The following is a 69,219-nucleotide window of genomic DNA, read 5'->3' as shown; positions in this document are numbered from 1 at the left end:
CACCGGAAGTGTTCCGGGAGAAGTAATGGGCCATATGGGCCTTAGTCGAGAGAGAGAGGGGCAGCCAGGGTGGGCCGCGCGCCTCCTCCCCCCTGGTCCGAATTGGACTAGGAGAGGGGGGCGGCGCCCCCCGTTTCCTTCTCCCTCCCCACTTCCTTCCCCCTTCTATTAGGAGTCCTACTCCTACTAGGAGGAGGACTCCTCCTTGGCATGCCATAGGGGCCGGCCGGCCTCCTCCCCTTGATCCTTTATATACGGGGGCAGGGGGCACCCCTAGACACACAAGTTGATCGACGTGATCATATTCTTAGCCGTGTGCGGTGCCCCCTTCCACCATAATCCTCGATAACATTGTAGCGGTGTTTAGGCGAAGCCCTGCTACGGTAGTACATCAAGATCGTCACCACGCCGTCGTGCTGACGGAACTCTTCCCCGACACTTTGCTGGATCGGAGTCCGGGGATCGTCATCGAGCTAAACGTGTGCTAGAACTCGGAGGTGCCGTAGTTTCGGTGCTTGATCGGTCGGGCCGTGAAGACGTACGACTACATCAACCGCGTTGTGCTAACGCTTCCGCTGTCGGTCTACAAGGGTACGTAGATCACACTCTCCCCTCACGTTGCTATGCATCACCATGATCTTGTGTGTGCGTAGGAAATTTTTTGAAATTACTACGTTCCCCAACATTTTCTTCGGGATCTTAAACACTGACATAGCAAAAACTGGTAGTGATTGTATTATAGCTTTTATCAGGATCTCTTTCCCACCCAAGGATAAAATATTTTCTTTCCATCCTTGTAGTCTACTTATCACCCTTTCTACCAAAATACCTGAAGCATCACTTTGGTGCACACCCACCATAGTAGGCAGCCCAAGATATCTATCAGACATTGCCTCGGTCACGATATCAACTTTGGCATGTACATCCACATTTGGGCTAAAGAAAATGGTGCACTTTGCTTCACTAACTAGTTGACCAGAATTAGCACAATATTGATCAAGTACTTGTCTCAATGAGGTTGCATTAATCAAATCAGCTTTCATAAGGATTAAGGAGTCATCAGCGAATAACAAATGTGAAACTGATGGTGCATTTCTGCATACTCTTATCCCCTCGATCCCACGAACCTCCTCTGCATGAGCCAATAAACTTGATAATCCTTCAGCACACAATAAGAATAAATATGGAGAGAGCAGATCTCCCTATCTGAGACCCCTAGTAGGTGTGAACTCTTCCATCTCCTTGTCATTAAATCTCACAGTATATCTAACAGATGAAACGACGAAAGCCATGATGAGATCTACAAACTCCTGCTGAAAGCCCAACCGAATCATCATTTTATGTAGGAAAGCCCACTCCACCCTGTCATAAGCTTTATGCATATCTAATTTGATAGCACAATATCCATGCTTCCCTTTTTTCTTATTCTTTATGGTATGGATACTCTCATAAGCAACCAGGATATTATCTGTTATTAGATGCCCCGGTACAAACACACTTTGGACAGGAGATATAACATCATCTAACAACTTATTCCGGCGTATATCAATCATCTTAGAAATAATTTTATATAGAACAGTGCAAAGACTGATAGGCCTGTACTGGGTTACCTTTTCAGGGATATCAACTTTTGGAATGAGAATGATCACCGTATCGTTCCACCCCGTTGGAATTACTTTCTCATTTATCGACTGAAGCACCTCTTCTGTAATAGATTCACCAAGGATGTTCCAACATTTTTTTAAAGAAAACCGCATGCAGGCCATCCTTTCCCGGGGCTTTTAAATCCCCAATAGAGAAAACAAGCTCTCCTCACGTCCTCTGTTGTATAGGGCTGATTAAGAGAGTCATTCATTGCCCGATCCACCCGTCGTACCACCTTCTCTAGTAAAGCAGGGTCAACCTCATCCATCTTAGTGGTAAACAAAGTCGAGAAATAATTTGATACCAACGGATTTAAGTGCGCCACCCCTTCCTGCCAATTCTCATGATCATCCTTTAGCTGTTTAATTTTGTTTCGTTGGCGACGCATACTAGCCGTGTTATCTCGTTTTCCAGTCCACACAGGTGTATGTTTCCCATTTTCACCCGTGGCACATCAACGTCGTGGAGCAATTTCAAAGAAGAGGTAATTTCATCGCTCGTTTGCTTCCATGTAACTGTACTCAGCTACCCCATGATCCGACTTGTATCCCACTCTTGGTTTTCGATGAATAAAATTTGGCTAAACCCTAGAAATAATGTAACTGTACTCAACTCCGTAGAGGCAGCCAAACACGATCTTGCATCACTTCGTGGCAGAGGTGGTGAGCAATCTTCAATCATGTCAGTTAAAAAAAACGTATGCTCATGCATCATCACAGAGTGGCTCTGTCTGTCCTGGCAGCAGTTTCAATCGTCATAACCCCGCTTTACAGGGAGTGGCTCACTAGCAACTAATGATGCATGGTTGCATATCAAAATCAGAGGTGACAAGTTTATGTGTTCAGAGAAATGATTAGTACTACGAATCACTTAATATAGGACAGGATTCTCCATCTACTCGTTGGTGTCGCAGCATGTATAATTTGATAATTGATTAGCCATGCGATGTGACACGGAAAGGTTGTGTCATTAAATTTTCCATCGTGATCTGCTCATTGGTGCCGCTGTATGCAATGGAGACACAAACGCTTCGTTTGTCAAGATGTCGTCAAGCAAAAGACTGTTTATTGGTTTTCAAAGGCACACTCTATTCACATGTCACAACACAACCAAACTTCTTGCCAACATGCCATCTCGATCTGTCACCCTACCATTAGAATACTTCCGTTAATCCCTGTATGCACGTTTGTTTTCTTAAAATCTCAAAGATAATGTAGACCGAAAGAGAAAAGTGAAATAAAGTTATATAGTTTCAGCAATTCTTGTGTTGTAAAGCATCTTTAATGTTGTTGTGCCCTGCCTCTCAGCATTGTAAACCATGTATTGCACCTTGGGTCGTGTACAGTACAATGCCACACAAGAATTGCTTCTCCCTTGCCGCGAGAGACTCGGCGTGGTTCAAGGTCAACCTGCTCCTATCGAAGCACGCCCTGAAGTCGCGCCCTCTATAGCCTAACACAATTTGCTCTTTGTCATTTCACTTTATTAATGTTTCCCAATTTATGCCCAACTTTCCATTTGCCCTACATGGAGTTTATTTTTGTGTTTTGTTTTGCATTTACCACCCTCTAAATTATCTAGGGCGATGTTGTTAGAGAGAACAATTGTATTTTGGTTTATGCCTATTGTGGATCCCTGTATTTTTTATTAAGATGGAACATTTTATACTCCGCATACCCATGCTTGAAATATGCTTTGCCACTGCCGCAAGCTCGTCTGGAGCCAACCGACATAACTTGTCGAGTGTCCATCCTTTCCCACACCTTACATTGCCCCCACCTTGTTCCTAAATGCAACTAGTGATGACAACTGCTTACCGAAATGCATCACCCGACCACCCTACCCAAGCAGACAAGCCATTCATGAGGGATGATGGTGCACCTCCCGTCGGCGGGGGCTACATTACCATACGTTCAAGGGTATGTGTTGCATATACTTTTACTTTTGCATATTTGTTCTTGTATATGTAAAAGATATATAGTTCCAACAATTCTCATGTTGTAAAGCAACTTTATGGGGTTGTTGCGCCATGCCTCCTTGCATGGTAAATCATGTTGCACCTTAAGTCATGTACACTGCCACACACACATATGGCCACTTCCTTTTCGCGGAACATTCAGTTTGGTTCCGTACCCGGGCCAATTTCCCAATTGGTATTTCACTCTATTTTCTTCTGCCAGTTTATGTCCAACTTTCCGTTTTTCTCTAAATTAACTAGGGTGGTGTTGTTAGAGCAACCAATTGTATTTGTTTTCTGCCCTTTTTTAGATCTCTGGATATTTTGGATTAAGATGGAACTTTCTCACTCTGCCTACCCATGCTTGAAAGCTGCTCTTTGCCACTGCCCGTCTACTCGTCTTCTGCCCCCATCATCGTAGTTTATTGGGTGTCCATCCTTTTCCAGATTCTTACATTGCCTCGCCTAGTTCTTAGATGCGGTCATAGATGAGGCCTACAAGGTGGCGGTGCCACTCTTCCCCTTGTTTCCAGATCGAATTGTTCTAAGACGAGCTCCAGCTACACACACACACACGTCTATTAATGACAGTGGAAAAAATGTAATGCATTCCGCTTCTCCTGGATATTTCTTTTCTTTTAGGGGTCTTTGTGTATGATCGATGGAAATAGAGGAGAGGAAAACATAGATGTACAATGCATTATGTCTCAAGAACTGTAATTGTAGATGGTTGCTACAAAAATTGGTTGCAATATATTTCAATGAAATTGGAACATGAATATTGGACTGATAATATGAGAATCAAAACGGAGAATGTCATAGTTGTAAATGTGGAGCGGCCGCTCTACATTGTCATGAATGCGCGCACATGCCGCTCTGCGCGAACGCGCGTGGGCGAGGGAGGGTTTCGTGTGGGCTAGGATGGTCAGAAGCGGACGTGGGTGTTGTCCGGACGCCTGCAAAGCCCGCACGTTGTCTTTGGTTTACAGGAAAAAGTGCGTCCGGACCATCATACGGACCGATACAAGCTCGCGTTGGATCTCACAACAAGTCCAAACCACACGGTCTACACGGTTGTGGGCGGCTTGAGCGTCAACGTTGGAAATGCCATAACGTATTTTGTATTCCAAACGGTTCGTACAGTTAGCAGGTTAAAATCGTTCGGATTTTTTTTCTTCTACAGATTAAGAAGTGTACGCTAGGGAACCACTATACTCGGTGAGCCATCATAATCTGGGAAGATATATACGCAAGGGAAACGCGTCAGAAAGCGTGCACAATGTACAACAAATAAAAAGAGAAACACGAAAAATGTTTCTCAGTATACAGTAAAATGCAGCTCACTCGTTTAGGAGGGTAACAAATCTCTGGAAATTCTTGTACGATGACCCGCCCTCGTTAATGCTCATACGAGCCGCATCCCTGAGCATCCCTACCCTCTCCGCGATTCCCTCGTCGCCGATGACCTGCTCAAGTTTGCTCTTCACCTCCTCCTTCGTCACGACTCCATCTCCGAGCGTCACGGCCAAGCCGGTCCTCCAGATGTCGCAGATGTAGCTCCGGTTCGTGAACTGGTCGGCGAAGTAGGGCCAGCACAGGATCGGCACGCCGTTCCTCACCGCCTCCATCGTCGAGTTCCACCCGCAGTGCGACATGAAGCACGCCACGGCGGGATGCGCCAGAACCTGCATGTTGACATGGATCAGAGACCTGCCACTTGCAATGGGCGCATCATGGAGTTCTTGAGAATATATATACCATACCTGCTGTTGGGGGCACCAGCTGACGATCATGCCCTTGCCGGCGATGCGGCTCTGGAACTCGTCGAACCACGCCTTGCCGAGGACGTCGGAGGTGAAGTCCGGGCGCACCACCCACAGGAACGGCCGGCCGGTGAGCTCCAGCCCCTCGGCGAGCTCTCTGAACTGCCGCGGGTCGAAGATGGTGAAGCTGCCGAACGCCACGTACACAACGGAGCCTTCGGACTGCGCGTCGAGCCACTCCAAGCAGCTGACGTCTTCCGGCCAGAACTGCCCGACGGGCTTCCGGAGCTCCTTGTCGGCGAACAGCGGGCCGATGGGCAGTATCTCCGGGAACAGCCCGAACGCCGCAGTCTCGGCGTCGAGGAACGAGTTGCACACGAGCATCTCGGCGAGGCTGGTCGCCTTCGCGTTATCATAGACCACCAGCTGGAAGACTTCCTGCTGCCCCTCCGGTGGGCCGTCGATCAACCATGGCATGCGCGACGGGCAGACCGGCGGCATATTCGGGGCGATCTCGTACTTCTCCTGTCGCTTTGCCACGCCTGCACATGTCATTTGTTTAGGTGTTTTTCATCAAAAAATAATAATTTATGTGTTGTCATCTGCATGCGTTTCATGAAAAAAGTCCCAAACCCTCTACAAAGAGACTGAACAAAACGTAAATCTTGTATTGACTTAGTCAAAGCTGATTGATATGCAATCTGCACGAATGATGCACATATGACTTCTGGTGCAGTATCTTTAATTCGGCAAGATTCTACTAGGTTTTATTTTTTTTTGAATTCAAGAAGATTCTAGCTAGACCGTTGGCCTAGCATGAGAAGCCTTTGCTTCAAAAAGTGGGACACGAATATACCTCCTACTGTCATAGATTCATAGTTATAGTAATGAACAAGTTATTCCTCGCAAAGTGAACCTCGTTTATTTTTCATGACACCTTAAATTTGATTTAGAGAGCATTTGTTTTTGCAATAAAGCTTCCCTTGTCTAAATAATCTCATCTGGATAGTCACTATAGTCATCTCTAGCAGAACTCCTCTCCTACAACTCCACAAATGCTCTCTCAATATTGAACTTCTCAAATATGAGAAGTCAAATGGTAAGCGGAGCTAACGAAACCCTTATATTTAATTCTTTTTTAAGAAATGGGCTATAGTTTCATCCTTTGTGACATATATTTCAAACAATTGCATGGTATTTCGTCAATCCTTTGAATGATTCAAATGCACCATATGCAACAATTTAATAACAAACATACATATAGTTCATCCAATCAAGCAATTTAAATTAAAACATGCATATACATCATCCAAAAGCCACAAAATAGATCAAGTTTATCCAGAAAACCACCGCATAACATGTATTATGTCGTGAATCAATTCCTGCCAAGTTCATACTACATGAACTCATGCATTCCCTTGCTCACCATCACCACCACCGTGACCACGGCTAGCACCATCACCACCGCAGTCGAACACTGGTTGGGCCTAAATCTCACCAGGAGTGAGTTCCCAATATTTCCTCATCGTGTCATCGATTGAGCTCGAATCCATATAGATGCTAGCACGCTCTCTAGGCATTGCGTCGGACACTTGGCAGACATGATCCTCTCTGAAGGTTGCGGTAGTCGTAGGTGGCGGCGGAGGAGGTGAGGGGTGGTCATAGATGGATGACAAGGCGTGGAAGTCACTCGATGTGAGAAGGCATCCGAGTGGATGAGCCGCCGCCTCGTCAATAACCTTGTATGTTGTCCGCGGCTTCCTCGTCCGTTTGTTCTCGGCCAGCGCAACCAGAGGGCGGCTGGTAATCTTCATGGACAGCGCGGTCTTGCCGCCGGCCTTCGTGGACGGCTTGGCGGACTGTACGGTCGTTGTCGTCTGTAGCCGCTTCCTTTGCACGAGAGGTTGTGCGTTCGTCGACCTCGGCGTCGTAGCACCGACGATAGTGGTCGGTGGGTTGCAGAGGTGGCCAACGGTTCCATTCCCATCAGAATTAGGACCTTCGGTGGATGCGTCAGTGACATTAGGACGGGAGTTTGGATAGAGAATCTTTTGATGAGAAATGTTGGCGGCTATTCAGAAGTGAGAGAGGGTGGGAGGGTTTTGGCCTTAACTCCTAAATTTTTTAGAAGTTAACTCTTTGAGGGTTAGGTTAGGTTAGGTGGAGCTTAACTCCTCAAAACTAAATCTTTAAAGAAGTTAGCCCTTTTTTAGAGTTCGACTAGATATGCTCTAAATGTGGTTCAAAACGAAGCTATGCTCACTAAATTTAATTCAAATGCTTAAAAAGATTATAATTAAAATATAGCCGTATTTCATTAAAATATTGCAAGATGTCGGCTTGACTTAGCAAGTGTGCAGAACAATCTCTTGAATCCGCAGCTAAAAAGAACCGCGGTGACATAAAACTGTTCCAAAACTTGCAGATTCTTCCCAATACAGTACTTAGTTTCTCACTGTATGCATGGTACTATCTCCTTTTGAAAATGATTGAAGTTCTGTGTTTGTCCTAAGTCAACCTTTTTTAAGTTTGGTCGAATCTATAGAAAAACATGTTAACATCTACAACATCATTTTTCTTTTGCGAGAGAACTTCCAATGAAATATATTTTTCGTACTATATGTATTTTTTGCCGTACTATGTGTGTTTAGTCTTGTACTAGGTCTTAGCATATTTTTCTGTAAAGTTGATCAAATTTAAACAAGTTTGACTTAAAAAAACTAAAACTTCAATTATTTTGAAATGCAGGGAATATCATACGAAGTTACGAACGATGAATTTTTCATACCCTTGTCATCAATGAAGCCATCCTCTATCATCTTGGGAATCGTGAACCACGTCGCCAGACTCCCGCCAGCCGCCGGCCAGACGGCAGCCACCCGGACGCCGAGGTTCTTGGCGCCCTGGAAGCAGAACCCCAAGTTGACGTCGGCGATGAGCCACTTCACCTTGCTCTCTCCGGACGCCTCCGTCTCCCTGATGAGGTCCACCACGTAGCCCGGCATGTACCGCGTGATCCCGCCCACGAACTTGCAGAGGTCCCTGCGGTCGTCGCGGTCGGCCAGGCCGTCCGGTATGGAGACGAGGCGGATGCCGCACAGCGCGTCGCCGGTGGTGCCGGTGTCGAGGAGGAGCCCGTGGATGAGCTCGGTGCAGACGAAGGTGACCTGAAAGCCGCGGTCGACGAGGCGGTGCGACAGCTCCATGAAGGGCGTGACGTGGCCCTGCGCCGGGAACGGCAGCACCATGACGTGAGGCGCGGCGCCGGCCATGCTGGTCGATCTACGGTGCGCGCGTGTGTGTCAGTGTGTGTGCGGGAGTGTGTGTGAGAGTAGGCAGACAGAGAAACAGAGGTACTGATAAGCGCGCGGTGTTTTGGCATATGCGGCCGTCGGCGCATCAAACGATCTCGTCGTTTTCGCTCTGCCCCGGTGCATGCGATCCGCCAGGCCGGCTGCCGGCTGTCGCCGGCAGGGGCGCTCGCGATGATGGACACGAGGAACGATTCAGCGGGAAGTGGGGGTTCGGCCCGGTGGGGGGTTGCTTTGCCTTATTGGGCCTTATACGATTCTAATGAGATTTTGGTTTCCCGCGGGCTGTGTGATCCCGTTTTCCGGCCCATGCAGACTGCATCTCCACTACTATTAAACAATCCGACAGAAACTTTTTTAAATGCACCCCGTAATTACCCCAGAACACCGGACGACCCATTCACGACCGCACGATTAGTCCCACAAATCTGAATGTAACCGCCATCATTGATCTAATGGCTTTACGGTGTGGACTTGGCAATTTCTAATGGCTGGCTGACCGTACTCCACCACCTGCCCCCAATCCAACGAGTTCCTGAAATCACGTCAACGATTTCCGCCCCCGATTCAACGAGTTCCTGAAATCACGTCAATGATTTCCTTCTGTGAACAGGCCTCCACACCACACCCGACCGCTAATTTGTTATTACCCTTGAAGAGCCCTGAGGAGAAGGAGCTGCGGCTGGAGGCGGAGTCCACGCTGGAGTGGGGCGGCGTGTGCGCATGACTGGTCGACATCGCCGCAATCGTCACGGGGAGGACTGGGTCCCCGTCGGGCGCAATCGGGACGAGAGCGAGCGGCCGCTCGAGCAGACCACCACCTACGCGCTGCTTTCGGCGCCGTTGGATTTTGGCGATGTGGGCGACGTGTTAGATGTTGTTGCCGCGGCCGCATGTGGCCAGTTTCTCGCCATGCGAGAGATATGGGGCGTCAGCCGCAGCCTCAGGGCGGCGGGCGCGGTGTTTGACCCGTTGAAGAGGCTCGTCGGGTAGACGCTGGATGCGAGGTAAGGGAGTTGGCTCAGCATGGGCGTGCGTGGCCGGCAGCCCGAGGGACGCGCGGTTGCCTGAGCGAGAGGCCAGTGAGTCTCCTACTCTGCTCGTGCACTCTCTCCTCCTTCTTCCAGCAAAGGGCGAGTGCCGGCCGACCGTTGCGGAGGGTGAGTACGGACCATGCGGACCGGAGCTTGAGGAGGGCAAGCGCGGACGACGCTGATCGGGGCTTGAGGAGGCAATGCGACTGTTGCTTGAGGAGAACGCGGGTGCAGACAAAGGAGAGCGTGCATGGCCGGAGGTTGAGGACGGTGGCGTCTGTGTTGTTGTGTCTGCATGCTGTGTATTGATTACTAAATAGTGGGTTGTGTCCTGAACTTTTGATGCGAGCTGTTGTGCACTGATCCTTTGTTAGATATTCTGCTGCAGAAGATTCCGTGGTGATAGGGACTACATCACTACAAACTTGATGCGACACCTTCTCTCCTTGATTTGTCCCAAAAGTTTGACATTATTTGACCCATAAATCATAATCCCATTTTAGGGGAAATCCTAATCTCATCTCTAATACTAATATTTGACACGGATTCTTTAGAATGGTCATGTTAGCGACTTAACTTCTCTTAATTTTTGGGTCGGGATCCTTCAGAGAAGTTGAAGCCGAGCATAAAGTTTGGAATATTTTTACTGAAAGCAACCAAGAGATACCCAGGTCCCAGGGCCTGATCAGGTGCAGGTTGTGTCGCTCGGCAGAAAAAAAAAAGACAATAGCTTTGGCCTTTTGAACCTCGTGAGTGCTTTGTTTCCATGGAGAACTGGATGAATCAGAGACAACAACATAGCCTAATTTTTTTTGCATTGTCTAATGGATATTTATAAACATTCATATTTATGTTCTTTGGGAAAATCAAACGCACGATGTTCTTATTTCTTTATTTCATGATGAGTCATATGCTTGCAACAATAACAACAATTTTTTAGTTATAATTGTCCAGCTGTTTCAGTTGTTGGAATTTTTTAATATATGTACTTTTTGCATCAGAAGTTTGCGTAGGTTAGTTACTCCTCGCCGCAAAGGAAATATCCCCCCGTGTTAAAAAGAAAAGAAAATATCCTCCCTTCAATACAACAAATAAATTCAATGTTCATCCGCTAAATGAAAAATGTTATTTCATTATTAGTACATTATTATCAGCTACTGATTGTGTAATATTTATAGGTAGCATCACTAGATTTTTTATTTTAATGTTTATCTATTATAACTAGGATGAACATGTATTTTCTTTTTTAAAAATACGTGTGTTGCACGTGCATGCTAACTAGTGTTTGATGAAATTTACATCCATTTTTACGATGCTTGTGCGCCTCGCTGAATCACACTGTCTAGACAACACGATCTCTCTCGGACTGGCTGTATTGACACAAGCAATCATACACTTAACACTGTGCTCTTGCATCGTCACATAATGGCTCTGTTTGTCCTGGCAGCAGTTTCAATCGTCATAACCTCGCTCTATAGGGGTAGGGGTGGCTCACTACTGTCTACGGAGTAATGATGCATGGTTGCATATCAAGATCAGGGGTGACATGTTCATGTGTCAACAGATGATTGGTGACATGTTCATGTGTCAGCAGATGATTGGTACGAAACACCTATCAAATTGTATAGGACGGGATTCTCCATCTACTCGTTGGTGTCGCACTCTGTATAATTTGATAACTGATAAGCCATGCGACGCCAGAAGGTTGTGTCGTTAAATAAACCAATTGTGAACCGCTCCTTGATGTCGGTGTTAGCGACGGAGAACATTGCTAATTAGCCCTCACAAACGATTCACGGCCAATCATTAAGCGAGATTCTTAAAAGTATGTGTTGGTTTTCATTTAGGAGTCATTGATCTTTCATGTATTAATGATTCCATAATTACTTTGATACCAAAGGATAACTCGTCTGAAAATAATGACAAAAAATATGTGATAATGCCAGTTAAGATTCTCATCACTTTTTTGCGTGCGGAAAATCTAAGACAATGTTCAAGTTGATTGTAGATTTTCGTGTTAATAACACCAAAATATTAGTTCTCTCTCTTTTGAGATGGTTCGTTCCTCGGAATCAAATGGGCAAATAGTTCTTCTAGTCTTTAGTTTCTATTGTTTGCTTTTATGTGAGTTAAATGAGTCTGAAATAATCTTCTTCAAACCATTGATTGCTTCCATGATTTGTCTGCTCCTTTCTTTGAAAAGGAAATTGATGATCTAGTTGCCTCTGTGCCATCTGACAGAAGGTCTTTGAAAAGGAAATAATCTTCTTCAAACCATTGATTGCATTTCAAAATTGCTTGTTGGTCATCTCCAATTCAGAACCTTCTTCAGGTGGTCCACATGAATCAATATGAGTTTATTTTGTTCAACACCCTACAAGATTACCTTGAATGGTCTTTTGAGTATTCACGCCAATGTAAGAATTCTGGAAAAGAGTTAGTCCTTCTCAAACTAGATTTTCCGAAGCTTTTCACATTGTATAGCATTATGTGAGTATGCAAATTCTTCATGTTGGTGACTGGGTTGGATTCGAGTCATTATTTCTGCAGACATGTCCGTTGTTTCGTTGAATGAGGTGGTTGGTAAGAAGTTTCAACGGAAGTGAGTGGACGCTCCTTTTTTTTCTTCATTTTTATTACTTCAAGAACTGTTCATGTATATCAAATTCGAAAAAAGTACCAGATTTCAAAAATATTCTTAAGTTCGGAAATTTGAATTTTAAAAAATTTCTTAATTTCAAATAACTTCACAAATTTAAAAAATGTTCGGGATTTCTTTCAAAAATATTCTTAAGTTCGGAAATTCGAATTTAAAAAAATTCTTAATTTCAAAGAACTTCGCAAATTTAAAAAATGTTCGGGATTTCATAAAATGTTCATGGATTTAAAAATATTGACGCATTATAAAACAGTTTTCATGAATTCAATTTTTTTTAAAAATTCATAAGTAATCCCAAAATTCAAAATGAAATGTCTAAAATCACCGATTCAAAAAAGTTCTCAAACCTTATAAATTTCAAAATGAAATGCCTAGTCCTCCTGCCCATTTGGGGTGTTTCACAAGCAGGTGTGCAATTACCTCCGTTAGCCTCTGAATGCTCGCACCACAAGAGTCCTCTACAAATTTTGTTCATTGCCATCAGAGCTTTTGGTGAGAGATCCAGTGTCATCATTGAGTGGAGATCCAGTGCTCCATGAAAAAATAATGTCATCGCTTATTTGGGTTGATACGAAATTGACATAAAGGTGAAATTGTGTCTAGAATAGTAGTCGCCGCACATCCTATACAATTAGATGAGTAATGCTACATTGCCCTAAAAAAAGATGAGTACTACACTTACGTAAAAAAACTACATAATTTAACATAATGAGAGACGCGGTGGGTTATGATTGGAGATAAGGGGAGAAAGGGGCCCACCCTCGTTAAATTCGCGCCGGGGGGGGGGGGGGGGTACCTTAGGTAGTTTAGGTAAGTTTTTGTAGCCTGTATGTAGATGAGGGTTATTGTAATTAGATAGGTGATCTCCTAAATTTTCCGCTCACCCTAAAATTATACTACCTTAACAGGCAATCATGCACAATAAATACATAGACGGCGACCCAATTAAACATATATATAATACAATAATATATATATATAGTTTTAATACTCATATTATTAATTCATAAATATTTATGTTTCATACAGCCAAATCTTATTAAGACATATTGCAATCAATTCCCACGGCAACATAGCTGGTATCATCTTATGATACATAGCAAACTAATCACACGCATACGCGAGATGTTTTTTGTTCATTCACTTAGGAGGTCCACAAATCTAGTGAAATTCTCGTGCGACGAGCCGCCGTCGCTGATGCACCTCCAAGCGTTATCCTTGAGCCAGGACGCCCTCTTCCTGAAGTCGGCGTCGCCGATGACACTTTCCACCTTGCACCTCACCTCCTCTTTGGTCACAACACCATCCTCGCCGGGGCACACGGCGAGGCCGGTCCTCCACACGTCGGTGACGTAGCTCCGGTCCAGGAACTGCTCGCAGAAGTAGGGCCAGCACAGGACCGGCACGCCATTCCTCACCGCCTCCATCGTCGAGTTCCACCCGCAGTGCGACACGAAGCACGCCACCGCGCGGTGCGCCAGGACCTGCTGCTGGGAGCACCAGCTGACGATCATGCCTATGCCGGCGACGCGTTTCTTGAACTCTTCGAGCCATTCCTTGCTCAGGCCGGCGGTGAAGTCCGGGCGCACGACCCATAGGAACGGCCGGCCGGTGAGCTCCAGCCCCTCGGCCAGCTCCTGGAACTGGCGTGGGTCGAAGATGGCCATGCTCCCGAAGGCCACGTACACGACGGAGCTGTCAGGTCGCGCGTCCAGCCATTTGAGGCAGCTAGTGTCCTCCGGCAAGAAGTTGCCGACGGACCTCTGGAACTCCTTGTCGGCGAAGAGCGGGCCGATGGGCAGGATGTCGGGGAAGAGCTTGAACGCGCCGGCCTCGGCGTCGTGGAACGAGTTGCACACGGTCATCTCGGCGTGGTCGCTGAACTTGTTGTTCCGGCACACGAGCTGGAAGATGATGTGCTGTCCGTCGGGGTCGCCGGCGTTGTTCCACGGCAGCAGCGACGTGTGGAGCGGCGGCATCCCCGGGGCCAGCTGCAGCGTCTCCTGCCGCTCTGGCCATCCTACAGTACAGTAGAATATTCGATCGCAATCACTCACAAGCTATAAGAATTCAGAATAGAGAATGGAATTTGCATATACCCTTGTCGTTGAGGACGCCGTCCTGGATCAGCTGGGGGATCTTGAGAATGATGGCGAGGCACGCCGCCGACGCCGGCCAGAAGGAGGCGACCCGGATGCCGAGCCTCTTGGCGACCTCGAACGACCAGCCCATGTTGAAGTCGGCGACGAGCCACTTCACCCTGGGCCTGCCGGCCGCCTCCATTTCCCCGACCAGCGCCTCCAGGTAGGCCGGCATGTGCCGCGGGTAGGCGTCGACGAGCTTGTTGAGGTCCTTGCGGTCCTCGTCGTCGGCCAGCCCGTCCGGGATGGAGGCCAGGTGGATGCCGCGCAGCGCCTCGCCGCCGTTGGGCAGCGCGGCGAGCACGAGCGCGTGGTCCACGTCGGTGTTGACGAAGGTGACCTCGAAGCCGTGGTCGACGAGGCGGTGCGAGAGCTCCATCAGCGGGACGACGTGGCCCTGGCACGGCATGGGCAGCACCATCACGTGACCCTTGGCCATGGCTGGTCTCCCTCCCTCCGCGTGCACCTACTGCTGCGGCTGCTCTGTTTACAAGCACAATCTGCCAGGGATGCAATGTGTGGCGAACAGCTGGGAATGGGCACGGCACGGACACTAGCATCTACTCCCTCCGTCCCGAAAAACATTGTCGCAGCGGTATTTTTTTGAAAAAGTCCTTCAGGTTTATCCGACCGAACCCGCGGTCCAATCGTCTCCTCCACCAGCTCGCTCAGTTCCACTAGCTCCCCCGCAACGCCGGCGACCTCGCGTAGCTCAAGCACACCGCGCCGCCGCGCAGCTCCACCGCAACCCCGAGCGGATCCACCTCTACCCCGTGCAGCTCCCCCGCTCCCCCGCACAGCTCCCCCGCTCCCCTTTCCCGCATCCCTAAATTTCCAAGCTTTCTCCCATCCCCTTCCGGAAAATCGGCGCTTGCTGCCCGTCGATTCTCCACTACCACCACCAATCCCGGCCACCGTGGAGGAAAAGGTTACTGGCGCCGGCAAGATAGGGGAGAGCAGGAGGAGAAAAAGGGACCAGACGAGTGGCAGCGGGTGGTGGCGATGCACGGCACGGTCACTGGAGAGGCGTCTGCGGCGGAGCTCGTCGGCGTCGCGTATGCTAGGGCGTCGAAGCCGACCAACGCGTCCGCCGCCTCGTCTACTGGAGCGGGCGGGCACAACTACAAGGGCGCCTCCGCGTCCGCCGCGCTGGCCTGCCTGGCTGGCGGCAACAGCTGGCACCAGGACGACGACGGCGGTGAAATTGAGGAATTGCAGGAGGTCAGCCGTCCACATCCCTCCTCTGTTGGTGAAGCATCATGAAGTAATCCTGTTAATTTATCTGCTGCTGTTTGTGGTCCAGCTCCTGTTAATTTTACTTCAGAAAGAATTCTCATCCATCTGCTGCTATTTGTTGTGTGTACATACTGTTAATTGATATCCAGATTGTGGAGCTGTAAGGAATATCGTGGACTAATCCTGTTAATTGATCATGTGTGATTGTCTCCGTGAGTAGTCCTGTTAATTGTCCCTGTGTACTGTCTAATTGTTCATGCAACATCATGGATTTTTATGACCTGAACTTATCATGTTGAATAAAATTAATGGAGAAGGGATTCATTCTTCTTCAGACCTTGTTTGTTTGTTTCTTTCTGCTTGAATGCATGGTGTACAGTACAAGTTCATGAACAAGGGACCTTTTTTTTTGCAATTGCAAACTCTGAATGCTCAAGTCTGGAAGTGTTTACAAATTCAGAGAGTTCACATGACTACTGGTCAAATAATTCAGTGTAAATCTAGTCTGAAACTAGTAGAGCTCTTGGTGATATACAAATTCAGTGTAAATAGAAATCTGCGACATGACTACTGATCTTGTATGCAAGATGTTGCTACTGGATGAGCACAATAACTACTCAGTAGATTTTGATTAAAAGTTTGACACCTGATCATGTATGCAAGATGTTTTTACTGGATGCATGGATGCATGACTGGGACATGACTACTCGGTAGATTATGTACTCCAAGTAGACAACATCATAAGTTAGACCAAATTGTGAGATTCAAATAAATTCAAATTAATCCAAAGGCCTTGACTAAATTATTCAGTTTAATTTAAACAATTCAAATAAATCTAAATAATTCCAAATAAATTAAAAAATCAAATAAATATATTCTCTGAATTGATGATCAAAGTTCAAAGAATTAGCCTGAATGCACATTGATGATCTCAGAGAATGAGCCGTTCAAATCAGCTAGGCTTTGAACTTTGATGATTTTTTTAGTTCAAAGCACTTTGAGTACTCCACAAATTTCAGTAAACTTTCCTACACTGGACACTATAAACTTTCAGTACACAAAATTCAGTTATCTTTTCAGTAGGAAAATTTATGTAACAAATCTCAGAAGCTTGCATTTTCCTACTCTTGTTGGCAATAGTCATTATCAGTTTACTGTCCATTTTAGCCTAGCCTTCAGTTATCTTTTCACCCATTTTTATGTCCATTCAGTTATATTTTCAATAGAAAAATCTCTGTAACAAATTACAGTTTGCTGTCATTATCAGTTTAATGTCCATTTTTGTTTTGATTTCAAAAAGTTGCCCATCAGTCACATTTTTGTCGAGGAAACACCTGAAATAAATGGTTTATTGAATCTCGATCGTAGTGATACACATGTTCATGCCAAAAGATAGTAATGATAGTACCACCTACTTGTGGCACTGCCACGTAAGTCATATCGGTATAAAACGCATGAAGAAGCTCCATGTTGATGGATCTTTGGGCTCACTCGTTTTGAAAAGTTTGAGACATGCGAACCATGTCTATTGGTGTATATGCATGAAGAAACTCCATGCAAATGGAGCGTTTGGACTCACTTGATTTTGAATCACTTGAGACATGCAAATCATACCACATGGGCAAGATGACTGAAAGTCTTGTTTTCAGTAAAATGAAACTAGAAAGCAACTTGTTGGAAGTAATACATTTTGATGTGTGCAGTCCAATGAGTGCTGAGGCGTGTAGTGGATATCGTTATGTTCTTACTTCACAGATGATTTGAGTAGATGTTGAGTATATTTACTTGATGAATCACGAGTCTGAATTATTGAAAGGTTCAAGTAATTTCAGGGTGAAGTTGAAAGATCGTCGTGACAAGAGGATAAAAGATCTATGATATGATCATAGAGATGAATATCTGAATTACGAGTTTGGCACAGAATTAAGACATTGTGGTAATTGTTTCACAACTAATACAGCCAAGAACACCATAGTGTGATGGTGTGTCCGAACATCATAACTGCACCCTATTGGATATGATGCATACCATGATGTCTCTTATCGAATTACCACAATAGTTTATGGGTTAGGCATTAGAGACAACCGCATTCATTTTAAAAGGGGCACCACGTAATTCCGATGAGATGACACTGTATGAACTATGGTTTAGAGAAACCTAAGCTGTCATTTCTTGAAAGTTTGGGGCTGCGACGCTTATGTGAAAAAGTTTCAGGCTGATAAGCTCGAACCCAAAGCGGATAAATGCATCTTCATAGGACAACCAAAATAGTTGGGTATACCTCCTGTCTCAGATCCGAAAGCAATAAGGGATTGTTTCTAGAATCGGGTCCTTTCTCGAGGAAAAGTTTCTCTCGAAAGAATTGAGTGGGAGGATGGTAGAGACTTGATGAGGTTATTGAACCGTCTCTTCAACTAGTGTGTGGCAGGGCACAGGAAGTTGTTCCTGTGGCACCTACACCAATTGAAGTGGAAGCTTATGATAGTGATCATGAAACTTCAGATCAAGTCACTACCAAACCTCGTAGGATGACAAGGATGAGTACTACTTCAGAATGCTACGTGATCCTGTCTTGGAAGTCATGTTGCTAGACAACAATGAACCTACGAGCTATGGAGAAGCGATGGTGGGCCTGGATTCCGATAAATGGCTCGAGGCCATAAAATCCGAGATAGGATCCATGTATGAAAACAAAGTGTAGACTTTGGAAGAACTACTTGATGGTCGTAAGGCTGTTAGGTACATATGGATTTTAAAAGGAAGACGGACAATGATGGTAAGTATCACCATCAAGAAAGCTCGACTCGTCGTTAAGATGTTTTCCGACAAGTTCAAGGAGAGACTTTCTCACTCGTAGCGATGCTAAGAGTCTGTTGGAATTATATTAGCGATTACTGCATTATTTATGAAATCTTGCAGATAGGATGTCAAAACATTGTTTCCTCGACGTTTTTTTGAGGAAAGGTTGTATGTGATACAAACCGAAAGGTTTTGTCAATCCTGAAAGATGCTAATAAGTATGCGAAGCTCCAGCAATCCTTCTAGGGACTGGAGTAAGCATCTCGGAGTTGGAATGTATGCTTTGATGATGATCAAAGATTTTGGGTTTATACAAAGTTTATGAGAAACTTGTATTTCCAAAGAAGTGAGTGGGAGCACTATAGAATTTCTGATGAATATATGTTGTTGGCATATTGTTGATCAGAAATGACATGGAATTTCTGGAAGGCATGTAGGGTTATTTGGAAAGTGTTTTTCAATGGAAAGCCTGGATTAAGCTACTTGAACATTGAGAATCAAGATCTATAAGGATAGATCAAAATTCTTAATGGTACTTTCAAATGAGCACATACCTTGACATGATCTTGAAGGTGTTCAAGATGGATCAGTCAAAGAAGGAGTTCTTGCCTGAGTTGTAAGGTATGAAGTTAAGACTTAAAGCTCGAGATTATTGACTCTAGTGCAAGTGGGAGACTGTTGGAAATATGCCCTAGAGGCAATAATAAATTAGTTATTATTATATTTCCTTGTTCATGATAATCGTTTATTATCCATGCTAGAATTGTATTGATAGGAAACTCAGATACATGTGTGGATACATAGACAACACCATGTCCCTAGTAAGCCTCTAGTTGACTAGCTCGTTGATCAATGGATGGTTATGGTTTCCTGACCATGGACATTGGATGTCATTGATAACGGGATCACATCATTAGAAGAATGATGTGATGGACAAGACCCAATCCTAAGCCTAGCACAAGATCATGTAGTTCGTATGCTAAAGCTTTTCTAATGTCAAGTATCATTTCCTTAGACCATGAGATTGTGCAACTCCCGGATACCGTAGGAGTGCTTTGGGTGTGCCAAACGTCACAACGTAACTGGGTGGCTATAAAGGTACACTACGGGTATCTCCGAAAGTGTCTGTTGGGTTGGCACGAATCGAGACTGGGATTTGTCACTCCGTGTAAACGGAGAGGTATCTCTGGGCCCACTCGGTAGGACATCATCATAATGTGCACAATATGATCAAGGAGTTGATCACAGGATGATGTGTTACGGAACGAGTAAAGAGACTTGCCGGTAACGAGATTGAACAAGGTATTGGGATACCGACGATCGAATCTCGGGCAAGTATCGTACCGCTAGACAAAGGGAATTGTATACGGGATTGATTAAGTCCTTGACATCGTGGTTCATTCGATGAGATCATCGTAGAACATGTGGGAGCCAACATGGGTATCCAGATCCCGCTGTTGGTTATTGACTGGAGAACGTCTCGGTCATGTCTGCATGGTTCCCGAACCCGTAGGGTCTACACACTTAAGGTTCGGTGACGCTAGGGTTATAGAGATATTAGTATGCGGTAACCCGAAAGTTGTTCGGAGTCCCGGATGAGATCCCGGACGTCACGAGGAGTTCCGGAATGGTCCGGAGGTAAAGAATTATATATAGGAAGTGCTATTTCGGTCATCGGGACAAGTTTCGGGGTCACCGGTATTGTACCGGGACCACCGGAAGGGTCCCGGGGGTCCACCGGGTGGGGCCACCTGCCCCGAGGGCCACATGGGCTGTAGGGGGTGCGCCTTGGCCAACATGGGCCAAGGGCACCATCCCCTAGAGGCCCATGCGCCAAAGGGACAAGAGGAGGGGAGAGTCCTAAAGGGGGAAGGCACCTCCGAGGTGCCTTGGGGAGGATGGACTCCTCCCCCCCTTGGCCGCACCCTTCCTTGGAGGAAGGGGCAAGGCTGCGCCCTCCCCCTCTCCCTTGGCCCTATATATAGTGGGGGGGGAGGGAGGGCAACCACACCTAAGCCCTGGCGCCTCCCTCTCCCTCCCATGACACATCTCCCTCCTCCCGCAACGCTTGGCGAAGCCCTGTTGGAATCCCGCTACTTCCACCACCACGCCGTCGTGTTGTTGGATCTCCATCAACCTCTCCTCCCCCCTTGCTGGATCAAGAAGGAGGAGACGTCGCTGCTCCGTACGTGTGTTGAACGCGGAGGTGCCGTCCGTTCGGCGCTAGGATCATCGGTGATTTGGATCACGACGAGTACGACTCCATCAACCCCGTTCTCTTGAATGCTTTCGCGCGCGATCTACAAGGGTATGTAGATCCACTCCTCCCTCGTTGCTAGATGACTCCATAGATTGATCTTGGTGACACGTAGGAAAATTTTGAATTTATGCTACGTTCCCCATCAATTGTAGTAGTGAAAATGGGTGCAGTTCCCTGCCTCAAGTGGAGCATCGACATAACTTGACAGTATATGGGTGTTTCCTAATTTTAATCTTGTTTTCTAGTTCTAATTTCAAATGCAGATCAGACTGTATTGTGCATATCTACATCTTGGAAAACATGTTCTAATTTAGTTTCTGAAATTTACAGTATTGGTCATCCTAACTGAAACATGTTATGATGTTCAGTTTGCTCATGTTTTAAAACGTCATAAAATCGTTGTACCTGAAGAGCAGAGGCGCCGGGCAAGTTTGATCTTTGATCTGATGTAAAAAAAGTTTGATCTTTGATACTGCTGATATCGATCATTTGCTGCTACAGAAGATACTACTTCTACAGATACTACTGCTATAGATGATAGTCCTCTGTGTTGATCAATTGATCTGCGGCTGATACTCTGCTTAACTGATCTCTTGATCTGCAGGTGAGAAGTAGAGGATCTACTGTTGGGCGAGCAGTGAGGTGCTGGGCGTGGAGGAGGAGAAGCGCCTGGGCTTGGAGGAGGAGCGGTGCCTAGTTGTGGAGAGGAGGTACTGGGCATGGAGGAGTAGAACAGGCGACCGGAGCTTAGGCGTGGGCGGGGGAAAGTCCAGGGATCGTCGATTTGGTGGTCGTCGGCGGGGATGGGCGGCGGAAATTACCAGTGACCATCGCTCAGGTGGGCAGCAGGGGAGCTCCGGCGACAGCTCGAGCAGGGGAGCAGCAGCACGAGCCTGGCGGAACAGGATAAGCAGGAGGATGGGCTTGAGGTCCAGGCGCGCTCGGGAGCTTGAGGAGGACGAGATCCACCGGATCTTGGTGGTGGGACCTTGAGGAGGACGAGATCCACCGGATCTTGGTGGCGCAGGTCCTGCGCGGCAGCGGCGGAGGGGATCGCGATGCGAGTGGATTACGGCAGCTTAGGTCCTGGGCGGCGGTGGCGCAGGTACTGGGCGGCGGAGGAGCAGGTACCGGGCGGCGGAGGAGCTGGCCCTGGGCGGCGCAGGCGACGAATCGGCCGACGACGGCCTTGGCCTGATGCACGGGAGCTAGATCGGGCGGAGGAAGACGGAAGGACTTGTTTGTAAAAGATTCGAAGATACAAGGGGTTTTTGTGCAAAATTTACATTACACTATGCTTGCGACATGTTTTTCAGGACGGAGGGAGTAATATACTCCCTTCATTCCCTTATAAGGTCACTAGGAAAAATACATTTTGCATATATACAAGACCACTAACAGTAATCGAGGCAAAAATTAATGATGTTTTCTCATACTATCAACTTTTTTAATACAGTTTTGCTAAAGCACATCTAGATGTGCCATAAGTATTGCACATCTAAGTCATATGTTTTTTTTAGAGAAAAGGCATCAACCGAGCCCGAGATGGGGCTCGAGCCTAGCCCGACTATGTTTTGATCTTACATTGAGATTCGTGTGAATATTTTCTTTCTCTCTTTTTTCTCTTTATACTTGATTCACTCATTTAGATGTGCAATAACTAAAGCACATCTAGATGTGCCCTAGACACACCCTTTTTAATACTTGCATGCATGTAGTCATAATAGTACTTCCTTCTCATTCCTTCCTTATATGCATACAAGCGTATTAATGATTCGTTTAACGAAAAAAAAGGTTAACTTCCAAAACAATCATTTAATTTTACATTGACACCGTAATTTGAGTTTGTGGTCTTGTATAAGGAATGAGGAAGTATATCCGAAATAAACGTAAGGGAAACGGAAAGGAAGATTTTCTTCCAAATACAGTACAGTTTGCAGAAGCAAAAGCAAAATGAAAAATGTATGGCTCACGTGTGTGTCGAATGGGTGCCATGCAAATGCATACGTGACCAACAACAATACGCGAAATAATCCATTACACTACGTGCTGGACTTTTTCCCTTTATAACACGGCCGGGAAGGGACTAGAAGGTCCCCGAAGCTGTTGTAAACTTGTAATATCAGTAGGTGATAAAGACAAGACATTCAATCAAATAAAGAGTATAATCATGTCCTTCCTTTTTACAAACAAGACCCTAAATATAATAGAAAACATCATTTCTTTTACAAACAAGACCCTAAATATAATAGAGAGAAAATGCAATGTAGTCCTGCTTTCGCCACCATCTTCGGATAAATCATTGCCATCATCGGGCAAAGGAGCCGGCCGGGCTCACCATGGAGGGTGAATAAAGCTCGCCAAAATAGCTTGCTTATTTGATCTTCTTTTCTGACGGCCAAGGTTGATGTAGTGGAAGAAACTAGACGAATGAACATTCAGTGCAGCTTGCAAGTCCCCTTGAATGCTAGATCAGAATGGGTGGCACAACCATCCACCCGCATCCTTCCTTATGTCTCGGCAACAATGGAAAAAGAGGGCAAGGAAAGCCTGATGCACCGGATTCACTGCTCCACGTAGTTTATTGATGGAGAGAGCGGAGAATGTTCCTTGCTACTTCGCATGCCACCATGGACGAGGAGAGGAAGAAACAATCTGCCGCCAATCCATGCCACTCATAAGCATATGAGTACATCTCCGACACGACATTACAGCAATCATCACCAAGGCAATCTTAAACTACTACTAAACCTAGCCCTAACATCTATAACGACAAAGTTCCCCCACCCCCTGTCATCCGACGTTGTTGCCAAATGAAGAGACAGGGGTGGGGAAGCTTTGGGGAGACTCTCAAGAGGAGGAAGAGAGAGAAAAGGTGGGGGCGACGAGCAGTGTCCATACTCTAGACTTAATTTGGCGTCTTGCAATAAGGTTAGGGCTCATGAAGGTTTGGTTTCGAAGAGAGGGTTATGGTTTTTGCATAATTTTTAATAATGATTTATTATTACATCTCATTGTTTGACTATACTAGAACGGTTAATTTTGAATCACATGCAAATAATAGCAATGATGTTTTTTATGTGAACCACGTAAAATAATCATCATATGTTTTTGTAACTAGGGATAACTAAATGCGAGTATAATATCTTCGTCAAAACCATACAGAAGATGATGTTACCCATGTCTTGTGTTGAGTGCCTTGATTGGTATGTAGTTTCAAAGCATGGATCTAGATGGATTTTTTCTCTCCCCTGGAACTAGGTGTTGATATTGTCATGAGTAAGGATACCTAGTCAGGGGAGGTTGTTTTACGCGTATACCCGGATTATATCACCCAGAAGAGTATCCAAGGATTCTTGATTTTTGTGTCCCGCCATGTCTCAGTAAATACTCGAAGAGTATAAGGCCGAAGGATTATGTTGGAGATCTGATTTGTTATGGGAGGGTGGACTTGCAACTCGGACAAAAAAGGTTGGGCCCCTAGTTGCGAGTGGATGGTGGACTTGCAACTCGAACAAAAAAGGTATGAGCCTAGTTACGAGTCGAGGGTGGAATCGCAACTCGGACAACAAAGATTGGGCCCCAGTTACGAGTCGAGAGTGGACTTGCAACTTGGACAAAAAGAGTCTAGCCCCATATGTGAGTGGAGAGTGGACTTGCAACTAGGACAAAAAAGGTTGGGCCCCAGTTAGGAATCGAGGATTGACTTCCAACTAGGACAAAAAAAAGGTCGGACTCCAGTTGCGGCTCGAGGATGGACTTGCAATTAGGACAAAAAATGTCGGGGCTCAGTTGCGAGTCGAGAGTGTAATTGCAATCGGGAAAAAAAGTCCGGGCCCCAGTTGTGACTCGAGAATGGACTTGCAACTAGGGAAAAAAAAGTCGAACCCCGAGTAACGAGTTGAGGGTGGACTTGCAATTAGGACAAAAAATGTCGGGGCTCAGTTGCGAGTCGAGAGTGTAATTGCAATCGGGAAAAAAAGTCCGGGCCCCAGTTGGACTTGCAACTAGGAAAAAAAAGGTCGAACCCCGAGTAACGAGTTGAGGGTGGACTTGCAATTAGGACAAAAAATGTCGGGGCTCAGTTGCGAGTCGAGAGTGTAATTGCAATCGGGAAAAAAAAGTCCGGGCCCCAGTTGTGACTCGAGAATGGACTTGCAACTAGGAAAAAAAAGGTCGAACCCCGAGTAACGAGTTGAGGGTGGACTTGCAATTAGGACAAAAAATGTCGGGGCTCAGTTGCGAGTCGAGAGTGTAATTGCAATCGGGAAAAAAAGTCCGGGCCCCAGTTGTGACTCGAGAATGGACTTGCAACTAGGGAAAAAAAAGGTCGAACCCCGAGTAACGAGTTGAGGTGGACTTGCAATTAGGACAAAAAATGTCGGGGCTCAGTTGCGAGTCGAGAGTGTAATTGCAATCGGGAAAAAAAGTCCGGGCCCCAGTTGTGACTCGAGAATGGACTTGCAACTAGGGAAAAAAAGGTCGAACCCCGAGTAACGAGTTGAGGGTGGACTTGCAATTAGGACAAAAAATGTCGGGGCTCAGTTGCGAGTCGAGAGTGTAATTGCAATCGGGAAAAAAAAAGTCCGGGCCCCAGTTGTGACTCGAGAATGGACTTGCAACTAGGAAAAAAAAGGTCGAACCCCGAGTAACGAGTTGAGGGTGGACTTGCAATTAGGACAAAAAATGTCGGGGCTCAGTTGCGAGTCGAGAGTGTAATTGCAATCGGGAAAAAAAGTCCGGGCCCCAGTTGTGACTCGAGAATGGACTTGCAACTAGGGAAAAAAAAGGTCGAACCCCGAGTAACGAGTTGAGGTGGACTTGCAATTAGGACAAAAAATGTCGGGGCTCAGTTGCGAGTCGAGAGTGTAATTGCAATCGGGAAAAAAAGTCCGGGCCCCAGTTGTGACTCGAGAATGGACTTGCAACTAGGGAAAAAAAGGTCGAACCCCGAGTAACGAGTTGAGGGTGGACTTGCAATTAGGACAAAAAATGTCGGGGCTCAGTTGCGAGTCGAGAGTGTAATTGCAATCGGGAAAAAAAGTCCGGGCCCCAGTTGTGACTCGAGAATGGACTTGCAACTAGGAAAAAAAAGGTCGAACCCCGAGTAACGAGTTGAGGATGGACTTGCAACTGGGACAAAAAAGTCAGGTTCCGATTACGAGTCGAAGGGGGAATTGCAACTGGGACAAAAAAAGGTCGGGCTCCAATTACGAGTTGAGGGTGGACTTGCAACTAAAATAGGGTCGGGCCCAAGTTGCGAGGAGATGGTGGACTTGCAATTGGGACAAAAAAAGGTCGGGTCCCAGTTGTGAGTCGAGGGCGGACTTACAACTGGGACAAAAAAGGTCAGGCCCGTGCTGCGAGTCGATGGTGGGCTTACAACTGGGGAAAAAGACCGGGTCCTAGTTGTGAGTCGAGGGTGGATTTGTAACTGGGACAAAAAAAATCATAGCCTAGTTATGACCCGAGAGCTGACAAAAGTGAAGCTAAACAGGCCTAGGCGAACAACATGATATGCAATACACAAACAACAACAAAGTGAGGTGGAAGATAAAGCGCTTGCACGAAAATTACGAAAACTAAATCAATCAGTGAATTTAAAATAGACTTATAAAATTTCAAAAATTATGGATTTAAAAAGACCAAAAAAAGGAAACCAAAAAAAGGTTTAAAACCAAAAGAAAAAAATGGAAAAAACAAACATGAAAAAAAAATACCCTTGTTCCAAAAGACCGGACGAAAATTACAAGTTGTCACCCTAGCGCCCTATAACTCATGGAGCATACCTATACCTTGCCTTGCTTCATCTCCGCGCTTTTCCTTTTCTTTTGAGAATGCCTCTCCCCGCTCACAATGACATTGCTTCAAAAAAAAGTATAGCCGTCAAACACACAGACAGCCCAACCCACAAAAAATGTATAAAAGAAACTGGTTATTTTCGTCATTGGGCCAAACCCAACGAAGACAACGTGACACAACTGAGCAACAAACACGACTGCATGGGATGTACGAGTGTGAGAGACAGTTGCACGAATCTTATAGCAAAGTTTTATTCTATGGTGATGGACTTAGATGTGAGGTAACTATTTCACATCAATATGTGAAATAGCAAACTCGGTATAGATATGTTTCTGATGCATTCAGAAATAATATTGTATATCGAAAAAACTTCACATGTATTAACAAAAGCCCGATAATAATACACAAAAAAACAAAGAAAAATGCACAAAACCAACAAAAAATAAAAGGACAAACGAAGGAAAATCGCTCAGGATGGAAAATAGGTAAAAAAACAAACTCTTGCATTTCTACCCTGCACCCCAAGTATATTGCATCTAGATGTGAAATAGCAAACTTGCTTTGATATACTCCCTCCGTCCGAAAAGCTTGTTCCAACCTTGTCCCTCGAATAAATATATCTAGCACTAATTTAATGCTAGATGCATTCATTTGAGGGACAAACTTTTTCAGACGGAGGACCAGAAACAAATAAATTAGGGAAGCGGATTTGTTGGAGATGCAATAAGCCGGGACAATATTTGTTCACGATCCCCTAAAGTCCAATATAATATATTCTCCTTGGCCTATCTCAGGATGCCACGATAAAGATACTAGTAGAACTCTAGGAAGAGCGAAATGGTGCAGCTCACTCCATCAGGAGATCGACAAATCTCTTGAAATTCTCGTACGAGGAGCCTCCCTCGCTGACGCTCTTGCGAGCTGCATCCCTGAGCATCCGCGCCCTCTCCGCGATTCCCTTGTCGCCGGTGAGCTGTTCGAGTTTCGCCTTCACCTCTTCCTTGGTGACGACGCCGTCCTCGCCATGCGTCACGCCCAAACCAGTCCTCCAAATGTCGCAGATGTAGCTCCGGTTCGCGAACTAGTCGGAGAAGTAGGGCCAGCACAGGATGGGCACGCCGTTCCTCGCCCCCTCCATCGTCGAGTTCCACCCGCAGTGCGACACGAAGCATGCCACCGCCGGATGCGCGAGAACCTACATGTACGTCGAGATAACCAAGGATCATGGCCGGACTCAAAACGCATGGCATGATGCTGAAGTTCTTGGCAGTGCACCGGGCGCGCACCTGCTGCTGGGGGCACCAGCTGACGATCATGCCGTTGCCGGCGACGCGCGTCTGGATTTCTCTGCGTCAATAGATTGATTGAGACTTCTCAAGGCAGTAAATTTAGTTCCAGAATATGAAGGAGCAGAGTATTGCATGGAAATGAGTAAAGAAGCAGAGTACCATTGTGGTCGAAGATGCCATCCTGTACGAGCTGGGGAATCCTGAGCGACGTGGCAAGGCACGCCGCGGACGCCGGGCAGACGGAGGCGACCCGGACGCCGAGATTCCTCGCGGCCTGGAAGCAGCACGCCATGGTGGAGTCGGCGACGAGCCACCGCACCTTCCTCTCCCCGGACGCCTCCGTCTCCCTGATGAGCTCCGCCACGTGGCCCGGCACGCGCCCCAAGACCCCGGCCAGGACCTTGCCTAGGTCCCTGCGGCTGTCGCCGTCGGCCAGGCCGTCCGGTACGGAGACCAGGCGGATCCCGTCCAGCGCCTCGCCGCCGCCGTTCCGCGGCAGGGCGTCGAGAAGGAGCTTGTGGATGGGCTCGGTGCAGACGAAGGTGACCTGGAGGCCGTGGTCGACGAGGCGGTGCGAGAGCTCCATGAGCGGGGTGACGTGGCCCTGCGCCGGGAACGGCAGCACCATGACGTGGGGCGCCGCCCCGGCCATGGCCGGTTCGCCGGTCGGGCTGAACAGGCAATGTGCGCAGCGGCAGAAACGCAGGGAGTGATGATAAGGGCGCCTTTCTGCGTCGTGCTCGTCGTTTTCCGCGGAGAAGGATGAAACCGGCCGGGGCGTCTGCTTCTGCCATATGTTCCGTCGGCCACATGTACTCGCGCGGTGAGTGAGTGAGAAGAAAGGAGCTGCGATATGTTCCTGTCTCCTTGTATGGGCACCTACAACATATAGCCATCGATAATTGACCCTTGTAAGGGAGAGTGGATTTATTCTCTCTCTCTCTCTCTCTCTCTCTCTCTCTCTCTCTCTCTCTCTCTCTCTCTCTCTCTCTCTCTCTCTCTCTCTCTCTCTCTCTCTCTCTCTCTCTCTCTCTCTGCATGGAGAGTGGATTTATTCTCCCGAGCTCCATGGAACACTGTTTTTTGAAAATTTCCAAAATTGTTTTCTAAATTTCAAAAATAACTGGAAAAATACACATGAAGATTTAGGTATATACTACTATTACTACTACATTCCTGTATAGTTTCATGAACAAATACTTCTATAGTGAACAGTGCATGTGCTAGAACGAGATGATTTTTTTTGTAGCTTGAATCGAAACGTATTCCATCATGAAAAAAAAATATGAGATGTAGTATACATCCATAGGTTCATGTGTAATTTTTTTCAAAATGTTCCAAAACTTCAAACATATAGTTTTTTGAAAGAAAAAAAATCAAAAATCAAAAATCCAAGCTCCATAGAGTCCGGGATCCAAAAGCAATTTCCGCTTCTATGGAAGCATTGGCATGTCCTGAAGCCCTGGCACTCCGCCATCTTCCTGTTGCCTTGGCTTGTATGATGGTTGTGATGGACATATCAACCGAAGCTTCGGAGGGAGCCCCATGAAATTAGGCGGCCTAAACATAAATCTTTAAGCGGCCTAAATATGGACTTATTTTTAGGCGGCCCATGAAATTAAACTTCGGAGGGGGTACAAGAGTGCATTCGGGTGGGCCAGCCCATGTAGCAGCACCAAAGTAGTGACAGGCACTAGCTCTGGTTTCTTCCGCTAAAAACATAAGCAAGCCTTGGATTCTTCGCTTTTTCTATTTTGGATTATTATTATTTTGGTTTCTTGTTATGGTTTTATAGGAAAGCACAAAATGTATTTATGCTTAAAATTCATGTTTTCAAAAAATAAACTGAGAAGATGTTTTGAAAACTGTCAACATTTTCAAATTTTAGGGTCATTATATAAAAGGAAATATTTCCAAAAAACATTGGCAAAAAATTCAAAGATTTGTACTCCCTCCGTTCCTAAATATAAGTCATTTTAGAGATTTCAATATGGACTACAAGCGGAGCAAAATGAGTTAATCTACACTCTAAACTATGTCTATATACATCCGTATGGAGTTCATATTAGAATCGAATCTCTAAAAAGGCTTACATTTAGGAATGGAGGGAGTAAAACTTATGTTTTTTTAATATTCAAACATTTGATTTTTTTAAGAACTAAAATAACAAAAGGTAATAAATTAAAATAAAAAAGACCAAAATCTTCTAAAAGGTTCCCAAAACCAGAAAACAAAACCTACTACATGGGCCACCCGGTATAGTCGCTGGCTCGGCTCGGTGCAATGCATCAACATTTTGGCGGGAGCTCCTATTTATCACGCGAGTCGACAGATAGACCCCAATCGCGCATTTTGGGACAGCCCATGTAGCAAGAGTTACGTGCCTCCATTCAAAAATAAATAAAATAGCACAAGTGACAGCCAAAACTTGATTCTCCTTTTTGGAAAGACCTGATGAGGGTTAAAAAAGAGTTACCCACTCTAGGTCAAGAATAACGTTCTTTTTAGTGGATATTATATATCTAGGGCTCCACTGAATATTAGTTTTGGGTTGACTCTGACGGATTATGAATGGATGGCCTGGTTACGTTTTGTTGACGAAAATAAATCTAACAGGAGACTAGTCAGATGTATTCCGATGAAAATTGCATATCTGGGGTTTTCTCGGTCAAATCGATGTATTATATGGCAAATGTATTTTTGGGGTAAAGCAGAACTTTATTATAACTTAAAGGTGCTCGGGCAAATCGCCCAAGGCACGCAGCTACTTGGGACGGTACAATAGTTGGCTAACACAAACGACCAGTTTTAGCTAACTCATGCCCTACATATTTTGCACCACGATGACACACGGTCACACGCTGCTTGGAGAACCACATTTTGAACTGGAACTTGATGTCCACGATACATGATCGATTCATCTTACACATATTATTTCGTGTGCCATGGCTTGGGAGCACCCGAAGCAATGGACCCATGGTAGCCGTTGAACTTCTAGAAAAAAATTCAACAGTTCTTGCAATCTTGTAACTTGACTGACCCAACTAGAAAAAGACTTGACTGACCCGGGATGTTGATCGCCACAAACAGCTATAGCACACCCGCCACGTACACAGAGCACTACCGTTGTAGGAGTATCACAGTATACGGTGTACTCTCTCATTGGCTTAGCAGGTCGATGAACTTCTTGAAATTCTTCTCCGACGAGCCGCCCTCGCCGATGCACTCGGACGCCGCGTCCTTGAGCCAGGACGCCCTCTTCCTGATGCCCGCGTCGCCGATGACACTTTCCACCTTGCCCCGCACCTCCTCCTTGGCCACGATGCCGTCGTCGCCGGGGCACACGGCGAGGCCGGTCCTCCACACGTCGGTGACGTAGCTCCGGTCCAGGAACTGCTCGCAGAAGTAGGGCCAGCACAGGACCGGCACGCCGTTCCTCGCCGCCTCCATCGTCGAGTTCCACCCGCAGTGCGACACGAAGCAGGCCACCGCGCGGTGCCCCAGGACCTGCATGCCGGAACCAAACAGATCCACACGTTACGGCACTGCGCAGCTAGCGACACGTCAAGTGGCACGGGTGAGCGTGGCGGTTTGTGGGTTTGGAGCGACCTGCTGCTGGGAGCACCAGCTGACGATCATGCCGGTGCCGGCGACGCGCTGGCTGAACTCGGCGAGCCACGCCTTGCTCAGTCCGGGGGTGAAGTCCGGGCGCACCACCCACAGGAAGGGCCGGCCGGCGAGCTCCAGCCCCTCGGCCAGCTCCCGGAACTGGCGCGGGTCGAAGATGGCCATGCTGCCAAAGGCCACGTAGACGACGGAGCCGTCGGCCCGCGCGTCCAGCCATTTGAGGCACCTCGCGTCCTCCGGCAGGAAGTTGCCCACGGGCTTCTGGAACTCCCCGTCGGCGAAGAGCGGACCGATGGGCAGGATGTTGGGGAAGAGCTTGAACGCGCCGGCCTCCGCCTCCTGGAACGAGTTGCACACGGTCATCTCGGCGAGGTCGTTGAACTTGTTGTTCCGGCACACGAGGTCGAAGATGATGTGCTGCCCCTCGGGGGCGCCGGCGTTGTTCCACGACATGAGCGACGTGTGCAGCGGCGGCATCCCCGGGGCGAGCTGCAGCGTCTCCTGCCGCACCGGCCATCCTACAGTACACGTACGGTATTCAATCGCGCCGGGCCGGACAGCCGGTGAAGAAATCGATCAGTCCACGGAAGGAGAAGCACACATACCCTTGTCGTTGAGGACGCCGTCCTGAATGAGCTGGGGGATCTTGAGCATGATGGCGAGGCACGCCGCGGAGGCCGGCCAGAAGGAGGCGACGCGGATGCCGAGCCTCCTGGCGACCTCGAAGGACCAGCCCATGTTGACGTCGCCGACGAGCCACTTCACCCTGGGCCGCCCAGCGTCCTCCATCTCCCCCACGAGCCGCTCCAGGTAGCCCGGCATGTGGCGCGAGTAGGCGTCGATGAGCTTGTTGAGGTCCTTGCGGTCCTCGTCGCCGGCCAGCCCGTCCGGGATGGAGGCGAGGTGGATGCCGCGCAGCGCGGCGGCGCCGTCGGGCGCCATGGCGGCGAGCACGAGCGCGTGGTCCACCTCGGTGTTGACGAAGGTGACCTGGAAGCCGTGGTCGACGAGGCGGTGCGAGAGCTCCATGAGCGGCACGACGTGGCCCTGGCACGGCATGGGCAGCACCATCACGTGGCCCCTCGCCATGGCTTAGCCTCTCCCTCTCCGCAGTCCGCAGTCCACGCGCACGGCAGCAGCACTAGAAAGACGCGCGCAGGGGATGCAGACGCAGTGTGGCAAACTGGCTATCACCGCACAGCACAGCCTTTTGTGGAAGGATTCCGGTCGTGGGGGACAGAAGCTTCCTGCGAAATACTCCTTCGGTTCCTAAATATTTGTCTTTCTAAAGATTTCAACAAATGACTATATACGAAGTAAAAAAAGTAAATATATATTTTAAAATATGTCTATATACATCTGTACGTGGTAATCATTTGAAATTTTTAAAATGATAAATATTTAAAAACGGAGGAAGTACTAAATAGCTTGTCTCGGTGGTGAGCTGGCGGTGAGGTCTGTCTGTCTGCGTTCTGCAGCAAGAAGCCAAGCAATCGTTCAAAGCTACAATTAGTCGCTTCTGGACAGTGCAATAATATGCATGCATGCTTATCGGATGCAGGTCGTGTTTGTCGCCTTCTAGCACTAGTAAGACAGAAGAGTCATGATGATGAAGGTGGCGGTCGCAAGGAGTTTGCTATTTTAATTGGTCGGCGAATCTCTCGTATTTTTTATCATCAGTTTTGTTAAATCTCAGTCGACTTAGACTTAGTTGATGCTATATTTTTTTGATTTTGCATGAAGATTTGTATAATTTCTTTTTATTTTTTTCTTTTTCTTTTTATATACTGGTATATTACTTAACTGAGACTTGGTTAAGTATCAGTCAACTGAGACCTAAACACACTTTTTATCATGCATATCGGACGATTGATCTGGCCGGTGGAATTCTAGCGCTGGCGAACGAACTGCAGTTGAAGAGTAAATTCTTAAACAGCAGCAGGGCTTATTAAACAGAGCTAGTGCAGACTTTACGCGCCAACAAACATTGGGGATACCCCTGGAATGGCTGGCTATCACCATGACCGCCCGACAGGCCGTGGTTTCTTTAGTGTCAACCTCCTCGTGGAACCTCCACCCAACGCCTGCGCTTGCAAAAGTCAGTTCAGGTAGGTGGTAAATCGTGGATTCCCCGGTAAATTTCTCACGCAAATTTTCCGTAAAAATTAAAAATATAAGTATGTGCTATTCAGCATGCACCACGGCAACGCACTAATGGAATTTGGTCTACGCCGAGTGCCAGGTACATTCGGTGATGGGCCAAATAAACTCGGCAAAGTCTGCCGAAAATCGTTCTCGATAAAGAGTACTTGGCCTACACCTCTTAGGCAGACAGAATTTTACCGAGGGCCAACTATCAGGGACTCGGCAAACAGTTTCCCGAGAGCCAAACGGTACCTCTTGGCAAAATAAAGAGACTTCACGGCCACGGGATGGAGACGGCGGTTGCCACATGGTACGTCTTTGCCGAGAGCTTGAAGGTGGCGTTCGGCAAGGATTACACCGCCGCGGCGTGTCCAACTCCTGATAGGCGGGACCCAAACATAATTCCGAGACATGTCTTTGTCGAGGGCCTTTCTCGGCAAACAAAATGAGTAGGAAGCTGACGCATATCCAGCTCCTAATGCCGAGACATGTCTTTGCCGCCGAGAGCCCTTCTCGGCAAAGAAAACGAATAGGAAGTTACCACGTGTCCATGACCTGACAGGCGAGCCCTAGAGCTGATGCCGAGTGACGAATTTACCGAGAGCCTCACTCGGCGAAGTAGGTGAATAGGAAGTCGCCACGTGTCCTTGAAATAGAATCGTTGCAACATATATGAGATGAGACTAACGCCATATTGCAGGCTTTGTTGGAGAAACGGGCTACTGAAGAGGAACGGCGGCAGGCAGAACAGGAGGCAAGAGCGAGGGAACAAGCGAAAACAAATGAAGGATAAAGGCGCTCGAGCAAAAGCTTGAGGTTCGGCTTTCTCTTAATATAGATATCATTTCAATATACATCTATGGACCGTGCTAATGCAAAATCAAGCGGGTGGGAATGTTGCCCCTCCTCCTCCTCCAGAAGCATAGAGAATGTGTCCATGTGGTGTGCAACGCGGCTAGAAACTTAGAATTTGCATGTGTTTTGCTTTATGAACTTACATGAATTAAGCTTATGTATGAATATGTGAACTTGTGTATGATGTATTCGAGTAATGTTCTTTTTCTATGAACTTGTATGAATTAGCCTATGTGAGCTTGTATGAATTATGCCTATGTGATATGTGTGTGATGTGCTCGAGAAATTTTTAGGAGCTCCTTCATTTGATATGATATGTCATTCTGCACTGAAGTTATAGGCAGAAAAGCGTATGTATTTATTTCCAATTGCAGGTATTAAAGAAGAAACAAATAGACAACAAAAGCAACGAGACATACCTCCGACAATAACACTCGAAATAGAATCTTTCCTGAGAGCACACGTTCAGAAGAGGGGTCACCTGAGAGCATCTCCAACAGGCGACGGTCGCACCGCGCGCAAAAAACTGATATGCCACGCACGCATCGCCTGATTTTGGCGCGGCGCGCAGCGCTGGCTCCAGCAGCCGCGCTAAAATGCAGCGCGCGCGCCGCTCCAGTAGCGCGCAAAAATGCAGCGCGCACGACTCGTCGGTGCATTGCATATGGCATTTTCAACACAAAATGATAAACATTTTCCAACACAATAAAAATTTCACACAAACAAGTTGATGAAGTTCATGCCCACAAGTTTAAAATCATGCCCACAAGTTCATCCAACCAAGTTCAAAATGCAAATCAAGTTCAATACACAAATGAAAGACACATCATTCCTCGTCCTCGTCCTCGTCTTCGTCCTCGTCCTCATCTTCGGAAGACGATTCTTCCGCCTCCGAAGATGAATCTTCCTCCCTCTCCTCATCGCGCACCGCATCACGTGAAGCTCCAACGGTGTTGGCAAGATCTTCAGCGGCATTTTCATGGGAATGTGTGCGAGCAGGCACATCGAAAGACATTCCACCCATGACGGCCGGAGGTGCACTCATGCCTCCCATGAGAGAAGCAAAACTCATGCCTCCCATGGTGGCCATAGCATCGGGGGGTGCTCGAAAGCCAGGCATGCTTCCCATTGCACCTAAACCGCCCACGGTACCTCCGAAGCCACCCATGCCACCCATGGCGCCGAGGCCATCGCCACCCATTGCACGAACCATGGCTCTTTTTTGGATCAAGACTTCTTCTTGGGCAAGATTGACATACTCCTTTTGCGCCGCATTGAGGTTAGTTGTGTCCAAGAAGAACAAGTGCTTCTCCCATTTCAACAACCTAGTCGCTCCTCATTGCTCACCTTCCTCTCCTCCAAAGTCACCTTCCTCTCCTCGGCCGCCACCCTCCTTTCCTCAGCCGCCAACCTCCTCTCCTCGGCCGCGGCATCTTGGGTCCTTGCCATTTTCCTCACCTCGTTGGCTTCTTTTCTTGCCTGCACAATAGCTTCCATAGCATTTTTGAGCTCAGCATCTCCTTTCCTCTTCTTCTTTTCAGTTTTGTCTTTCTTGCACCCATCTGGCCGCTTTGGCTTCGAGTATGAAACCGAATTGGGTGTGGGGCTTCTCTTGCCATCATCACTTGATGCATCATCCTCATCATCATCATCATCCAACTTAATTGTTCGCTTCCGTTTGTCGCTCAAATGCAAATCATCCAAATCTTCACGCTTCTTCCATTTCTCATCATCCTTCAACACTTCATAGCAATGAGGCAAAGTAAATACCCTTCCTTTCTTGATCTTCCCCTTCTTGGTTTTCCTCTCCTCTTCTTTGAACAAGTTTTGCGCAATGTTGTACTACATGAAAACAAAGCAAGTTAGCACCAACAACAAGCAAAACAAAGCAAGTTAGCACCAACATGTAAGATGAAATGGCACTTACTCTATCGTCCTCATTTGTGCCACTTGGGTTCAACTTGTCAACCGCCTTTAGACAGGCCGCCAACCTTTGACAACCCCAGTTGATTGTCGATCACCGGAACCTAAGTGATCGGTTGGAGCGGTCAATTCCACTCATGTTGCGAGCATCAAAGTGTTCCTTCATCCGGTTCCAATAAGCATCTCTACTTTGATCACCTCCAACGGAGGGATCCTTCGACACTTGCAACCAAGTATTGCATAGTAAGATGTCATCGGCGTTGGTGTAATTGCCCGCTCCTCCTTTCGGTGCGTCGACAATGCCCTCACCCTCCTCGTCCACCTCGAACTCATGGTCTTCAAAATGCATGTCATTGGTTTGAGACCAATGCGAATTGTTGGAGCCAACACCCATCGTTGACATGTATGCATCATCATTGAGACTACAAAATTTTTTTGCACAATGCAAATAAGCTATCTATATGTGACGAATGCATTCAAAAAATAACAAAAAAAAAGAAAAGTTAGAATTTTTTCACCTTGGAGGCATTTCGTCGAACATGTTGTGCGCGCCGGCCGCCGGCTCAACGAGTGAGCTTGTCGGCGCTTCAGCAGCCGCCGCGCCCGTCGCACGCCCCGCAAGCTTCTTCCTCCTCGCCTTGGAGGTGCCGGAGCCGTCCGCCGCCTTGTTTTTCTTCGCCGATGTCTTGCCCTTCTTTGGCCGCGCCGCATTGGGGAGCTTTGAGGACGAGGGGGCGGCGGCTCGGGTCGGCGCCGACGCGACGCCACCCACCGCCGAGGTCATCCGCGGCGGCATGAAGAGGCCGCGCGCGAGGCCGCTGGTCGGAGGAGCTCCGGCGGAGGCGAGGCCAACGCCACCCGGGCTAGGGTTTGTGGCGGCGGGGGCGGGGGGTCGCGGCTATAGGACGGGGTGAGCGGGGTGCCGGCGCGTGCGTCCATGGGTGCGGGTCGCCGGCGCCGGCGCGCGTGGGGCTTTGGAGGGGGAGAAGAAGAGCACAGCGCAAGCATCGAGTGTGCCGCGCGCGGAAGCGGGCGCCGCAAATACACCGCGCAAGGTACCGCTTCCTGCCGTGCGCCCAACTGGTTATACCGCGCGCGCGGTTATTGCGCGCCCGCTGGAGCCATCCGCTGGGTTGCGCGCGCTAAAGTGGGTATATTTACGACGCGGCGCCTGTTTAGCGCGCCTGTTGGAGATGCTCTGAGCGCCGTGTCTTAGCTCTCAGCAACGACAACGTTTCTGATCCCGCAAAAAAGACAACGTTTCTGGACTCGTATTATATACACACACACACACACACACACACACACACACACACACACACACACACATATATATATATATATATATATATATAAACACTATTCTGATCACGGGATTAGAATAATATTCTGATCACAGCCTGACCTGCCCCGCTAGTAGTACGTTGAACTTCTCTGTGAACTAGGTTGAACTTTTGCTAACATTGCCAAAATGGGGCTTGCGATATATCGTTGGAAAGCTATGGACCTCAATATCATGACCCAATTTAAATTTTTGGCAAAATATAAGCGGTTTAAGAGCAGTTTTGAAAACCGTTTTTTCTTCGAACAAAAAACGTGAATCATATTTTCGATCGCATTTCTAAATTGTTTATCGGAATGAGGCATATAATATGGCGTTGGAAAACTGCTGCAAACCGCTCCTTCCACGTGTTGAAAGTTTTTCTCTAATTCCCTATGGTTAAAAAGTAATTTGAAAACGTAAAATTTCGTAAACCGAACAGCTGAGTTTGTTTTTTCGATGTCATTTCTAAATGGCTAATCCAATGGAGGTATATGATACGGCGTTGGAAAGCTTATGAAAATGCACTACTTTTTCATCTTGAAAGTTTTTTTTCTAATTTTGAATGGTTTAAGAGTAATTTAGAAAATGGTGAAAGTCCTATCGAATTCGTATTTTCGAGCTAATTTTTTAACCGTGCGTCTGAATGCAACAAATGATATGGCGTTGGAAAGCTTGAACAAATGCGAAACTTTTTGGTATGTATTGTTTCTCCCAATTCTTTACGGTTTTAACTCAGTTTCGAAAATGGCAAAAAATGTATTTTTGCCGTAATTTGTACAAACTTTATCGGAATGGGGCAAATAATATACCGCTGAAAAGCTACAGAAAATGCGAAACTTTTTCATGTTGATGGTTTTCTGTGATTCCTAGCCGTTTTCAATTAATTTCGAAAACGGTGGAATCATGCGTTCTGCCTTTATCGCGAAACAGATTCTTCGAAAATGCACCACGTGAAGAACCTGAACTTCTCGTCGCGTGTACCTGAACTTCACTCTGCTTTTTCACGTGCTTTTTTTGCTCGTAGGTCTCCATCCACTGCTCGTAACTCTCTATCCACTCACCGGAATTGAGCAAGTGATATACTAGTGGAAAGCTGTTGTAAGCACATAACTTTCCCGTGTTGATCGTTTTTTCATATTCGTGATGATTTTAAAAGTTTTTCATCTGAAATTCATTCAGCGTAGTAGTTGAACTTCATGTTGTTTTTACGTTGAACTTCTGTGACGTGTTTTCATTTGTAATTTTCTTATCCATTCGTCAGTGTTACACAAATGATATTCTTGTTGTACAAACCTCTCTCACAATAATTTTTTTAACTTTCTCCGGTGGAGTACTTGAACTTATAACGACAACAAATTTAACCTTTGCATTTTTATTCTTTTTAATACAAAATTCACACCATGTAGAACGTGAACTTCTGGTAGTTTATCAACCTGAACTTCTCTCGATTACGTGAAAATATCTAAGTTTTTTATAAATATTAATCTGAATTCTTTAATCCTTTTTTGTGAATTTTGAAGCGCTCCATTTTTAAAAGTTGAACTTCTTATTATTTTATTTTTAAACTTCGTATTTCCATTCTTTAATAACGAGGAAAATATGAGTTTTCTACAATTATCGAACTTCTCCATCTTTTTAATATGGACTTCCTGGTTTTATTTCTTAATATTTTTTTCAATTTAAACATGGTTGATTCTTCAATACTAAGGGATATTTGAGTATTTTAATAACGGTAAAATGTTAGTTTCTAAATAAACATCGAACCACTTCGTTATTTTCGTTTGAACTTCTAGTTTTTTTAGAAATGGGGAAAATCTATTTTTAAACATTTTTAGTTGTTCCTTTTTTAATTTGAACTTCTTCGTTTTATACTTTAGTAATGTGAAAAATCTGAGTTTTTCATAATCTTTGGACTTCTATTTTATTTTAATTTGAACTTCCTAGTCTTATTCTTAGAAAAAATATGTTTTTAAATAAGCACCATTTTTTTTTAAAAATAAACTTTATACTTTTATTTTTCCAAGAAACGGAAAGAATTTGAGTTTTTGTATATCCATCGAACTTTTTTTTAATTTGAACTTCCTCATTTTATTTTTCAGTAACAAGGAAAATATGACTTTTGTCATAAATATGAAACTTCTCTATTTTTGTAACTTGGACTTCTTGATTTATTTCTTTCAGTAAAGACAATATCCTAGTTTTGTAATAAATATTGAATTGTCCATTATTTCAATTTCAACTTCTAGAGTTTTCTTTTAATTTTAGAAACAATGAAAGTCCTTTTTATTATTTTTGAACTTCTCTATTTTTAAAATTTGAACTTCTTGTTTATTATTTTAGAAATGGTGAAACATCCGCTTCTAAGTGTCTTAGTTTTGAACTGCTCTATTATTTCTGTTTGAACTTCCTATGATCTTCTTGATTGTCTTTAGTGATTGAAGAAATTTGAGGTTTTAGTAAACATTGAACCGCTCCGCTTCTAGGTTTTTTAAGGTGTGTTGTGAGTATAACTCCCAACTTCGGTTGTCGGTGTATTTGAACTTATGCGATATTAGTAAAAAAAACAGAGCCAATTTGCGCATTTTTTGAGTTTTTTCTAAATGGTTAACCTTGAACTTCTCGACATTTTTCACTATACAAACCTTTTTTGTATGTAATAACTTTTCTATGTCAAATGTCTCCCTGAATGTATATGAGCTTACATAAAAAAATGTACGTGAGCTTCTTTTTTCAATGGTGTTTTCTTGCTAACATGGCACCACATAGATCCCTTAATTTCCCTTTTGGCTTCATATGTTCTAATGCAATGGTTTTGCATGACATGCATGTTTATGAAATTACAGAAGTTAATTGGTTCGAGGTAAAAGGAAACACTAAAATAATTTATCTCCATTTTTGGCATAACCACCGACACCTTAGGAACGTATCCATTTTTTATCTGCACTTGCTCGTTTTTTTGGAGGCTCCACTGCTCTATGCTGTAATTTCACAGCACGAGACTATACAATTTTTTTTGAATTACTACAATCTTCAACCTGGAGTCAACCTTGGACTGCACAATCACGTGCAATCAGATAAGAAGTTTTATGCATTCGTAGTTGGATATAATGTACAACAATCACGTATAATATGCATCAAACTTCAACCTCGAGTCACATTGGACTGCAAGACCAAATTTTAGAAACAATGAAGTAAGTAGAGAGGGGGTGGAAGGGAGATTCGTGCGGTCCTTTATTCGCTCCAGCGGGACAACCAACGTTGTTGCACGAGACCGGAGAGAACATCTCAGGCGAGGTTGATATTAGATAAACAAACTAACTGATATTAAGATAAACTCCACTGCTTAAATTATTGCCAATGACGATTTGGATCATTGATTGCTCTGTTGCTTCCCAGCTCCTCCAGACTGTAGTCCATCGTTCCGTGCGTGGAATGGATGACCGAACCAAATAAAACTTAAATGATAGTTGGAGGCAATGTCAGGTCGCCTCTTAGACCCCCAAGCTTGCCGGTGAGCAAACTGTGCACTGCAGCACTAGTACCTGCGGCCAAACTTCCGAAAAGCGCGCGCATGCAAACAAAGACCTACTAAAAAGCAAAGCAAAAAGAGTGCGCATGCGATGGCAACGTCTCGAACAATGCCGGTCACGGTTCTGCTATGGCCATTTCTTCCACGAGAGCTTGATCTCTAGCTCGTAGGAAATCTTCATCTGATCCATCGATCTCTCGGAAGACCCGGAGACAAGCCCGACACGGATGTCGCACAACATGTTGCGCTTTGCCTCTGGCGGCGCACGGCCAGGCGGAATGCTGCATGCTCGATCGATCGGTGGTCTGGTCCCACGATAAACTCCACTGGCGATTGACAGTTTGACACCCTCGACCAGTCGACCGACGCGACCGTCAGAGAACACAAGAGGCACCGGGTCAGGGGAGCCCAAGTGGAGACGCAAATTTCTTGAACGACATCGACGAGCCATGCTGCACCATGTTCGCAGTAGCATAGAACGGCAAGCATCACTTAGCATCTCTAAGAATAAACTGGGTGCAAAATTATGGACAAATGCAGCAGCGGGAACCGGGCGGCTGAGGCGGTGGACGTCTTGGGGCTACATAGTTGAACGGCCGGAGGTAGCAGCGGCAAACGGCTTGAGTGCTGTTGCGGCCGGAGGAAAGGTAGGCTCGTATAACGGAGGCTGGAGAAGAAGATCGAGCCCGGCGAGGAAGCCGTCCATGGTGAGTTGGAGATGCGTCGGCGAGGGACGCATGCAGGCGGGATACGGCGTGACCTCCCAAGGCGTCTGACCCCTGGACGACAGCTTGGCCGGAGACCGGGGCCTGTAACCCGGTCCTTGAGGCGGCGGAGCGGGGGCACGCGGCGAGCCTCTGCGCCCGTGTAGCCGGCGGGGGGCACGACACCGGCGACGAGGAGGGAGACGCTCGCCGACGGGGGGCTCGCGGGATGCGGAGGCTCTCGTTGGGAGTTGGTGGGGGCGCCTTGGGTAGGTCAGCCGGCGGGAGGAGGCGCGCGGGACGGCGAGATCCAGGAGGGTGGCGGCGCTCGGGGAAGGGGATCGAGGGATGCCAGGGTGGGGATCGGGGCAAGCGGGTGGGGTGGGGTGTTTTTTTTCTGTAATCGGTCTGGTGGGGTTTTCGGGAGTTCGGAAACAGCTCGTCGGCCTGGCTGTGATCCAAATAGTTATTCTAATTCTGAAATTAGAATAGTATTGTCATATATATATATATATAATTTGCAAATATTTTAGTGACAGGTGGGCTCATAGGACCCACCTATGAGGTCAAAGTGTTTCAGTGGCAGGTGTGATGCCGAGCGCCCCGGCTTAGCTCTTGGCAAAGACAACGTTTCTAGATTTATGTTATTTAAAAAGTCGAATAATTTGCAACTGTTTTAGTGACAGGTGGGTTCTATAGCCCATCTGTCAGGTCAAAATGTTTCAGTAGCAAGTGGGATGCTGAGCGCCCCGGCTTAGGACATACCACATGGCATCTCTTTGCCGTGTGAGGCTCCCAACATCTATTGTGTTTGCCAAGTGCGCTTCCTTTGCCGTGTGCTTTGCGTTTTCAACTCGGCAACAACATCTCATTGTCGCGTTGCCGAGTTCTACTCTCGACATATATCTGTTTGCCGAATGCCCGTGGTTTGGCACTCGGCAGAGAGCCAAACACTCGGCGTAGTGTTGCACTCGAGTAATGACGGGTATTCAGAATTCGATAGAGATCAACCTGACCGGCCATATTTCCTAGCCAAAAACCAAACTGATAGTACGGCAAGAGAACCGTGTGAGGTGAGGTGAGCTCTGTACAAGAAACGCATACGCTAGCAAAACAAGCCCATGTCTTGGGGAGCATGGTGGATCTGCGACGCATGCGCACGCGGGCAGGCGTTGAAAACGCCGAGAGCGACAAGGGAGCGACCAGCCAGCCAACCAAGCGCCGCCATCATGTCTCGGGTCCAAGAAAATGCCCAGTGCCATCACGACGGGTTCTCGTCATCTCACCTTTGATTCTGGTGCCTCCGGCTGTCTGCCCCCACGCCATTGGGGGGAGAAATATCATATGCGCAGCTCCAAATCGGGCAAGATTTTCTTTGAACCAACCGGCGATCGGTTGTGGCTGCATACACGTACAAGTGAGATCATGAAAGTGATTGCAACTCCAAAATACTCACACGCCAAGGAAGCACCATCTTGAAAAGACAGCGATTGCAACTCCAAAATACTACACGCCAAGGAAGCAAAGACTTAAGCTCGTGGCTAATTGGCAACACGACTTGGCTATAATATATTCCCTCCGTCCCATAATATAAAAACGGCTTTTACACTACGTAGTGTAAAAATCGCTCTTATATTATGGAACAGAGGGAGTACTACACTACCAGTAAACGACGTCAACTTTATTGAAGTTATTTTGGAGTCGTGGTCTGCCTTGTGCGGTTCAGCATGCCAAAGACTATGTTGGAGCCGATCCCTTATAAAATAGAGGAGTAAATGACGGAGTAAACTTTAGTGGGGTATATTTACTCCATTAAGTTTCGGTCGAACTCGGACCTAACCGATCCCTTAAATATAGCAGAGTATAATTTTTTTCTAACCTATGCAATTCTAGTTTACATTGCAACTACATATTAACACACATATAGAAACTAAACATAAATATGAATGTTCAAGCAAATCACGAATATAGCTTACAAACCGAATTATTCAAATTTAAACACGCTGAATGATCCAAATGTAGAAAAGAGCAATCCGACGAATCGGTTATGGCGATGAGTGGTTATGGCGACGGCGGCGGCGTTTCACCTTGACAACAACGGCGGCGGCGTTTCACCTTGATTCCGGTGACTGCAACGGCCGACAAACGGACTCGGAGTCGGGCAGAAGGGCGGCGAGGGCCAAGGGAGGCGATGAGGTAGCGGCGGGGCCGACGGGCAGTTGCCAGGAGGTGCGCCTGTGAAGAGGTGATGGGGAAGGGGGCGAGGAGGAGTGAGAGAGGTAGAACTTTACTTCGTGCGGTCGTGACTGTGTATATTTAGGTGTCGGATAGGAGGCGGAATAAAAAACTTGCTCCTCTTTAAGTTTTAGGATCGGTCAGGTGTCGGTTAGAGCAAAACCAAATTTTCACTCCTCCACAGCTGGATAGGGGATCGGGCAGAGTTGCTCTTGACCAGCTAGAAGCTAAATAATACTAGTAGTACAATACTACAAAAGCTATCACTATTCACTGGTGCACTCATCGATGCAAGTAGGGTTTGGCGCCTTGTGGAAAAAAAGTCAGAGCTGATGATGAGGGTGGCGGCTATGCCAAGAGTTACTTACTAGTAGAGTACACCATTTTTCATACCTATCTGAATTATCTGGTCACGGTTAGAGCTCAATCTTACCCACTCCACCCTCAATGCCAGCGTTGACGAACTGCGATCATTTTACACGCATCGTAAACCTTGCCGATAACAGCACTTCGACTTCGTCTTGTACTCCCATTGTTTCAAAATAAGTGACCCAACTTTGTATTAACTTTGATATAAAATTAGTACAAAGTTGGGTCATCTATTTTGAAACGGATGGAGCAGTAGCTAGGATCCCTTTGTTATTTGTTCGTGTATGACCGCAAAAACGCCTTATATATTCAGAAATACGTAGGGGTTACTATCATAATACACCGGCCACTGGGCGATCCATTGGTGAAGCAAGGAGGCAGCAAGTAGCGTCCCACCGTCCACCCATGGCAACCTCACCGTCCCACGTAGTAGTACTGTCTCCCCGTGAGACACGGAGGCAGGAAGTGCTTGGCCAAACAGTTCTTGTCTTGGGGGGAGTTCTGGTCCCGTGGTTTATGCTTTGTATAGTTGATTTCTTCTGATACGATCTGCGTTCCAGTGTGGTGCACATGGCGACGGCACAAAGAAGGGGTAGTTTAGACACTTCACACGGCTGCACTTGATTGGCCGACAAGTTTGAGAACCGAGAGGCATCTTTGCTCCAATTTCATTTTGTAAAGTTAGGCTCCCTTTCTTTGAATGAATAAGTAGAGGTTTCTTCTGAGCGGCGACTGCATGCCCACACAAGAAGACAAAGCAAGGGCCACATCAACAATATTTGATCTTGATCATGCATGAGAGGAAAAGTGATTGCTGCTCCGATAAATGAAACAATACAAAACCAGAAGCTCACAGGAGATTGATCAATGTGGTGATGTAGGCAAAGACCCTTCAACTATCTTTATAATAAAACTGGAAGAACAAGTACCGTGCAAATAGATTACTGAGCATCATGATACATGTCTTGGTCCCTACAAATGAGGTGGTACATTTGACGCGTGCCCGACTCAATGATTCGGAAGTGTGGGTGGGCGCCACCATGCCAGTAGCTTCGAGGCACCAAAAATTTAACAGGAAACTTCATATGGCGCATGGTGTGCAGATTAGCGTTTTGTGCCGCCTGGGCGAGGCCCGAAATAGTTCGTCACCAAACCCATGACAGCAAACCTGGCAATATTGCAAATTTCAGTTGAATAAATAAGCTACTATTTCTTTTTATGAACTTACATCAGGAAATCAAGGGCCAAATACTATAGCACTAGTAAAACAAGATATCGGAAACTGTAGACAAAGCATGGTATGTGGATATGTTTTTTCTAGGGGATGTGGATAATTGTTTTGGTAAAGCACAACTGTCTATGGAAAGTGAAAATACTACCCACTGAAACTACGCATCAAAATTTCTTTGGGGATGGGCAGATGGAGATTGTTTTCCTATGTAGGCCCCCTTCCTATCTCTATTCATAATAGTGGCTTGAGACATGTTGTTCAGTTAGTAGATGATGTTTTCATGCTAAAACCCATCCTTATCCTTTATCTCTCAACTCTACCAAGTAAACAAACAGATAGATAAGAGTAGATACTTGGGTGGTGATAAAGAGCAAACATCCAAACCCCAAATGATAAGTGGATATATGAAGTACCTTGAACACAGTTCCTGCTATCCTAAATATCCTATTGGCACATGGAATTACATTTCCACTTGGTTCAGAGGGAAGCAGCCTTTACACTAAGTTTCACGAACAATGATAACCAATCCACAAATGCAAAATGGTGAGAACATGAAAGGGCATTCAACTTTAATATCACTTTACTGAGCAAATCATTTCCATTAGTCAAAATTATTAGTGTGTGCTCTCCACTTCTTATTTACTTTGCACCACATTGCCAAACTGACCTTCACTAATATCCATGATAAGTCAACTCCACTGACAATAATGGAACACTAACAACCAGCTAATATCTACTCATGACAATCCCTTTTACTGTAACAAGTAGCCTGCTGTTTCACCATAGACATACAATTCTGCTTGGGAATGCGATCGATGCTTGAACGAACAGGTTGCTGATAACTGTTCCTTAACAATGCAAAGACAAACCATCCCTAAAATTTGCTCTGATAAATACACAACTACAGCACACAATGTCATTTGCCTTCTGCCTAACACTTGTTTAGTTTCTTTTCCCAAACGAGCTTCCATCCGGATTCCACTATAATATACTCCCTCCGTCCCAAAATTCTTGTCTTACATTTGTCTAGATACAGATGTATCTAGTGCTAAAACGTGACTTGATACATCCGTATTTAGACAAATCTAAGACAAGAATTTTGGGACGGAGGGAGTAGATGACAGAGCAGCAAGGTGGCATTCATGTGCATGCCAAACAAAACAAAAGCTAGATCTTGAAGTCTAGGCCACAACTGCTAGCCCATGAGAAAGTAAACATCCTTACAGAACTTTTTAGGCCATGTTCAATGCAAAGTGCTTCGAGAGGTTCTTGTGAAAACAAACCGGTTTGTCCTTAAGCACCGTTGCTTATTTGTATATCACAGATGCTTAATTAGGCACCTCTAGTATAGAAACAAGCACTGGTGCTTAAGAAAAACGGTTTATTTTTACAAGCAACTCTCTAAGCACCTTCCATTGTACTACCTCCGTCCGGGTTTATTGGTACCCTTCATATTTTGTGCCCAATTTTGACCGTAGATTTGACCATCAAAATTTAAGTTATATGCCACAAAACTTATATTGTTGGATTCATATTCGAAAGAGGTTTCCAATGATAATATTTTTATGGTATATAACTTATTTTTTGTTAGTCAAATCAAAGGTCAAAGTTTGACCCAAAATACAAGGGGGGCTAATAAACACGGACGGAGGTAGTACATGGTCCTACACTGACAGTTCAAAGGACTGTCAAAACATGATCAATAGGATCCAGCACCAGAACCAAACAAGATGAGCAAAAGTCAACACAGAAACACTTCTTTAATTTATTGTAACTCTGTAAGAATAAATAAAAGGCTTCCCATATAAGGCACATAATGTCCTTTATCAGGTGACAGTTTATTAGTTCCTTCTTGTACTTGGACAACTAGTAGAATATAGAAGAGAATGAACAAGCTGTCTATAATAATCGATTGATATTTTAGCCCACAGCCACACACTGTTTTTAGCTCCCAGGATTGACATGTCTAGTTAGAACATCTATGCGGTATGACAGCATTTTGCTAGGAACTCTGCCACACATGTCAGAAATTGGAAGTTAATATTCTTAAAAACAGCAAGGACCAAAGTTCAGGGTGATCTTAAGATCAATGTGAAGACGCATTTCTATAACATTAACAATAACATAACAAAAGGCCTAAAATAGCGTTCTGACTTACTTCCATCAAGACTTACAGAGTAAAGCCACAAATCCTATTCTGTCTCAACGTTGCAACTCATAAATCATTAATCCAATATTAAGTAGCTCTGGTAGCAAACGGCCAAAAGGGGGAAAACTACGACGCTGTTTAATTGCACAATTCCACCACAAGTTGCAAGAAAAAACTAAACGGCAATTGAGAATCCCCAGTAAATATACAAGTACACGATGTCAAGTGACCCACCCAGTGCAAAGGTAGGTATATGCTGCTGCTCGATTATCTAGATTTTAACTGTATGCTAGCTGAAATCCTAGATTAACAAATAAATAAACCACACAAATGTGAAGGAAACTCACATGAAAGCCATGGAGAGCTGCTTGAGGTCATTCTCGAAGTTCTTCATGTTCGCCAGCGACTGCGCGCAGAAGATGATGGCGATCCACGAGCACACCTTGTACTGCAAAACCACACAGCAAAGTCAACCTCACAACGGGACCAACACGAATCAAAATCAGACAGTGTTCTAGCAGCATCGGATTTACTAAGACGAACGCGACATCTCGGCCAACTATGAAGGAGCCTACAGATCTGTCTACTACTAAGACACTAGCTCGCCCAGATCCAATTACCCACCCAGCTGCCACTCCCTACCGATAAACCTAGATCGATGCGGTGCGGCGAGACGATGGGAGCGGGGACAGACAGGAGGCGCGAGGGTGGAGGCGTGGTGGGGATCGTTTGCTTGCTTGGAGTACGTACGTGGAGCATGACGCCGACGACGCCGAAGACGACGGCGAGGAAGCCCGCGTAGTCGACGGGCAGGTCCTGCGACGACAGCTTGGGCGGCGCGTACGGCCTCGCCGTCGCCGGCTGCCTCGGGTCGTTCGCCGTCGCCGTCGCGCCGCCCCCCGACGCCGTCGCCTCCTTCATCTCTCCTTTTTTTTTCCTGATCTGAAAAGACGATCTGAACCAAGGACAGGAAACCGAGAGAGAAGACAGTACAGTACACCTGAATGGCTAAAAAAAGTTTGGGCCCGGGCGCCCGGCCCGGCACGGCCCACGGCCTGGCCCCCACGCCGCCGCTTTTCGTCCGACGCGGGTTGAAAAGTCAAAGCGCGAGTCTTCCCGACCACGCCCCCACCACTTCACTCCGCCTCCGCTCCCCTTTCCTGTCGCCGCTCTGACGACACCCTGCTGCGCCTCCCTCTCCCCCACTTCACTCTCCACCCACCAGCGCCGTCCCTCCAAAACCCTAGCCGGGGAGCTCGGCCGGCCGCGGGGAGGTCGCGCGGAGGAGCTCCACCCTCGCGCCGCCGCCTGCCGCGCGTCGCCATTCCTCGGTAAGCCCTGCGGCTCCTCGCTAAACCTTCTTGTTTGCGTTGCGTGGCCGCCTGGGTTCGGCTCTCCGGGTAAGCGGTTAGGCTCGGCTCGGCTCCGCAATGTCGGGCTAGTCGAGCGGTGCTGGGGGCGCGCTCTATGCGTGCGTATTTTGTGGCGTGCTCAAACAGTACCTTAGGGTTTTAGTTAGTTAATTAGGTGTGGTGGTGGTGTTAAGCTCGGTTCCTGATTTTGGGTAGGAGTGCTGCCTTACTGTTGTGGTTTTTGGATGGTATTCGGCTGTGGCGTGCGTTTGGTTTTACTGGCTTGCTGGCCACATGCGTGGAAGATTCTTGGTGGTGGTGATAGGTAATTGAGGAGGGGTCATGGTCAGTCCGTCAGTGTAGGAGTGCAAGTTTGTTTTTATTAAGATACTGAATTATAGCCTACTAATCTGTTCGAATGCTCTGATTTAATTTAGTTTGTATGATTTTTGTGATGAAGATTCGAGTGTCCTGTAATGCATGTGGTTTTGAGATGCGCCCTCGTGCCGATTTGCATGTCGGCAAATCGACCAAGTTGCTGAAATGTTAATGATCTAATGCTCTGATTTAATTCAGTTTGTATGATTTTTGTGATGAAGATTCAAGTGTCGTGTAATGCATGTGGTTTTGAGATGTGCCCTCTTGCTGATTTGCATGTCTGCAAATCGACCGAGTTACTGAAATGTGAATAATTTCAAGGGAAGAAAGCAGAGTTACATGCTCTTTTAAGGAGGAAATAGATAGTGTTCTGTTATGCACCCTCATTTGACCTCAACTAATATTTCTCTCATGCTTAATTTTTCGACTGTAGGTACTCTCCCTTGACAGGAAACCAGTGGTCACCCAGTCAACCAGTCAAAATGCAGTTCCAGTCTGGCAACTGTGCCAAAACGTTGGCAAAAGTAGATGGATCTGGTGCAAAAGATTTGTCAGTCGACCGAAGCACATTTGGTTTTCCACAAGATGCTAATCAGGAATATTTTAACCGGGCTTGCCAGTACAGTTATCCAGTTTCAACGCAAGGCTTTCAAGATAAAGGATTTGTACCAAGCGTTCCAGATTTTGTTCTGAATAATGCTTCTGCTGCACTCAGGGAATATCAACAATTTGACCACTTTTTCAGACCACTTCAGCCTCTAGCACCGGATGGAAACCAGGTGCAAAATATTGGCATAAATACCGCACATCGCAGTAGACCTTCTAATGCATCCTCCTGCCTTGATCATGTAGAAGAAATAACTTCTCATGACACGGACGGTTATGACGACAGAGCTATCTCATTTGGGAGTAGCTGCAGCACAGGAATTGCGTGTTATCCATATAGCAGCCCTATGCAAAGCGATGACTGCATTGCAGACACGCAGGATGGGACCTGGGCTGCTCTTATGCAAATGCAACAGGCTTTGGAGGCGGCTAATGAAGAGTGCAGTGACTTGACTTTCAATAACACAGAACTTTCAGGTGGGAATACCATGCAGCATCAAATTGTTTGGGACAATGGCTGTTTAGCAAGTCCATCTTTCACCTCAAACTTTTTACCCTTCCCTGGAGAGGCTGAAACCACGGTCACAAATACCAGCGATATGTATAACTTACATAACTCTGCTGATCTCCTGTATGATAATGATCAAGACATATCATCTTTTGAGCTCAAAGTGAATGAACAGAAAGAAGCAACCACAAGCCATGTTTGTGAACATCGAGGTGAAATGCATTCTGCTGAACAGGGGGGATATCCTGGCCACGACGAATCTTTTGATTTGACAATAAGCCAGGACAGACAGTTCAGTTCATTTGTTAATGGTGCAGATGGATCTGTAGATAGTGAAATGAACCTTTATGATTGTGAAGAGCAAATGGAAATTGATTCACTCCTAAATTCATTTGGAGCATCAAGTGATACCTTTGCACAGACATATGAAATGTTACAGAAAGGGTAAACGGAAATTTTGCAATCTCATCTTATCATTGCTGTGACTATGTGACTGAAGTCTTGATTTCCCCCTCTCCTTTTAAGTTCAAACTAGAAACCTGCAAGCTCTCTCGCACAGAATTGTAGTTATTCTATTGAATATAAATCTTGAAACTCTTGCTACATAAAGGTGCAATTATTAGTTTAGTTGTTGATGCTCCATAATTAATGCCAATGCTTCTTTCTGCTGTTGCTGAAACAGCAAAATGATGCCTGGAAACACCTATAGTAATAGTGGTAACAAAAAAATGTAAGATATATTTTCAGTATGCTTTCTTAGCTAATGGCATTTTGATTGATTTAGCTTACTCTGCTAGGAGCACCAGAACTAATACTCTATGAGTGAAATATATATTTTTGGCACCATAGCCAAATTTGTTATTTTGCATTTCTGAAATTTTAATATAATTAAATGTGATGAAATGCAGTGAAAATATTGTTGACCTTGAAAAAAAGGCTAAATTAGCGGAAAGCATTTCTGCTACATTCATCACTAATACTGTCCCATATATTACACAAGCTGGGGCGACTGAGTCAACTGTCTCTGATGGATCTTCTTGGACTCAACAATATCAATCTACTTCCCAGTCATGTGGTTTATCTTATTCTTCAGCTTCTCAATGGGAAACCATGCCAGGTACTATTTTTCCTTTAGGGGATTGTCAAAATGATGTTAGTGAGTCCAATTCAATGACTAGCCTGGGGACAAATGGCGATCTCCTGTTATCTTTTGGCCATACTTCAATGCAGCAGCAGCAACAGAGTGTATCTAGTGATACTAATTTGGAATTGATTGACAATTTTGCTAACCCTTATCAAGAGTTTGTGACAGGCGTGGATGGTCAAAGGAGCCACCTATACCGCGACGAAGCACTGGCAACCCAAGGTGTATGGGCGGCACATCCTGGTACGATGGTACACTCTTCAACTGATACTGGATATTCAGATGTACAGCCGCCCATGACACAGACTACTACTGTTCCGCTGCCTGCTCCGAGCTTGTCCAAGGGCCCCAACTCATTATTTACTGGAACAGAGCTTAACAAGGTTGACCTACATGATACAGGTATGCAGATGCCTTTGACACAGACTACTGTTCAGCTGCCTGCTCCGTGCTTGTCCAAGGACCCCAACTCATCATTTATTGGAGCAGAGGTTCAGAAGGTTGACCAAAATCATTCAGATACGGAGCTTCCCTTGACACAGACTAGTCATGTTCAGCTGCCTGCTATGAACTTGTCCGAGTACCCGACCTCGTCATTTGTTGGAGGAACAAAGCTTAAAAAAGTTGACAAACATGATTCATATATGCAGCTTCCCATGACACATGCTAGTCATGTTCCGCTGCCTGCTACGAGCTTATCCGAGGATCCGAAATCATCATTTATTGGAGGAACAGAGCTTAAGGAAGTTGACAAACATGATTCAGACATGCAGCTTCCCAGGATACAGGCTAGTCATGTTCCGCTGCCTGCTGTGAGCTTGTCCGAGGAACCGAACTCATCCTTTATTGGAGGCACAGAGCTTAAGGAAGTTCATAAACATGATTCAGATATGCCGCTTCCCATGACACGGGCTAGTCATGTTCCGCTGCCTGCTGTGAGCTTATCTGAGGACACGAAATCATCATTTATCGCAGGAGCAGAGCTTAAGGAAGTTGACAAACATGATTCAGATACGCCGCTTCCCATGGCACAGGCTAGTCATGTTCCGCTGCCTACCATGAGCTTACCTGAGGACACGAAATCGTCATTTATTGGAGGAACAGAGCTTAAGGAAGTTGACAGACATGATTCAGATATGCAGCATCCCATGACACCGGCTAGTCATGTTCTGCTGCCTGCTGTGAGCATGTCCATGGATCCAGAATCATCATTTACTGGAGGTACAGAGCTTAAGGAAGTTGGCAAACATGATTCAGATATGCAGCTTCCCATGACGCAGACTGTTCATGTTCAGCTGCCTACTCCGAGCTTGTCCAAGGACTCCGAGTCGTCGTTTGTTGGAGGTACAGAGCTTAAGGAAGTCGACAAACATGATTCAGATATGCAGCCTCCCATGACGCAGGCTAGTCATGTTCCGCTGCCTGCTGTGAGCTTGTCCGAGGACCCGAACTCATCCTTTATTGGAGGTACAGAACTTAAGGAAGTCGGCAAACATGATTCAGATATTCAGCTTCCCATGACACAGACTGTTTGTGTTCAGCTGCCTGCTATGAACTTATCCGAGGATCCGAAATCATCATTTATCAAAGGAACAGAGCTTAAGGAAGTTGGCAAACATGATTCAGATATACCGCTTCCCGTGGCACAGGCTAGTGATGTTCCCCTGCCTACCATGAGCTTACCCGAGGACACGAAATCATCATTTATTGGAGGAACAGAACTTAAGGAAGTTGACAAACATGATTCAGATATGCAGCCTCCCATAACACTGGCTAGTCATGTTCCACTGCCTGCTGTGAGCTTGTCCGAGGACCCAAAATCATCATTTTCTGGAGGTACAGACCTTAAGGAAGTTGGCAAACATGATTCAGATATGCAGCTTCACATGACGCAGACTGTTCGTGTTCAGCTGCATGCTCCGAGCTTGTCCAAGGACTCTGAGTCGTCATTTGTTGGAGGAACAGAGCTTAAGGAAGTCGACAAACATGATTCAGATATGCAGCCTCCCATAACGCAGGCTAGTCATGTTCCGTTGCCTGCTGTGAGCTTGTCCAAGGACCCGACCTCATCCTTTATTGGAGGTACAGTGCTTAAGGAAGTTGGCAAACATGATTCAGATATTCAGCTTCCCATGACACAGACTGTTCGTGTTCAGCTGCCTGCTATGAGCTTATCCGAGGATCCGAAATCATCATTTATCAGAGGAACAGAGCTTAAAGAAGTTGACAAACATGATTCAGATATACCGCTTCCCATGGCACATGCTAGTCATGTTCCACTGCCTACCGTGAGCTTACCCGAGGACACGAAATCGTCATCTATTGGAGGAACCGAGCTTAAGGAAGTTGACAAACACGATTCAGATATGCAGCCTCCCATAACACCGGCTATTCATGTTCCGCTGCCTGCTGTGAGCTTGTCCGAGGACCCGAAATCATCATTTACTGGAGGTACAGAGCTTAAGGAAGTTGGCAAACATGATTCAGATATGCAGCTTCCCATGACGCAGACTGTTCGTGTTCAGCTGCCTGCTCTGAGCTTGTCCAAGGACCCCGACTCGGCATTTGTTGGAAGAACAGAGCTTAAGAAGGTTGGACAACTTGATTATAGCCACGTTGGATTTCCTCAGGAAAGTATCCTGCTCTCAGCAAGCAAACCTTCACACCCAAGCGGTTTGCCAGTTATGAAGTTTGATGACGAGGTGGGTTCACGGTCTAAGAAGCGGAAAAGGTCAACAGCAGATGTTTTAGCATCGCATGCACAAGCCATGTTCGAGGGTGGGAGACTGCAATGTAGAAGGTGATTGCTTGGAATTAGAAAATTGTCCTTCACAAAATCATATTTATTTTGCAGGAATCATGTATTTGGGCTCTTCTGTTTAACTTGCTTTGGCATACATGTTCAAGAGGCTAATGCATGCTTTGTGTTCTTTCTATGCAGGACACCTGAGTTGGCTTGGGCCGATTCCACATTGACTGAGAAGGTTGTATACTTGTATACCTCACATATTGCATGAAAACGCCTGTTGTCGCCACATCAATTTCATATTGACTGACAAGCTTATCGTGCATAACAGGTTGACGGTGAAAAAGCAATGACGGAAAATAGCACCTTCGTTTCTCGAGCTCGGAGAAGACTTACTTTAACGACCAGCTTGATTCAGTGTCTCCTTCCTGCTCTGTCAGCGAGACTTCTTGCAGCAAAAGTTGCTGATTGCGGTGAAGCCATTGTGTACCACATTTGTAAACTGATGCTCAGTGATATATCTGACCCAGTTCAACCTTTTGCCAGCGACACCAATAACTTCATGCAAAGTGAAAACATGTAAGCATCTTTTACTTTTGAATGCTATCCCAGTTTAACATACCAGCTACCATCCTAATTTTTAGTGCCTTAGGAGCGGCTTATGCAAAAATCTAGCGGAAAAAAAATCTGAGTTCGGTCGAAGCGCTATAACCCTTTCATAACCAGCAATTTCTTTCTTTCTGGTTTCTATGACTTTGAGAGTCTTCATCTTGTGATTTTTTGCCAGGCCACCGAACGAGACAAGCACCTCCGGAAAGGAGGAGGACTGTAAACTCTTATCTGAGGTTCTGGAAACCTTCGATGCGAGGCTTGACGGGCTACAAGGCTCCTTGTCAAGGTATGATGATACTTCAGTTACAGCTCGAAAGATTGCCTCTAGCATTTTCAATAGAAGACGTCAACCTATTCAAAATTTGCTGTTTTTATGCCTGCCCTCCCCTGTTTGTTTCAGAGTCGAGAAGTTGCCCAGCTTCCAGGACTACGCGTCGGCGCTACACCAAATCGAGCAGTGGGCCATGACCCATCAGTTCATAAAGCTGAACGAATACAAGAGACTGCACGCCGGCTACGGCTCTGGTCCTAAAAGGCCTCTCTGCGTCGGAGCCATCCGGAAGCATGCCGGAGGTTCTTCCGCTCCGGTCTCAGAGCTGAAAAGGGTCCGGTGTCGCTCACTGAAGTAGCCGCCCGCTCGCTCGCTGGCTCGCCCCTAAGTAAAAAAGTAGAGTTGCTCGGTCGGTGACTTGAGGAGTAATGTGTGGTCATACTGATGCGGTAGTGAGGAGTTAGGAGGGTGTTACGTAGGAGTTTAACTTCGTGTGAAGTAGCGTATTTTGGGATGGGGTGCAGGGACGGAACGTGTTGTGTCGATGCCCTTTTGCACACAGGGCAAGAATGTGCTTTGGAACTGAGACAGTGTCCGGGACCCTGTGCACCGCCTTCTCCGGCGGTGCCAGATGACGCGCCGATGGCTGTCGTCGCCGGGGAAAACGGCCCGGCTGTGGCGGGGTTTCCGTGGGTTGAGCTAGTGTGAGTGTTGGATGGGCGGGGTGTCGAGGGAGGAAGAGGCCTTCCCAGCTGCTGCTGCTCCCTGTTGTTGCGTTGTAATCACACTGACTTGACAAGAAAAGGTGATGGGCTTCCAACTGCACGTCAGCATTAACGCAAGTTCTTGCTCTGTATGGCACGTCGTACTTGATACTCCCTTCGTCCGGTATTACTTGTGGGAGAAATGGATGCATCTAGAATCTAGAGTAGACATATCCATTTATGCGGCAAGTAATTCCGAAAAGCTTGGGCATGAGCTATGCACCCTGCAGCTGCTCTATTTTAGGGCACCCCATAATTCCGAAAAGCTTGCGCGAGCGATGCACCCTGCAGCTGCTCCCTGTTGTTGCATTGTAATCACACTGACTTGACAAAAAGAGATGCTGGGCTTCCAACTGCACGCCAGGGTTAACGCAAGCTCTTAGCTCTGTGTGGCACGTCGTACCTGATAGGGCATGAATCTTGTTCTTGGTTTCACCGGTGCCACGCAATTCTGGAATGGAAGAGCTTGGGCGCGAGCGATGCCCCCTATTCTTATAGCATCTCCGATAGCTGCCCTGTTTTAGGGCAACATTTTGGGCTCGGAGTAAAATTTAGGACACCAAAAAGTGCTTTTTTTGGCACGAGAAAGCGTTGTCTCCAACAGGGCAACCAAACTTGAACTGTTGAAAATGAACCTTATGTTAAATCGAAACTGAAAGGAGCGTTGATAACTTGAGCAATCTTCTGTCGGTCATGCATTAGTACAATCTATAGTCTTCAGTTTACTGACGAACTGGTAGAGCTAACTGCAGATAAGTGAAGTTGCACCATGAACTGTACAACTAACAACAGAGAGGTTGCTAATTGCCGAACCAGAGGACATGGTACGTGTTGGGAAACCGGGGCCACCGAGCGGGTGGCGGCAGCCGTTTCCCCCACTTTACGTTAAGTGGATACTTATCCCTTGATCCTGAAGTCCCTATATAAAACAACGAGGAGCTATCATTGTACTATCTGATCATTGATTAATAAAGCTGGTCTCCTCCATACCTCTTTGTGTCATTTACTTTCGCGTGTTCGACTACTTCATCTACGACGCTCGCTCTCACTCCGCAACCTCGGAGCGGACTCGCCGGCGGAGTTGCGGAACACGTTATCAGCACGCTTTGCTCCATCAACTCTGCGTCAAGCCTGCATCACGCAGGCTTTCGTCGATCCCGCGGAGGTATAAGATCTGATCCCCTTTTTGCAAAAATGGATTCCCTTCGTTACAAATGGATTTCTTTCGTTACCGCGATTTCGTTTTTGCGATTAGTTTATTTTTCAGATTTCATCTACCTATGGTGTGGATTTTCCTTCCAAGAACCAAGCTGACGAATACGTCGCCGACCAATGTCGATGTTCTTGGACTAAAAGGAACTTGTTGACTGCACTATAAGGAGTCGGTACGCATCGCGATCCAGATGGTCGCGGTACCGCCGCAAAAGCACCAGATGTGCCATGCGCCGTCGGAGTTCCGGATGAACGCGACAAAGATCGCATCCCGAGACGTACTGGTAGCGACCCCGCTAGTCGCCGGCGTCACGCCGCTGGCTGCCGCCGCCACGTCCTGCTAACGCCGCGCTCGCGTGCCCTGCTGGCTGCCGTCGCCGCGCGCAGCTGCCGTCGCCGCGCTCGCGTGCCCGTTGCACGCGCAGCCGCCACGCCCTGCTTCGAGGGCCGCCGTGCCCGCGCAGGCCTACTGGCGCGCGCTCGCCGCCACGAGCAGTGGCCGCCGCCACCGACACGAGTCGGGGCCGCTCGCCGCGCCGCGCCATGGCCGCTGGCCGCGCCGCACCGTGGCCCCTGGTCGCGCCGGCCGCGCTGCGCCGTGGCCCCTGGCCGTGCCGGCCGCGCCGTGGCCGCTGGCTGCACTGGCCGGCCCTGGTCGCCGCTCCGGCGAGCCACGCGCGCCTGGCCAGCCCCGGCCGCGCCCGCGTGCGCGCCGCCGCCGCACCCCGACGCGGGCGCTAGGGGAAACCCTAGCGTCGCTACGGGAAAGGCCGCCGGCTGCTGGGCCGGCCCGGCTGGCTCCTGGGCCGGATGGGCCACGGCTGTGGGGATCCCTCCATAAAAAATAGGGGGCGCCGGCTGTAGCGCGGGATTTTTGTAATTTAGCCCCTGTAGTTTCCAGATTTTACGCAAGTTTTATTCCTGCTGTAATATTTCGCGTAGAAGCCTCTGGAACTGTCTGTTTTCACTGAAAACACGTATTTGGGCTTAAAAATGCCTTGGGAATTCAATTTTTGGGCTAGTTTTGACATACGAGATGCGCTTAACATGCTATCCTTTGTAACATGATTTTACTGTTGTAGATTAATTGTTTAGCACTCTTAATCATTTAGTAAGTCATATAACAGCATGTTTTAAATATTGGAACGTCATTTTAATTGAATAAGTTTATCAACATCGCATTTGTGCAAAAGATTACCTGCTGTAATCTCATGATTTTTGCATAAATTGCAGATGGCCGGAATTATCCACAAGGAGTTTGCTGAGTTGGCCCAGACGGGGATGAACTACCTGTCATGGGCTTCGGACTGTGAGATTTTTCTCCAGGGCAGAACCCTCCTGAGGGCGATCGGTAAGGGGACCCAGCTGGCCCCCACCGATCCCAAGTTTGAAACTGAGAATGCGCAGGCTCTGCATTTTCTTCGTCATCACCTGTCACCTACTCTGAAAGACGAGTATATGGCTGAACGGAGTGCTTCTGGCCTTTGGACCGCTCTTAAGCAGCGGTTTGAGCGGCTGAAGTACACTGTTAAGCCACGTGCAGAGGCAGAGTGGATCCGTCTGAGGTTTCCGGACTTCAAGACGGTTGGGGAGTACAATTCGGCTCTACACCGGATTTGTACGACTCTTCATATGTGTGGTACTCAGATTACCGACACTGAGAAGATTGAGAAAACCCTATCCACTTTCCACCCTGACGCGGCCCTGTCCGCACGGAACTACCGCCAGAGCAACTACACGAGGTATTCAGAGTTGATTGACGTCCTCCAGGTGGCAGAGGCGCAGGACGAGGTTCTGAAAAAGAACTTTGCCGCGCAACCACTTGGGGGGAGTTCTCGCCAGGAGGTGAATGCTCTCAAAGTTCGCAAGCCTCAACGGAAGAAGAGGGGCCGCAAGGGCAAGAAGAAGGGCCCTCAGCTCTCCGCCCCGGCTAAGCAGCAAAAGCCGGGCAAGGGGGGGCAGAGACCTCAGGACTGTTTTCGGTGTGGCTCGGTGGAGCATTTCTCCCGCCAGTGTCGCGCACCACAGGAGGTCGTTGATGCATATAAGGCCCGGAAGGCGCGTGAGACGCGCCTCGCCTTGGTTCAGGAGGGAGCACCACTGGCGCCCATGGCGGCAACCGTGATGATCTCTACGCCCCCTGCTGCGCCCATCGCGGCGACCCCCGTGGTGCCCATCGCGGTGGCTTTGGCTGTCTCTAGTGACACCAACGTTGCCATGGAGGTTGACCACATGGTGGCCTCGGCGGTGCCGCAACTAGATGTTGATGCTGCCTCCAAGATGATTTCTAAGGAGAATCAGCTCACTAGTATGGAGATTGCGGCTGAGGTCAATGGCTTCTTCACCGAGTCTACTTAGCATACCCCTTTGGTTATCATGATTCCATGATTTGATACAATAAATTCGAATAAATTCAATTTGGTTGTAAGCTCTATGAGAGCATAAACTTATTCTTTACTTTGGCAATTGGATGACATTTATTCATTTATTCCATTATTTATACATGATAGTATGTTATGTTCTGGAATGTGTGCATTTATTATTAATGTAGCGTCTTCCTCATTGCATTAATTATATGTCATATTTTAGAACGCGTGTGGCGCCCGAATGGAAGAAACGTGCCTTGCTGATAGCGCAACTACACATACCATTTTACGAGAAACTAAGTACTTTGAGTCTATTAAAAAATCTCCGGGAAGTATTATGACAATCGCCGGCTGCGGTTCGCACATAGTTGGCTCCGGACGAGCCACTATTATACTTCCTATGGAAACAACTTTGATCATTAATGATGCGTTGTTGTACCCGGAGTCGACTCGTACTCTTTTGAGCTTTAGAGACATCCGCGCCAATGGTTTTCATGATGAGACCGATGATGAGAACGACAAGGAGTGCCTACTTATCACAAAGCGGGATGCAAATGGTAAACATGTTATCGAAAGGCTTCCTTCGTTCGACACAGGGCTATACTACACTAAAATATTAGCACTGCCTGTGTACACTACCCTCAAGACCGTTTTTAGAAGCTCTGAACTCTTATGCCTCTGGCACTATAGGTTACGCCACCCCGGACTTAGGATGATGAGAAATATAATTAATAACTCGCATGGCCATAATGTTAACGTGAAGAACTTCCCGAATCCCGATGATTTCGTGTGCTCCGCATGCGCTAAGGGGAAGTTAGTCATTAGGCCATCGCCCCTCAAGGTGAGGGATGAAAATCCCCGTGTTCTTGGAACGTATCCAAGGAGACATAAGCGGTCCAATTCAGCCCCTCACGGGGCCGTTTCGGTACTTCATGGTGCTCATTGATGCTTCCTCTAAATGGTCCAATGTTTGCATGCTGTCAACACGGAACCATGCCTTTGCAAAATTGATCTCACAGATCATACAAATGAGGAATAATTTCCTGGATTATCGTATAAAGTCTATTCGAATGGGCAATGCCGGAGAATTTACTTCAAAGGCATTCGATGATTATTGCATGGCAATGGGAATCAAAGTTGAGCACTTGGTACCGCATGTTCATACACAAAATGGACTTGCCGAGGCATTAATTAAAAGAATTAAATTCATTGCCCGACCGCTCCTTCAGGGTTGTAATTTACCAACTACATGTTGGGGCCACGCAGTGTTACACGCGGCCAATCTCATCAACTTTAGACCGTCGGCCTACAACATCCACTCTCCTGTTCAGCTTGCGCAAGGGTCGGCACCCAAAATTTCCCACCTTCACATGTTCGGTTGCCAGGTATATGTACCAATACCACCCCCTCAGCGATCGGCGACGGGCCTGCTCCGTAAGTCGGGGATATACGTTGGTTATGAGACTGTGTCCATAATTAGGTATCTGGACCCCATGACAGGTGACTGTCAGACGGCCCGTTTTGCTGATTGCATTTTTGACGAGGATCTTTTCCCGACTTTAGGGGGAGAGAACCAACCCCTTGATGCTAAAAGTCGAGAAATCACGTGGCAAGCCAAGGGGATCCACGCTCATGACCCGCGCACTGCTGAGAGTGAGAGAGAAGTTCAAAAGATAATAGATTTGTAGTCATTAGCAAATCAACTGCCTGGCCACTTTAGTGACTTAAAGACTGTGACAAAATCGCATGTGCACGCGCGCAATGCACCGGAAAGGGTTGAAATACCGAAGAAAAATGATGGTATACCCGCTCCCGTCCAAAGGCCTAAAAGGACGAGAGATCCGGCTTCTCAAATCCCAAGTACTCGGGGACGCCCGACGAAAAAGGATAAGAGAGATTTATTACAGCTTGTCGCCAAAGCACCCCAAAGTGAAACAGGGAGCCAGTCGAGACCTGGCACAAGTACGGAAAATTCAGTGCATGAAATTTCGGACTTAAACTTTCCCATAGGGGAACCACCCAGCGGAGATGTGAGCGCACACATCGGCGCGGGAAATCTAAAGGACCTTGCTCCCATAATGGGAAATTTGGTAGAGCAAGTGTTAGCGCTGGATGCGCTCCATGACGAAATCGCCATAAATTATATTTATACGGGGGAGTCCCTGAATCGAGCAACGGTGGTTGTCGACATTAACTTTGCTACGAAAATTGCCTCAATCATAGATCTTGACCCTAAGCATAACACCCTCGCTGGTTGCAAGAAAAGGTCGGATTGGAAAGATTGACAGCAGGCAATTACTGCCGAATTATTATCTCTCAACAAAAGGAAGGTGTTCGGACCAGTTTTTCGAACTCCTCCCCACATTCGCCCTGTTGGCCATAGGTGGGTTTTTGTTCGAAAGAGAGATGAAAATAATAAGGTAGTACGGTACAAAGCAAGGCTCGTCGCCCAAGGGTTCACTCAACGACCAGGTGCCGATTTTGAGGAGACTTATTCCCCGGTCATGGATGGAGTTACCTTTAGATACTTGATCTCGATGGCAGTAAACATGGGCTTGAAAATGAAACTAATGGATGTTGTCACTGCTTACCTGTATGGTAACTTGGATTCGAACATATACATGAAGGTTCCAGAGGGTATCCCTCTTCCGAACCATGATAGAGCAAACAGGGGTCTATATAGTGTTCAACTTCAAAAGGCATTGTACGGACTCAGACAGTCTGGTAGAATGTGGTACAATCGCTTAAGTGATTTCCTTCATGAGAAGGGCTACACAAGCAATAAAGATTGCCCATGTGTTTTTATACGGCGATCCCAAGATGGATTCTGTATAATCTCGGTGTACGTGGACGATTTAAACATAATCGGTATGCCTGAGGATATTGAGGAAGCGAGTTCCTACCTGATGTCGGAATTCGAGATGAAGGATTTGGGTAAAACCAAGTTCTGTCTAGGTCTGCAACTTGAACATTCCCCTGATGGGGTTCTAGTGCACCAGTCGGCCTACACCCAGAAGGTGTTGGGGAGATTTGGATTTGATAAGGCATATCCTTCTAAGACCCCGATGGTCGGAAGATCTTTACAGCCAGACAAGGACCCATTCATGCCAAAGGAAGAGGGGGAGGAAACTCTGGGACCAGAGGTTCCTTACCTGAGTGCAGTTGGAGCACTCATGTATCTCGCAAACTGTACACGGCCAAACATTGCGTTCGCCATCAGTTTGCTTGCGAGGTACAATTTTGAACCTACCAAGAGGCATTGGAAAGGTGTCAAGGACGTCTTCCATTACCTGCAAGGGACCAAAGATCTTGGCCTGTTTTATAAAAGAAATCAAGACCTATCTATTATAGGCTATGCCGATGCTGGGTACCTATCGGACCCGCATGATTGCAAATCGCAGACTGGATATGTTTTCCTTTGTGGTGGAACTGCATTTTCCTGGAAATCGTCCAAGCAAACACTTGTGTCGACTTCCACGAACCACTCGGAAATCATGGCACTATTCGAAGCGTCAAAAGAGTGTGTATCGCTTCGGCGGATGATCGGCCACATTCAGCAGACATGTGGGCTGAACACCGTACAAACCCCTACCATTATCTATGAAGATAATGCTGCTTGTGTTGCACAAGTCCAGATGGGTTATGTGAAGAGTAACCTCACAAAGCATATTAGTCCCAAGTTCTTCTATGCACATGAGCTGCAACAGTTGAACGAGGTGAGAGTTTTGCATACTAAGTCCTGTGACAATCTTGCTGATATGTTCACTAAATCATTACCGGCATCAACCTTAGAGAGGTGTGTGCGTGGAATCGGTATGATGAGACTTAGAGAGATGCAAGGTTCAGGGGGAGAAACTTCATAAACTCGTCGCTAAAATCTCAATCCTGATGATCAAGTACTCAACTCGATGGTTGAGTGGATTGTACTCTTTTTCCCTTGAGTAAGTTTTCCTGATGTTTCTCACACGAGGTTTTTGACGAGGCAATTTGTGCAATACAACAACGTATACTATGTGCTCTTTCTTCATAGTTTTTCCCACTGGGTTTTTCGGAGTTTTGAGGCATGGATATATGGATAATTACCCAAGGGGGAGTGTTGGGAAACCGGGGCCACCGAGGGGGTGGCGGCAGCCTCGTGCGTACCGCACGGGGTAGCCACTCCCGTTTCCCCCACTTTACATTAGGCCTTATTTGGTTCATAGGATAGGGATTTTATAGGAATAGGAAAATCATAGGAAGTGAGATGACATGCATGTTTTTTTACGGTGCTACGGCGGGCTTACGCCGACCTGAACCATTTGTTGGGGAACGTAGCAGAAATTCAAAATTTTCTACACATCACCAAGATCAATCTATGGAGTAATCTAGCAACGAAGGGAAGGAGAGTGCATCTACATACCCTTGTAGATCGCTAAGCGGAAGCGTTCAAGTGAACGGGGTTGATGGAGTCGTACTCGTCGTGATCCAAATCACTGATGATCCTAGCGCCGAACGGACGACACCTCCGCGTTCAACACACGTGCGAAACGGAGACGTCTCCTCCTTCTTGATCTAGCAAGGGGAGAGGAGAAGTTGAGAGAAAAAACCCGACAGCACGACGGCATGGTGGTGATGGAGCTCGTGGTTCTCTGGCAGGGCTTCGCCAAGCACTACGGAGGAGGATGAGATGTTGGAGGAGGAAGAGGGATGCGCCAGGGGAAGGGTGCGGCTGCCCTCTCTCTCCCTCACTATATATAGGGGGAAGGGAGGGGGGAGGTGTTGGAAATATGCCCTAGAGGCAATAATAAATTGGTTATTATTATATTTCCTTGTTCATGATAATCGTTTATTATCCATGCTAGAATTGTATTGATAGGAAACTCAGATACATGTGTGGATACATAGACAACACCATGTCCCTAGTAAGCCTCTAGTTGACTAGCTCGTTGATCAATAGATGGTTACGGTTTCCTGACCATGGACATTGGATGTCGTTGATAACGGGATCACATCATTAGGAGAATGATGTGATGGACAAGACCCAATCCTAAGCCTAGCACAAGATCATGTAGTTCGTATGCTAAAGCTTTTCTAATGTCAAGTATCATTTCCTTAGACCATGAGATTGTGCAACTCCCGGATACCGTAGGAGTGCTTTGGGTGTGCCAAACGTCACAACGTAACTGGGTGGCTATAAAGGTACACGACAGGTATCTCCGAAAGTGTCTGTTGGGTTGGCACGAATCGAGACTGGGATTTGTCACTCCGTGTAAACGGAGAGGTATCTCTGGGCCCACTCGGTAGGACATCATCATAATGTGCACAATGTGATCAAGGAGTTGATCACGGGATGATGTGTTACGGAACGAGTAAAGAGACTTGCCGGTAACGAGATTGAACAAGGTATCTGTCACATCCCTAGCTTTACCCTGGCCTTGGACTAGCTTGGTTGCTGCATCATGTTTAAATTCAAATGAAATTTGAATTGAGGAATTTTCAAAGCCTCAGAATCCTTTAAAAAAATGATCAAGATAAAAATTGCTTCAAATAAGTCCAAGAAAATGTTCTTGTTATCCTCTGGAAATATTGGCAAGAGGTAAAATCCAAACCAATATTTTCGGTATCTCAGAAACATTTATTTTGGGTATTTGAATTAAATCAATAGCTATTTGAATTGGACTTATATCTACTGTTAAATAAATATAGGTCCAATAATTCTGAAATATTTTTGTGGAGCATTGTTTTAATTCTTTTAGCTCCTAAAAATATTGTCAGAAGCAAAATAAATTGAATTGGTTTCAAAACCAAATTCAAAACAAACCTGCAAAATAGAAAAACAGAATTAAAACAGAAAGAGAGAGAGAGAGTTTTACCTGGGCCACTTACCTGTAGCCGGCCCAGCTGGCCAGCTCCTCCCGCTGGCCCAGCCCACCGCCGCCTCCCTCCCCTGTCGCCTTCCTCCTCTGCCAGGAGGACGGGCACGCGCCCGGCGCGCGCGGCCACGCGCCCCGGCCACCTCCTCCCTGCCTGGCTGCCTCCTCCTCCCCTGGTTCCTCCCGCGACGCCACGCAGCCCCCGACCCCCTCTCCCTTCTCCCTCTCTCCCGCGTCCTCATCCTCTCCCCGGAACACTCTCCCCCCCTCCTCTGTTCTCCTCACCGAGCGGAGCCCGTCGCCGCCGCTCGCCATAACCACGGCCACCGGGCCTCCCTCGCTCCCCCGACTAGCCCAGAGGCTCCGCCTCGACCCCCTCTTTCCTCTCCACCGAGCCACGAGGCCCCGGACGCGCTGCAACACCGCCACCATCGTCGTTTCCATCGCCGGCCACCGAAGCTCACCGCTGTCGATTCGCCGCCTCCGACGCCTCCCCGAGCTCCCCGAGGCCACCGTCGCAACCCCTGTGAGCTCCGCCACCGTTTCCCCCTCTTTCCCTCTTCGTTTGGTTGCCGCAGCCGTCGCCCCCTTGATGACCGAAACCCGCCGCCGTCTGTGATCGCCGCCGACGTGCCTCCGGCCACCTAGTGGCCCGGCTGTCGTGCTCAGCTTCCTCCCCGCGCTGCCTAGAGCACGTAGGTGCCTCGCACGAGCCTCCCCGGCCACCGTAGCGTCGACCCCGAGCTCGCCCGAGCTCCGGCGACCGCCACGGTCGATGCCGGTGACGACTCCGGCCATCTTAGGCCCAGCCGCTGCCACTACTCGACGCGGACGAGCGCCCGCGTCACGTAGACGCTCTCCGCCGGCCATTTGGTCGCCGGAGGAGGAAACCCGCACCCCTCCGCCGTCTCTGGCTCCGCCGGCGACGAGCCGCGGGTCAACTCCAGCGAGTTGACCCGGGTTTGACCCCCTGCTGACACTGACAGTGGGCCCCGTGGCTATTAACCTGATTAGTTAGAGTTAATTAACTCTGTTAGTCACCTAAGTCACTGACCAGTGGGCCCCACTGGTCAGGTTTGACCCGGACCAGCCCCTGTTGACCTGCTGACGTCATGCCAACGTCATGCTGACGCAATAAGTGTTTTCTGGATTTAAAAATAATCAGGAAATTCCAAAAAATGGTAAAAAACTTCTAAAAATCATAGAAATTCAACCGTAACTCCAAATTAAATAATTTATATATGAAAAATTATCAGAAAAATCCAAGGAATCCATCTGTACCATTTTCATGCATGTTAGAACAACTTATAGCTGCTGTTTAGCACAAATCAATTAAATGGCATTTGAATAATCACATATGGAGTTTGAATTTGAATCTTGTATTCAAACCAACTTCATTTAATCTGTTGCTAGTTGCATTAGCCCAAAACACATTCATTTTGCCATGTCATGATCATGCATCATATTGTGCATTGCATTGATTGTGTTCCCTTCTGTGTTGCCGGTATTGTCCCCTCTCGATAGACGTGATATCGATGATGTGATCGTTGACACTGATGAAGAGCTATATTATCTTCAGAAGTGCCAGGCAAGCAAAACCCCCTTGTTCATTCCGATAAAATCCCACTCTCTCGCTCCTGCTCTCTTTTACTGCATTAGGACAACAACGACATATTTGTTACTTGCTGCGGTAGCTGAACCCCTTTATCCTTTGCATGACCTGTCATTGCCACAGTAAATAGATGAAACCCACTAGCATGAGTAGGAGTTGTTTGAGCCCTGATGTGCCTACTCATTCATGCTTGTTTGTCATGCCTGCTACTGCTTAGAGTTGAGTCAGGTCTGATTCATCGGGGATGAATCAGAGGCGGGTGAACATGTCCTACTGTGTGTGAGCTAAGTGTGTGAACACGATTTGGTAAAAGGTGTCGGTGAGAGGCCATGTAGGAGTACATGGTGGGTTGTCTCATTGAAGCCGTCCTCAGGAACTGAGTTCTGTGTTTGTGATCCATGATTCAGCTACTACCATACATTGGGCCCTGAAATATGACCCCGCTCGACTTCTTATTCACCCTTGTCCTCTGTCCAGGAGTTGCAAGTAGTTTCTGGTGTTTGTAGTATGCTGGAGGCCGTGGACAGCGCTGACCGTAGGGGTGGGCTGTGATGCGGTAGGCACGTGGCCGGGTATACCGAGCGCCCGTTTGGTGTCAAGGAACCCTGTTCACATCGTTTGGGGCTGTGAGCGAAACTCCGGCCGGATCTCCTCATGGATGGAACCCGAATAGGCGATAAACCTAGACTAGAGACTTAGGTGTTTAGGTAGGTCGTGGTCTACACCCACGTCGGCTTTCGCTTGAAGTCTGCCGAGCACATGTCGTGTGCAGACGCTAAGTGGTGGAAACATGTATGAAGAAGTACACCCCTGCAGGGTTAACATCATCTATTCGAATAGCCGTGTCCGCGGTAAAGGACTTCTGGGTTGCTTATATCAGTTCATAGACAAGTGAAAGTGGATACTTTAAAATGCGCAAGATAAGCGTGAGTGCTATGGATGGCGTTCTCGTAGGGAGACGGGAGCGGATCCATAGTGGTGTATTGATATGGTGAATATGTGGACTCGTGTGCGCCACCTCAAAAGAGTTACATTGCAGTCGTAGTTCAGGATAGCCACCGAGTCAAAGCTGGCTTGCTGCAGTTAAACCCCACCATCCCCTTTGTTGATAATGATGCATATGTAGTTAGTTCTGATGTAAGTCTTGCTGGGTACATTTGTACTCACGTTTGCCTATTTTATGTTTTTGCAGAGAGACTTCAGTCTCACTAGTAGTTCCGCTTGGACTTCGACGTTTAGCTTGATACCTCAGCTACGATCTTGTGCCCTCGGCAGGATCTGATAGATAGTCAGGCTTCTCAGCCTTTTCATTTATAGATGTCTGTACTCAGACATGATAGCTTCCGCTTGTGCTTTGACTTGTATGCTCTGATTGTTGGGTCATGAGAACCATGTTTGTAATATCTCGCTCCTCGGAGCCTATTGATTAAATACTTGAGTCGTAGAGTCATGTTGTGATGCCATGTTGTATTTGCACATATCGAGCATATTGTGTGTATGTTATTGAAATGCTTGGTATGTGTGGGATCTGACCATCTAGTTGTTTATCTTTAGTAGCCTCTCTTACCGGGAAATGTCTCCTAGTGTTTCCATTGAGCCTTGGTAGCTTGCTACTGCTCCGGAACACTTAGGCTGGCCGGCATGTGTCCTTCTTCGTTCCTGTGTCTGTCCCTTCGGGGAAATGTCACGCGATGAATACCGGAGTCCTGTTAGCCCGCTACAGCCCGGTTCACCGGAGTCCTGCTAGCCCAGTGCTACAGCCTGGATTCACTCGCTGATGACTGACACGTTCGATGCTGGGTCATGGATG

The 69,219-nt window shown here is 46.9% G+C and overlaps 7 protein-coding genes across 8 annotated transcripts; 2 read left to right on the top strand and 5 right to left on the bottom strand.

The window, feature by feature from the left end:
• Positions 1-4,941: 4,941 nt before the first annotated feature.
• Positions 4,942-8,636, bottom strand: LOC123107846 (UDP-glycosyltransferase 83A1). Its single transcript, XM_044529753.1, has 3 exons — positions 8,153-8,636; positions 5,365-5,906; positions 4,942-5,286 (listed from the first exon to the last, which is right to left on the bottom strand). Exons 1-3 carry the CDS (start codon positions 8,634-8,636, stop codon positions 4,942-4,944), a joined length of 1,371 nt encoding a protein of 456 aa, XP_044385688.1.
• Positions 8,637-13,341: 4,705 nt separating this feature from the next.
• On the bottom strand, positions 13,342-15,044 carry LOC123107845 (UDP-glycosyltransferase 83A1-like). The gene is made up of 2 exons (XM_044529752.1): positions 14,468-15,044; positions 13,342-14,388 (listed from the first exon to the last, which is right to left on the bottom strand). Exons 1-2 carry the CDS (start codon positions 14,946-14,948, stop codon positions 13,505-13,507), a joined length of 1,365 nt encoding a protein of 454 aa, XP_044385687.1. The 5' UTR covers positions 14,949-15,044; the 3' UTR covers positions 13,342-13,504.
• Positions 15,045-27,030: 11,986 nt separating this feature from the next.
• LOC123105073 (UDP-glycosyltransferase 83A1) lies at positions 27,031-28,742 on the bottom strand. Of its 2 annotated transcripts, none has more exons than XM_044527056.1 (3): positions 28,055-28,742; positions 27,893-27,943; positions 27,031-27,801 (listed from the first exon to the last, which is right to left on the bottom strand). In XM_044527056.1, exons 1-3 carry the CDS (start codon positions 28,545-28,547, stop codon positions 27,419-27,421), a joined length of 927 nt encoding a protein of 308 aa, XP_044382991.1. In that variant the 5' UTR covers positions 28,548-28,742; the 3' UTR covers positions 27,031-27,418. The 2 variants fall into 2 exon arrangements, with proteins under 2 accessions (XP_044382991.1, XP_044382992.1); XM_044527057.1 differs by having other exon boundaries at positions 27,531-27,801; positions 27,893-27,953; positions 28,055-28,739.
• Positions 28,743-30,739: 1,997 nt separating this feature from the next.
• On the bottom strand, positions 30,740-32,721 carry LOC123105072 (UDP-glycosyltransferase 83A1). The gene is made up of 3 exons (XM_044527054.1): positions 32,128-32,721; positions 31,505-32,040; positions 30,740-31,402 (listed from the first exon to the last, which is right to left on the bottom strand). The coding sequence occupies exons 1-3, from the start codon at positions 32,609-32,611 to the stop codon at positions 31,055-31,057; spliced, it is 1,368 nt and encodes a 455-aa protein (XP_044382989.1). The 5' UTR covers positions 32,612-32,721; the 3' UTR covers positions 30,740-31,054.
• A 12,677-nt stretch (positions 32,722-45,398) lies between these two features.
• LOC123105071 (protein Asterix) lies at positions 45,399-48,984 on the bottom strand. The gene is made up of 3 exons (XM_044527053.1): positions 48,737-48,984; positions 48,334-48,434; positions 45,399-45,774 (listed from the first exon to the last, which is right to left on the bottom strand). The coding sequence occupies exons 1-3, from the start codon at positions 48,905-48,907 to the stop codon at positions 45,711-45,713; spliced, it is 336 nt and encodes a 111-aa protein (XP_044382988.1). The 5' UTR covers positions 48,908-48,984; the 3' UTR covers positions 45,399-45,710.
• Positions 48,985-49,087: 103 nt separating this feature from the next.
• On the top strand, positions 49,088-56,459 carry LOC123105070 (uncharacterized). The gene is made up of 9 exons (XM_044527052.1): positions 49,088-49,317; positions 50,150-51,274; positions 51,739-51,947; positions 52,143-52,217; positions 52,377-54,774; positions 54,916-54,958; positions 55,052-55,299; positions 55,508-55,618; positions 55,733-56,459. The coding sequence occupies exons 2-9, from the start codon at positions 50,199-50,201 to the stop codon at positions 55,959-55,961; spliced, it is 4,389 nt and encodes a 1,462-aa protein (XP_044382987.1). The 5' UTR covers positions 49,088-49,317; positions 50,150-50,198; the 3' UTR covers positions 55,962-56,459.
• Positions 56,460-57,347: 888 nt separating this feature from the next.
• Positions 57,348-60,079, top strand: LOC123107844 (uncharacterized). Its single transcript, XM_044529751.1, has 2 exons — positions 57,348-57,532; positions 58,813-60,079. Exon 2 carries the CDS (start codon positions 58,813-58,815, stop codon positions 59,935-59,937), a length of 1,125 nt encoding a protein of 374 aa, XP_044385686.1. The 5' UTR covers positions 57,348-57,532; the 3' UTR covers positions 59,938-60,079.
• Positions 60,080-69,219: the final 9,140 nt, after the last annotated feature.

This window comes from Triticum aestivum, chromosome 5A, assembly GCF_018294505.1.
Source record: "Triticum aestivum cultivar Chinese Spring chromosome 5A, IWGSC CS RefSeq v2.1, whole genome shotgun sequence".
Taxonomy (NCBI): domain Eukaryota; kingdom Viridiplantae; phylum Streptophyta; class Magnoliopsida; order Poales; family Poaceae; genus Triticum; species Triticum aestivum.
This window is presented reverse-complemented; position numbering and strand designations above follow the sequence as displayed.

Bases quoted from the DNA above. Each gene is read 5' to 3' on its own strand.
- LOC123107845 (XM_044529752.1), bottom strand. From the start codon at position 14,948: ATGGCCAAGGGTCACGTGATGGTGCTGCCCATGCCGTGCCAGGGCCAC. The intron at 14,389-14,467 runs GTATATGCAAAT...ACTGTACTGTAG, and splicing joins CGGCGTCCTCAACGACAAGG to GATGGCCAGAGCGGCAGGAG.
- LOC123105072 (XM_044527054.1), bottom strand. From the start codon at position 32,611: ATGGCGAGGGGCCACGTGATGGTGCTGCCCATGCCGTGCCAGGGCCAC. The intron at 32,041-32,127 runs GTATGTGTGCTT...CGTGTACTGTAG, and splicing joins CGGCGTCCTCAACGACAAGG to GATGGCCGGTGCGGCAGGAG. The intron at 31,403-31,504 runs GTCGCTCCAAAC...TCCGGCATGCAG, and splicing joins GCTGGTGCTCCCAGCAGCAG to GTCCTGGGGCACCGCGCGGT.
- LOC123107844 (XM_044529751.1), top strand. From the start codon at position 58,813: ATGGCCGGAATTATCCACAAGGAGTTTGCTGAGTTGGCCCAGACGGGG.
- LOC123105071 (XM_044527053.1), bottom strand. From the start codon at position 48,907: ATGAAGGAGGCGACGGCGTCGGGGGGCGGCGCGACGGCGACGGCGAAC. The intron at 48,435-48,736 runs GTACGTACTCCA...GTGGTTTTGCAG, and splicing joins TCGTCGGCGTCATGCTCCAC to TACAAGGTGTGCTCGTGGAT. The intron at 45,775-48,333 runs GTGAGTTTCCTT...CAATATTGCCAG, and splicing joins CAGCTCTCCATGGCTTTCAT to GTTTGCTGTCATGGGTTTGG.
- LOC123105070 (XM_044527052.1), top strand. From the start codon at position 50,199: ATGCAGTTCCAGTCTGGCAACTGTGCCAAAACGTTGGCAAAAGTAGAT. The intron at 51,948-52,142 runs GTACTATTTTTC...AGTTTGTGACAG, and splicing joins TCAATGGGAAACCATGCCAG to GCGTGGATGGTCAAAGGAGC. The intron at 54,775-54,915 runs GTGATTGCTTGG...CTTTCTATGCAG, and splicing joins GGGAGACTGCAATGTAGAAG to GACACCTGAGTTGGCTTGGG.
- LOC123107846 (XM_044529753.1), bottom strand. From the start codon at position 8,636: ATGGCCGGCGCCGCGCCTCACGTCATGGTGCTGCCGTTCCCGGCGCAG. The intron at 5,907-8,152 runs GTATGAAAAATT...TGACATGTGCAG, and splicing joins TGGCTTCATTGATGACAAGG to GCGTGGCAAAGCGACAGGAG. The intron at 5,287-5,364 runs GTATGGTATATA...GTCAACATGCAG, and splicing joins GCTGGTGCCCCCAACAGCAG to GTTCTGGCGCATCCCGCCGT.
- LOC123105073 (XM_044527056.1), bottom strand. From the start codon at position 28,547: ATGGCCGGGGCGGCGCCCCACGTCATGGTGCTGCCGTTCCCGGCGCAG. The intron at 27,944-28,054 runs GTACTCTGCTTC...AGAGAAATCCAG, and splicing joins TGGCATCTTCGACCACAATG to ACGCGCGTCGCCGGCAACGG. The intron at 27,802-27,892 runs GTGCGCGCCCGG...ACGTACATGTAG, and splicing joins GCTGGTGCCCCCAGCAGCAG to GTTCTCGCGCATCCGGCGGT.